Source organism: Pinus tabuliformis, chromosome 2_2 (genome assembly GCF_031772625.1).
Source record: "Pinus tabuliformis cultivar Carrire ecotype Pingquan chromosome 2_2, CPIR1, whole genome shotgun sequence".
Lineage (NCBI taxonomy): Eukaryota > Viridiplantae > Streptophyta > Pinopsida > Pinales > Pinaceae > Pinus > Pinus tabuliformis.
The window spans coordinates 772,210,655-772,282,743 of NC_142300.1; the positions used below are offsets into that span (position 1 = coordinate 772,210,655).

General features: G+C 35.2%; 1 protein-coding gene across 1 annotated transcript; it reads right to left on the reverse strand.

Moving 5' to 3' along the window:
• Nucleotides 1-27,376: 27,376 nt before the first annotated feature.
• LOC149194969 (oligopeptide transporter 7-like) lies at nucleotides 27,377-30,389 on the reverse strand. Its single transcript, XM_089407856.1, has 7 exons — nucleotides 30,359-30,389; nucleotides 29,728-30,230; nucleotides 29,538-29,635; nucleotides 28,829-29,398; nucleotides 28,488-28,743; nucleotides 28,186-28,368; nucleotides 27,377-27,985 (listed from the first exon to the last, which is right to left on the reverse strand). The coding sequence occupies exons 1-7, from the start codon at nucleotides 30,387-30,389 to the stop codon at nucleotides 27,377-27,379; spliced, it is 2,250 nt and encodes a 749-aa protein (XP_089263982.1).
• Nucleotides 30,390-72,089: the final 41,700 nt, after the last annotated feature.

The following is a 72,089-nucleotide window of genomic DNA, read 5'->3' on the forward strand; positions in this document are numbered from 1 at the left end:
TCTACTGCTATGCCTTCTTTGGAGACAACATGTTTTGAGTAGTGTACCTCAGTCTGAAAGAAGCTGCACTTGCTAATATTATCATACAACTAATGCTCCCTTAGAAATCTCAATACTGTTATTAAATGTTTGACATTTTCTCCCTCATTCTTAGAAAATACTAGCATGTCATCAATGAATACAATAAAAAACTTGTCCAAATAAGAATGAAACACACTATTCATCAAACACATGAAAATACATGGAGAATTACTCAAACCAGATGAAATGACAACAAAACCATAATGCCGATACCTAGTCCTAAACATAGTCTTGAAGATATCCTCTTCCTTCATGCGTACTTGATGATATCACAATCTCAAGTCGATCTTAGACAACACTTCTACTCCTTTTAACTGACCAAACAAATCATCAATCATCGGGAAAGGGTACCTGTTCTTGATCATTACCTTGTTCAACTGCTTGTATTCAATGCACAATCTAAGAGTACCATCTTTCTTCTTTACGAACCACACTAATGTACCCTAAGGTGATACACAAGGTCTAATGTATCCTTTGTCCAAAATTTCCTTTGGTTTCAACTTCAACTCTACCAACTGAGGTGTGATCATCATGTAAGGTGATTTCGATGCTGGAGTTACCCCTAGCACTAACTCAATAGAAAGGTCTACCTCCTTGTGAGTTGGAAACTCTATAATTTCCTTAGGGAATACATCCTGAAGCTGCTGCAAAAATGGGTACCTCCTAAACACCTCTGCATCCTCAACCTCCTTACCCTTGTCACTGGAAATGTGTACTGTAAACATCACACAACCTTTTTCGCAACTACACTTAGCTTGCATAGTGGTAACCATCCTCACTGATATAGGATTCTTCTTTCCCTCCAAGGTCCTCCTTTCCCCACTATCATCCACACACTCAATGGATTTTTCAAAGAAATCCACTTTGGTTCTGTGAAGATATGACCAATCCATACCGAAAAGCATTCTATATGATCCCAATGGAAATACATTCAAATTCACTACTGTAGGTGTTATCACCTAGAAATTTCCCAAGGTTAATGAAGGAGATCACTGGGGTAACCACTAACCACTTTTAGGCTAAGGCTCTAGCCAACCTATGTCTGAAGAGGGCTCTTTATGATTTAGCTTTGTTTGCTGGGACTTTAGGCTAGTTCTTAATGTTCATTGGGGTTCGGGTTTTGAATTGAAGTTTGGGTGGTGGAATTCTTGGATCAGATGGATAGAGAAAGGTCTTTAAGCCATTGGGCTATGGAGGCAACAAATGCATAGCAGAACTAGATCAATTCATTAAATGGAATGTTCACAGGGAAGGCTAGCAAAGTAAAGTGAAAATCTTTAGGTTGAATGGGTGAAATGAGCCTAACCAGGGTGAGAAAGTGCTTGAGAATCCACATACAGGGTTAAAATGAAGAACAGAGGATAATCATGAACAAACAACAATCAATAATCCTTTTCTATAGATCACAAGGAATTATCTAAACTTAGGAGCAATCAAGAATTCTTTAACTTAGATTAGTGAAGAAAACATTAAATATGCATAACGTTCAAGACAGAGTGCAGTTAAGTAATTTCTGAGATATCATTCCATGTCATGGCATTCAGATTTTTAGAGATAGAAGTAAGACTGTGGAAAAGCTTAAAGAAAGTAACATTGAATGTGAGGGAATGCTTACTTGAACTTTGTTTTACACAAGAATCCAGTGAAATATTTGATCTTTATTCCTTGATACAACTAGCTGATCCAGTCATTGATACGATAGAATTTCAGACTTTAGAACAATAAGTCTATAGAAATGTTTGGAATTCACCCTACATACTTCGAATGGTGAAGTATATAAACAAAAAATTATTACAAAATATTTCAAACTGATTTGAGATTAAAATTAGGAAATACAAATATAATCTTGTAAGAAGATAGAGACAACTATTGAACGGTTCCATGTTGTCCCTTTTATTTAGGTGGTGTTGGCCTTTATCGTTGAAGTGAAACCCTTTATGCTAGCTTGTTGTTTTAGTGTTTCACACTGGATGCTTCTTTGACTTTTACCTTTCCACTGATACTCTTTGACCCTGATTTGTTGTTTTCACCTGTTTACCTAGATACTCTGTTTTTACTGCACAATAACTTTTTGTTGTAAATTTATCACAGTAAATCAGTCATTGTCTCCCACAATTTTGCATCAGATAATTCCACATTCATAATTCTCCTTTAATTGGGTGAAATTGACTGTTACTGGTAGTTGATGGAGGCTACAGGTTCGTATGGTTCTGGTATGGACTGATGAATGAGCTGGGCTATCTGCAGCATTTGTGGAGCAATGGCGGAGGTCTGTGAGAAAATTAGTTGGTTGCAGGAGTTGCAACGACTTGTCTGAATTGTCAATGGTAATTGCGCGAAAAGAGTGAAAAGTAGGGTAAATGGGATTTTATAGTGAAAACAGTTAATTTTCATCGAGTTCATTGATTGATGAAGTGTGCCGGTTTTTTGTTAGATGGGGGAAGTGGTTTGGGAGGTCCATCACACCACTTTTATGGTGTGAGTGGTATTTGGGAGGGGTCGCCCGATTCCACTTATCGTGTGACACGTAGCATCAGGGGCCGAGAGGAAAACCACCTTATTTGGTGGGTAAAGGGTGGACATCAGGTCAGCCCGATATGGATACTAGTTGTTGGATAAGGGGGAGGGAGATTGTATAGTGATCAGGAGGTGAAGCTATGCGATGATTTGTACAAAATGTTTTTGGGGGGCCCATGTGTCTAATCACCATTGGTTTGAGATTAACTTGGAGCTTAATCTCAATGGGGACGCTTTAATACGAGATTAAGGACTGAGGGATTCAATATGTTTGTGGGATATGGGGTAGTAATATACTTTATAAATAAACAAAGGGGTGGCTTAATTTATATAAAGAAGCTAAATATATACGGGACAATGGGTTTTTCAAAAATTTGAATAATAAAGTTAAAAAAGTTAATATGCGGTGAAATGAGAGGAAGGGGTATAGCATTTAGGTATATGAAATATTGTGTGCTTTCCACATACTTAGTACTTAGGATAAACGTATTTGGTGGGTTTTTCACATAAAATATGTTCATAAAGGGGCTTTCCTAGGCAAGAGAACTTAACCTTAGGAAAATGGGTTTTGTGAGGGGGATGAATGATTTATAAGTGAATTTAAGACCTTTCCTTCTTAAGTCATCAAGCCGAGGGTCTGGTCCCACCAAAAGTCAGAGAAATGCTTTGAGCCTCTTTGACTTAAATAACTATAGGTATTAATATTTTTGTTGTTAAAGGGAAGTTAGTGTCATAGGGGTTAAAATGAATGAGGCGGTGTTAAGAAAATCATATTGTAAACCATTGTTTTTTCTTTGTCCTCTACTTATGCACTTTCGAAAATTGCATTTAATATGATAACATAAGTGCATTTGTATAATCACATGACATTTTTCCAACCTTTCTACTATTTACCCACTTACTTACCCTACCATTTTTTCTTCACTTTATTTGGGTGCATTTAGGCTAGCAACCATTATTAATATTTTTCTTTTCTTTACAAAGTAAAGTATCTAATTCTGACCTTATATCATCCAACGGCTAAGATTAAACCAATAAGCTCCTTTTATTCACTCTACCTATCTAGTGATCTGCCAAGATTACACTGTTTGGTGGAATTTTATTCTCTAACTATAAACATAAAATTTAAAACATGAAATAACCAATATTAAATAGTTTTATTACCATGGATTGTGGCATGAATAACAAGTTGCACACAATCATTATTATGCTGAAAAGTAAATGGTAGTGGCATTTGGACTTACACACTTTCATGGTCTTTTTGTTTTTGGGGTTCAGATATTTTCATCTTTTTTGACCTTCTCTTATTCTTTTTTTGTCCTTTGAGTTTTCTTTTAGGACATACCCTCTTTACATTTTTTAACTTTTTATAATATAAAAAACATTTGCAGAAAGCAAAGGTATGGATAATATTACAAGGCTTAACCTTAGTCATTATGACTCCTATTGGTATAGGAATGTAGCAGTGGCTCCACTTGGGGATGGCATTTCCTTGTTAAATGTCAAGAACACTGTTGACTAGTAGCCTGACCCATTTGGCCAATTCCACACATGTATATGATCTGTTTTATAACCTTTGTGAATAAAACTTTTGAACTGAAAATACACCATTTTCTGCAAACTGAAATCTGATCTAACATAAACTTTCTACTGAAAGCTAAATTTATTCAAACTGAAATTATACCTATTTACTCTTATCATCTTTCTAACTGTTGGTTAGGTCAAATGAAACAACCAATGCAACCATTCAAGAATTATATATGTTGATGGATTTTGCTGCTTGGGCTTGTTTGTGATTAAAACTGAGGTTCTAAAGCCAAATATAACCCTGTCAAGTAATGACAAGATAAGGAAATACTTGCTTTTCTTTGTAGACTCTAAAAACTATACAAAAGGACCTTCGAAAATATATACACTATTGTTGAATTGATTTAAGCAACTGCACACCTGTTCTCGATGGCTTCCATGCCATGAAACTGAAATGTCACTTTTATCTTTAACACCCTATAGACTTTCAGATGAGCTTTGTGATGATACTTCCATTGATTGAAATGTCTGTTTTGTGAAACCATTATCATCTTGATTTTCACTCTCATAGTCTGTTAATGGAGAAAATTTTTGATTGCATCTATCATCCAACCTATCAACTATAGGATCATAAAGAACTTGGAAGGAATGCTGCAACTTATTGCATATAGGTTTGAATGGGACTTCATAGATTTCTACAAGTTGCTCATCCTTTTCTTTAGAGATTTTATACCACATTTCCTTTAATAACTGAAATGATTCAAAACAAAGAGGCAAAGAATCCTCACTTATTGCCAATTTTTTTCACTTTCTTCTTCACTTTCATAGCCGACATGGATTAGATGGTCACTATTTTCAAGCTAGTGAAATTGGATTTCCTTATTCCCAAAACTAACTTCTAATTTTTCTATAAAGTTAGTTTGGATTTGAACAACATGATTATCATCATACTGATAATATTTGGGAAAATCATCAAAAGAAGTAATGTCATCAAACATACACATTAGATCAGGAGATTTCTCCTCCACATATTTCTCTATGAATCTATCTTCTGACCTATGGTAGTTGGAGTTAGTATGAATTTGTTTATGAATATCAACCTTTTTCCTTTGTGAAATAAATCAGTCATGGTGATCTTGAGAAAAAAATTCATCTTTCATGGTGGTCTTATGCATCCTTTCCTTTATTTTCTTCATCAAAATGATGATTTTTTCCTCTGCTTCTGCTTTCAACTTTTCTCTTCTAATTTGTAGATTAACTACTACATCTACTACCATGTTCTGCATCTGTTCTAGTTTTGAAGGGTTTCTTTCTCTTAACTGAAATTCTATCTGTGGATCAAATGTTCTTGCATAATGCAAAGGAGCTGAATCACGGGGAGGTCTTATATTTGATGGCATTGAATAATAGGCTTAATTAAATATGTCTGAAAATTGTTGTATTATTTGATCTGGCTGTCTTTTTAACTAATTATATTCTTCTATGATTATAATAAGATTGACATTGATTATCCATCTATGAAGGAAACTTTTGAAAAACTATTAGAAATTTGAGATGCTTGCAATAGGTAAATTTTTGAACCAACTCTTTACTCTACTTTGTAAAGAAAGAGAAAAAAATCTTGATAATAACATCATCTTCGTCAATTTCAAATAAGTCTAGATAATTTTCAAAACCTTGAATATGTTTTTGAGCAGTGATACCATTATCTTCATCAAACCTAGGGAGATACTTGTAATAATTGTTAGGGAAAGCCTGGAGTGTAGGAGGTAAGATGAGTGGCTTATATCTATCAGGAACTTTATGAGGTACTAGAATATGTACAAGGATTGTATGATTAGTCTTGATTGTTTGATGCTCCTCAATTAGAAAATGATCTTTATAAGAGTTAGAAGACTGTTGTTCAAATGTGTAAGGAGACTTTATATCTACACTTTTCAAAGGGAAGTAATAAAAAAATACTCTAAAATCTTCTCTAAAGTACAATATACATTGAAAAACATTATCAATGAGAAATAATATAATTCTTGGATAACAATCCAAGTTAAAAGCCTGATCTTTTCATACAGTTCTTTCAGGTTCATTCCTCTAGTTGAGTCTTGATTGTGGAATTGATTTGGAGTTGCCAGGTGGATGATTTTAACCTTTGTGTGTCTGATCACTGCCCATGATGATAGATCATATCTAAACCAATAAAACAATTCTGAAGAAAATTTTAGTTCTCCCTAGTGGAGTCGCCACTATGTTATCACCTAGTAATTGCCCAAGGTTAAAGAAGGAGATCACTAGGGTAACCACTAACCACTTTTAGGCTTAGGCTCTAACCAACCTAAGTCCAGAGAGGGCTCTCTCTTTATGATTTAGCTTTGTTTGCTAGGATTTTAGGCTAGTTCTTCATGTTCATTGGGGCTTTGGTTTTGAATTGAATATTGGGTTGTGGAATTCTTGGAACAGATGGATATAACAAGGTCTTTAAGCCATTGGGATATGGAGTCAATAGATAGATAGTAGAATTGGATCATATCATTAAAAAGAATGTTCACAGGGCATGCTAGAAAAGTAAAGTGCAAATGTTCGAAGAGGTGAAACGATCCTAACCAAGGTGAGAGAGAACTTAAGAATCCTCAGACCGGGGTTAAATTGATGAACAAAGGATAATCATGAACAAAGGGAAATCAAGAATCCTTTTCTATAGATCACAAGAAATTATCTAAACTTAGGAGTAATTAAGATTTCCTTAACATAGATTAGTGGAGAGAACATTAAATATGCATAACAGTCAAGACAGAGTGCAGTTAACCAATTTCTGAGATATCATTCCATGTTATAGAATTCAGATTTTTAGAGATACAAGTAAGACTGTGGAAAAGCTTGAAGAAAATGACATTGAACGTGAGACAATACTTATTTCAACTTTGCTTCACACAAGAATGGAGTGAAATAACTGATCTTTATTCCTTGATCCAACTAGTTGATCTAGTCATTGATACAATAGAATTTCAGACATAAGAACAAGAAGTCTATAGAAATGTTTGGAATTCACCCTACATACTTCGGATGGTGAAGTATATAAAAAAAAAATTATTACAAAATATCTCAAACTGATTTGAGATTAAATTTAGGAAATACAAATATCTTTTAAGAAGAAGATAGAGACAACTATTGAACTATTTCATGTTGTTCCTTTTATTATGGTGGTGTTGGCCTTTATTGTTGAAGTGAAACCCTTTATGCTACCTTTTTCTTGTAGTGGTTCACGCTGGAGTCTTCTTTAACTTTTACCCTTCCACTGATACTCTTTGACCCTGATGTGTTGTTTTCACCTATTTACCTGGCTACTTTGTTTTTACTGTGCAAGAACCTTTTGATGTAAATTTATCATAGTAAATTAGTCATTGTCTCCCACCATTCTGCATCTAGTAATTTTACATTCATCATTCTCCTAGAATTGTGTGAAATTGACTATTACTGGTAGTTGATGGAGGCTGCAAAGGTTTTTATGATTCTGGTATGGACTGATGAATGAGTTGGGTTGTCTACAACATCTGTTGAGCAATGATAGAGGTTTGTGAGTGAATTAGATAGTTGTAGGAGTCACAACAACTTTTCTGATGTGTCAATGGTAATTGCGTGAAAAGAGTGAAAAGAGGGGTAAATGGGCTTTTACAGTGAAAACGGTTAATTTTCTGCAGCTTCGTTGATTGATGAATAGTGACGTTTTCTCGGTTAGATGGGGGAAGTGGTTTGGGAGGTCCATCACATCGCTTTTGTGGTGCGAGTGGTATTCAGGGGGGTCGCCCGATTCCACTTATTGTGTGACACATAGCATCAGGGGCCGAGAGAAAAACTATCTTATCGAGTAGGTAAAGGGTGAACATCCAGTCAGCCTGATATGGATGCAAACCATTGATTGAGGGGGAGGGAGGTCAGTAAGTGAATCTGCGTAGTGATTTATAAAAAACGTTTTTGGGGGGCCCATGGAACTAATCACCGGCGGTATGACATTAACTTGGAGCTTAGTCTCATCAGGGACACTTTAATACGAGATTAAGGACTAAGGGTGGTATTCAATATATTTGTGGGATATGGGGTAGTAATATAATTTATAAAGAAACTAAGGGTTGGGGTTACTTTATATAAAGAAGTTAAATATATACGAGACAATGGATTTTTTGGAAATTTAAATAATAAAGTTAAAAAAGCTAATATGTGTTGAAATGAGCGTAAGGGTATTTCTCTTAGGTATATGAAATATTGCGTGCTTTCCACATACTTAGTACTTAGGATAAATGTATTTGGTGGGTTTTACACATAAAAGATGTTCATAAAGGGGTTTTCCTAGGCAAGGGAACTTAACCTTAGGAAAAGGGGTTTTGTGAGGGTGATGAATGATTTATAAGGGAATTTAACACCTTTCCTTCTTAAGTCATCAAGCAGAGGGTTCGGTCCCACCAAAAGTCAGAGAAATGCTCTGAGCCTCTTTGACTTAAAGAATTATAGGTATTAATATTTTTATTGTGAAAGGGAAGTTAGTAAGTGTCATAGAGGTTAAAATGAATGAGGGGGTGTTAAGTAAATCATATTGGAAACCATTGTTTTTGCTTTCTCCTCTACTTATGCACTTTTGAAAATTGCATTAATATGATGACATAAGTGCATTTGTATAATCACATGACATTTCTGCAACCTTTCTACTATTTACCTACTTACTTACCCTACCATTTTTTCTTCACTTTATTGAGTGCATTTAGGCTAGCAACCCTTATCAATCTTTTTCTTTTCTTCACAAAGTAAAGTATCTAATTCTAACATTATATCATCCAAGGGCTCAGTTTAAACTAATGAGCTCCTTTTATTCACTCTACCTATCTATTGGTTTGCCAAGATTACACTGTTTGGTCGAATTTTATTCTCTAACTATAAACATAAAATTTAAAACATGAAATAACCAAGATTAAATAGTTTGGTTACCATGGATTGTGGCATGAATAAAAAATTGCACACAATCATTATTATGCAAGAAAGTAAATAGTAGTGGCATTTGGACTTGCACAATTTCATGGTGTTTTTCTTTTTGGGGTTCATATATTTTCATCTTTTTTTACCTTATCTTATTCTTTTTTTGTCCTTTGATTTTTCTTTTAGGACATACCCTCTTTACATTTTTTAACTTTTTATAATATGGAGAACATTTTCAGAAAGAAAAGGTATGTACAATATTACAAGGCTTAACGTTAGTCATTCAAAATTATGACTCCTATTGGTATAGGAACCTAAGAGTAGGCATACTATTTAACTCAAATGTATAAGCTCTTACCCAATGGTGAACTCACTTCTTTATACCTATAGCCAACTGTACCAACCAACATTCTGCATGCTCTTCTTTTTTCAAGCAACACTTATCCACCAGGTCAGGATTAACATACCTATAGTTCAATCTAGGATCAATAAAATAGAAACAACTTTATCACAAAGCTTACCGTCCATCTCAATGATCGATGCCTGATGATCTGCTTACTTGTTGTCCATAAAAACATAAATCTGAGGAATGTTATGACCAACATCAACAACTGTGGGTGCCTCCTAAGCACTGTAAATTTTGGGTCTACTGGCACTCTAATAATACAGAAAATCCCTCTTATGATGATCCTTACCACATATCCAATGCTGCAATGATTCCCTACCACCGCCTCTAGCATACCGCTCTCCATGTTCCTTCTCAGTTGTATTGAATCTCTTGTGAGGAACTGCATTATCATTGTCACTTGCACCTTAAGGTATTCCTCGCTTTGGTGGCAATTTTCCTTTAGCTTTTTCATTTCTGTCAAGTCATGTTTCGGCTCAACTTTGCACTTTGAATACTCATAACAATTCTTCAACATTTGCATGGCCTCCCCCAACGATATAGGCTCATCTAACTCAATTTGGTATATGTATGAAACTAGAAATCCACCAATGAATCTCTGAACCTTGGCCTTCTCCTCTCTATGGTAAGGTACATATCTCAACAATTCCAAAAATATGCTAGTATACTCCTCATCTATCATAGAACCCATCCACAACTTATAAAACTCCTTATCTTTGTCTTCATAGTACCTCTCAGACAGGTGCTTCTTCTTGAAGAGCCTTTCAAATGCATGCCAAGTCAAATCATCCTCATGTATGTCCTTGACATTCTTCACATCTTCCCACAAAATATCTGCTTGACCTTTGAGATTGAAAAGGGTTATCATTGCATTCATTTTTTCTGAGTACTCATGCAGTCAAAAAAATTCCTCATGTTGATCAACAAATCCTCCTCATCTTGTGATTTTTTCATCACTCCATCAAAGGTAGGTGGCTTTTATTTCTTGAGCTCATCCAGTAGGTATCCCCTATCATTCCTTGTGTATGGATTCCTTGTGTATGGATGATACCTTGTCATAAATCAGGGAGGATACCTCATCTACAAGATCATCAAATCAACATGATGCATGTACAATATAAGTATAATAACATATAGACATATATCAATAAGTGCATCAATGCATAACCATCATACTAACTACGGTCCAGTCATCAATGCAAGGTCATGTCAACAATGAATGCCATGACCTCATTCATGACAACAAACCATTATTCTAGTATATACATTTCTTGATGCAACTATCCACTTGCATAAGTAATGCCTAATCAACTACGTCTATGCATAACCGCATGTAGTCAAGCATAAACGTACAAGACTAACACATGCAAACAAATAACCAAGAATGAAACCCGACGTAAAAGGATGTAATAAGACTACTTATAATTGTATAACTACTCATATACTCATGGCGATGCACTCCATAAAATCGACATCAAGTTCCTGATGATAACCTTATTACTACCATGATCAATTTGATGCAGTACAACAAGCACATGGACCGCAAGTGTAAGAGCCACACACGCAATTGAGATGTGTGCATGACCAACACATTCACCCATATATGTAGCACTAGATATGACCCAAAGAGAGTGCAACCATGCTTTGATACCAACGTGTAACACCCCATCCCAGGTCTACCCAAAGTAAGTATGGAAACTAGGGAAAACACTATGAGAGATACTATTATGATCAGATTCGAACTCCTATGATACATTAAGGAAGTGGAATCGATGGAACATCACATTCAATCATCCAACATCATCAACATAACGCTCACGAGATAAGCCAACCACTTAGACAAAAATTCCCTGGGTCCCACTATTTTTCTACATCTCAAAGGCCATAGTCACTCTCATGCTATAGACAAGGGAGCGACCAAAAACCCAAAGTCACTCTCACTGGCCTTCTTACCAACGAATATAGACCAAAATATCTAGTTCTGTTCCAACGATCCTAGGATTTAAGCCACTTTTCTACACCAGAGTCTTGGACTCTACCAAGAACTTGTTGTATGTTCCAGAATTCATCAAAAACATGATAACAATGCTGATAAATTGAAAATCACCCTCAAGACTAGGTTTAAGCATCCCCAATTGGGGTTGACATTCTATCAAAGACTTGGCATCAATGCAACCTACATGTCGAGGATACAAGACAGAGCATAAACGACTGAAATAACTTATGAAACATAACCAAAAGGATCAACTCCTTCTCCATTAAACTACTACATCATCAATTAGGTCTTGCATTCATCCATCTAACAATGAAAAGTGAATATATGAAACGACCATGATATAAATCAGTCATTCAACCATGCTTATAACCAACACAAAACCATATAAATATCAGGGATATGAAAACTATTAAATCCATATATAAATTACCACAAAAGGAAAAGAACTTAGCTTCTCCTAATCATAGGAAAATATGACCAGGTTCGGGAATTCCATGGCCCACCTAGCCATAGATATGGTTGAACCAAATCTCTCTTTCAGATAGTCACCCCTGTTCCATATTCCAAGCATGAATGTGGGATCTCATAGAACAATCAACGAAAAAACAACCAATGGAATCTAGAGGTTAAATCACCTCCATCCTCATCAAACCATGATCACACCAAAGCTGGTTCTCTGATTACAACCAAACAAAACTTGGAATTCCATCCAAAATCCATCATTATCCTTGAGTAATTTTCTGGCTTCTTATCTGTAAGGATTTATCGCAATCCAAACTCAGATCACTAGGCCATAAACCAAGATGGATCGCTCAAGCTTTACCATGTATCTTGCCAAAACCGATCAAGGGATTGCTAGGTGTTTCAGCATGAACCTTAAGACCACCTCCACTCAAGATTTTGAAACGATCCGACAATTCCAAAGTTCAAAAACCAAAATAAGCGTACTATTGGATATAGGAAAAGGAAATACTAGCATGAAAACCACTATCACAGCCCAACAGAACCATGCCATTGAAACCAAAAGAACAGTACACCAACATGCCAAGCCATGCATGTCCAAACCAGCAAGGAAATCACACATAAAAAAGGTTACTTGCAAGTATTCCCACAGAAGTTGCTTGATCCTGATTTCCGTTCCTTGATCCTTGCTTGCATTTCCTTTCCGTTGCTTTCTTTTCGTTTCCTTGTTCCGAACTATAGTGCTCCAAGAAAAATATAAGTGACCAAGAGTGAGAGAGAGAGAGAGACAATATTGAGAGAGCTCCAAACTTCAACTGACAAAAAGTTACCAACTTATCCTCAAAATACTTTTTATGCATGATGCCTATATTTTCTTCATTTTCTATTATTTTCCATCAACTTCCTCCTCACATGCAACTTGTGACATTTCACTTTAATTTTCTCTTAATTTCATTTATTTTCATAAATAAATGTGCCAAAAATGCTTTTTTTCCTTTTAATGCGTTTGTCTTAGCCTTTGCCATTTTTCCTCAGCCAAAAGTAGAAATCTAATGATTCCCATTATAATATATTTTCCCAATATTTAGCTTGGAATAGGTGTCCCTTAACCATGGTCTAATTTTTGGCGTTTATTAACTTTTGTTACATGAAATTTTTACTAGGGTTGTTATAGAGGTTAATTGATCTAACATAGAACCCTTCACACTATCCATCACATCTCAATACCTCACCTTGAGGTTTTTGAACTATTAAATTAAACTCGTATAGTTATAAATATCGATTTCCACAAACACAAGCAATATCTTCTTTATTCACAAACTTCATGTTTTGTATCCATGAATTTTAGCTTCTATAATTGAGACTTGTTAATTTCATTGAGTGTCATCAGTTAATATAATCCATTAAGAATTTTTTCATGTAAGCCCGATTTGAACCCTCAATATATCTAAAAATACTACATCTAAATGAGGGACCAACACTTGCGACGAGTCTTGATAAATCATATACATATACTGATTCCCTTAATTCCTTCAATTCATCTAGCAATGGTTGTAAGCATAATTCCATATTCTTCACTTGTCTTCTACCAAAGACTATGAGAGCCAATTTAAGATTTTATTCTTCTTAGACAAGCATGGGGTGATATTATTCCTTATCACTACTATACGAGAAAAGAAATAGTTGGTGGTTTGCGGGATATACATTTCTCGCCATCCATGACTATTCTGAGTAGTAGACTTCGTACTTCATTCTTGAATTTTTCGATCCATGTATCCTCTATATGCTTCATGGCTATTGAATCTGTTAGGATTCACATAACTCCCAACTCATTTCTATGTGAAGCATTTCATCCCTACAACATAACTAACTCTTTGAAATGAAAAAGTGGTTGAATTCTTATGATTGTAGGCATGTAGCTCAATATATTATGAGGAGGACCATGTGATTTTCTCTTTTTTATATTTATGGTACCTTTCATGCCCATGCTTTGGACATTTCTGTTTTTTCTCTTATTCTCCTCTATATACAATACAATGATTCAGACATACATGATAGGATATGTACTCCACACCAAACATTTTCAACAACTTCTTTGGCTCATGGAAACTAGCGGGAATGGAATTATTACTTGCAGTAACCTTGTATTTGAATGACCTATAGTGGGTGGGAAATATAAATGTACAATGTCAGTATTTAATGTTCATAAAGTCGACAATTTTCAATAGTGATTGTTAGACAATATTTCTCACAATATAAGGGACATGGTCATGGTCAGTTACCTTAATATTGTCTATAAACTTGCATTTGACATGGAAAACTTTTCTTTCAATTTGTATAGTAACATTTTTGTCCCAAGCTAGGTAGACTTTAACTAGCTGCTAGGTCCAAAGAGGTGTGTGGTGGAATTGAATTTCATGCTTTCGAAAAAGGTATCATTGATATGAGCATCATCCTCTAACTCATCATTTTGGAATTCATCTAACAACATTGTCTCCATGGTATTTGTATCCCATAAGTAATAATCCATAAAAACCTCTATTTGGTTGTCTTCATTGCCAAATTGTGATGAAGAACTATTATTGTTGTAGTCATTCCTAATTGGTGAATTTGGGTGTAGTAGGAATTGAATAGGTGGTTGATTTCAACAATGCTTGGTATGCTTCCTCTCCTAGTTTTTCTCTGATTGAAACCTTCTCCCGATTTCACATTGTAGTGGGGTGTATCAAAATATGGTAGGTGGGTCGCTAATCATCACTAAAATCCTAATTTTAAGAAATATTGAACATTAGCACATCAATGATATTAGTAAGACAATGCAATTGGTTTGTTGAAATTACATTATACCAAACAATTATTACCATTGTTGACCCAAGATTGCGGTTGGAAGATGTAATGTTATAATTTGTAGGGTAAAACAACTGCCCATTTTCATCTACCAAATACTTGCAGTATGATGCTCCTCATAAGAGCTTGTGACATTTTTGAATTGGTGGAATATTTTGTGCATTTCAATTCAATTCTAAATCACGATCCTACAAATTTGGATACATTTTTATTCAAATTGACATAGATATTAAAAAAAGAAAAAAGAAAAAAATTAATTAGATGGAAAGGGAGAACTCCACAAAGGACTTTGAGCATTATGGAGCGAACTGTAATTTAAAGAATTGGCCATTTGATATTATGAGATTTTCTCCTTGCATTTAAATAAAATCAACAATAAATTTTTGTGTACATACCTAAAATTAATTTCAATAACCATCCCACAATTCAATATAGTTTGCAAACCATTTTTTTAATAATAAGAAGACTTTAAGAAGAAAATGTATACTGTGAACCATTATAACTCATGTGGATGCATTGTAAAGGATAATTTGAGATGAATATGTTATTTTATGTGAAAATAAAAATTCATATCTTCTAAAGCATATCGTTTCTCTTGTAGAAATAATCATACCGATGCGTTTAAATAATAACTTCACCAATGTGTTAAAATAATAAAAGCACCAATTTCTAGGATTTCCAAAATTAAAAAAGGAATTATATCATATCAATGTGTTAAAAAAAAATACCGCATTGATAATTTATCTTGATGGGTGCCCGTTACTAGTAAACACACAAGTACTTTTTACTAAGAAAAGCATTGATGTTCCAAAAAACTGGAAATGAAAAAAAAAAAAGACTTTATTTTCTTCAAAATGGAAAATGAGCAGTAATTAATCTTTCAAAATCTAATTTCATAAATTCTTTTAAATCGTTAGAAGCTATTCACTATTTCATTATTTTTTCTGAAAATTTCAAGGGAGAAATTTGCAAGAAAGAGATACTGGGAGAACTGTAGAGTAGCAAGAATACTTTGGAACAATATAAATTTTTAGAAGATATGAATGGTATGGTGATTCACTAACATCCCTACATAGAAAAAAAATAAATTTCACTGTTGATTTTACTTATAATAAATTTTATAATTTATGTTACATTTAATGAAAAAAATCCATATAGTAAAAATTTAACTATTGATTTTACTAATATTTTCTTTTACAATATATTCTCCTATTTAGATTGAATTAAAAGTAAAAATAAAAAAATAGAAAAAACCAATACTTACCTTAAAATTGATGCTTCTTCTTGCTTATGTGAGTACAAAATTTCACCTTAGGTTTAAACCCCTCCACCACTTCACAATTAGGGTTTTCATTTTAAGAATTTTAGATTTAATGGGTTTGCATTACTCTATATAATGCAGTTGACATGTAAAGTAGGGGTACGAGTTATTAGATCAGATCCAAAAAAATTTGGCCCTATCAAATTTTATTTTAAGAACAAAATTTGTTTATGAGTACACATTGTGTAATATAATGCATCGATGCACCTCTCCCAAATACCATCTTTAAATCCAAAAACCTTGTGTTAAAATTTTCATGTTTTCATTTTTTTACTGTGATGGCAATACTTTTATCTGTACATATAGCACCATCATAATTTAAAGTTATTTAAAAAAATAATAATTTCTATTTTCAATTCTTATGAATTAAATGTCTTGGTGTGTTTACTAAATTAAATGCTCGAATGCATTTTAACACATAAGTGCACCAATTACCACACTACTTTTAGCTTAACATTATGTGATTTATTATAAAATACATTTAATGGCTTATGTGTTGAATCGTATAGGATGTATATTAATAAAAAAATGTGTAAGAAGTGGTCAAGTAATAAAAATACTAATCAACGAAATGGTATCACATTTAAAAGGTAGAAAATACAAGTTCTGCATAGATTCTTTACAAAATTAATATGTTTGAACTATGTGTAAATTTAACTAATATATATTGTTTAGTGTGTGTCATGCAGATCCACAAAATGGGAAAGCTCGATAATATTATTTTTTATCTAACTACAGAAGAGCGTAAAACCCCGATGAAATAATTACAGAAGGATGAATAAGGTGAATGAAAAAACATTGTTCAATTTTAGTTTTTTTTTTTTTTTTGAGTTTTCATTAATAATATACTTAAGAATATTTGATTACATGTTTCAAACAATTTATTAATTCACATATCGTTAATTTTCTACAGTGACCAACAATGGAGGAAAAGAATATCGTTCTAATAAAATAAAAATTATAGAACATGTAAATGACGATGAATTGGTCCTTAGGTCATCTGTAGTGGTGTTGGAAGTTAATTAAAGGGGGAGGGTGGAGGGGGGTGAATTTTAGAAAACTATGGGCGATATAGTGGAATGAACGCATAGACTACTTTCCACCTATGATATATAAATCAATCAAATGATTCCAATAGCTAAGCTGTATTTAAATTATAGGAAATGTTTATATAGCAATGGTGAATGAGAATTGCCATAGTTGCAATAGAAAAAACATACAACAACAAAAAGGAGTCATTCAAAAAGTAATATGCCTAACCAAAATGATTTTCTAGAATTATAGGTATATATTACTCCAAGGCATTCATTGATTAACATCAATTCGATTATATTTAGTTTTCATATATCAATATAAAAATAGTTTATTCCTTTTTCAGTAATATTATCAGCACCATTTCATTGTTATGCATAATGACCTGGTGGGTTGGAGAAGATAAAAGAAACAAGGTTGCAACAACTTTCTGGCTTCCCTGATTCCTTTCTTGAAAAGTACTACCTAGGGAATTTTAAAAATATATAAGCACCGAGGTGTTGTACATTTTGGGCCCTAGTGTTGTTCGAATTCAACAACTTGGTGATGGTAATATATATTATATGAGCTGGTGATTTTTTTTATTAAAGCACCCATGCTTTTATAAACTTAATGCATTGATGCTCAAAATGATAGTTTCTTGTCATGCTAATTTTATTTAAATTCACAACACCGATACATTTATATTGGTAGCACATCGGTGTGATTTCTCTAGTTATCAAACCACTAAAACGCCAACCCCTTATATTTTTGTAGTTATTATGAAGTTATGTTATCAAATCTGCTAAAAGATACACTACCACAAATGAATGTTGTAACATAGTCCTTTTTGACATTTTTTCCCAATTTTATAACACTAAAAAGCTCCACTTGAAGGTATTTTCTTTATAGTACATCAAGAAGGAATACAATCTTGTTTCATCTTCCATATGAAGTTATGTTGGGTCCCTATAATACTAGTGATTACCCCATTACTATTGTAGTTATACCCCTTATTTATATTGTTGTGCCCCTATTACCCACATATTGTTATTTCTGTGCCCCATAGAATCCCTCTATTATTATTTTTGTGGCTTTATATTATTATTGTTAGGTCGGCTGGATTATATTGTGACTCCTTAGACTCCTATATATAGAAAGGAGGTTTTGTCATTTGTATCATCCAAGAATTGTTCATTTATGTAATGTAAAGGAGGTTGCCCCCTCGAAGAGGCTGAATTCTAAGGCGTTGATCTTTCTTTTCTATCTTTTCTTGAGCTGGTTTCATAACATTTGGTATCAGAGCTTTGGATTCTAGGGTTTCGCTGCTCCAAACAGGTCATAGTGGAATTTTCGCTATAACTTTTTTTCTGTGACGTTTCAGAGGTCTAAAAAAAAACCCATTTGAGAAGAAATCGCGCTGAACCTTGGGTCCGAATTTCAGAGTTTTTAGCGAGATATTTTCGGAGATATGATCTGAGGAATTTGGTCTTTTTGCAGACTCCTGAATTACTCTCAAAACAGGTGACCTGGGGAAAATAGTCATAACTTTCTTTCTGAGCATCGGATTGAAATTTCGTAAGAAGTTACAGAAAGAGGACGGACTGTAGTTTTCTTTTATATATTTTTCAGAGTCAAAGGTTGAAACAGTGACACGTGGCACGTCGTACAAGTTCGCTCTACTGAACTAGTCTATAATCAAGTCACTGTGGGAGATTTCGCATAACTCTTCCTTGGAGAATCCAATTTGGGTCAGACTTGTGGCATTGGAAAGAGGACACAGAGGGCTACTACAGGTCACAAATTTAGAACTAGATAATCAGAAAGTACAGAGATACATCGGAGGAAATATCGAGCTCCTACAAAGTGAAAAAAGGTGTGTAGATTTTCATTAATTTTTGCTTAAGCTTGGTTTGAAAATTTATTTTGAAGGAATTCAAAGGGCATATTAGAGAATTATTATCGGTAATTGATGCCCCGAGGAAAGAAAATGCAAACACCTAGTAAGGAGCCTGAAAGCGCTAGCATGACTCATGAAGAAGAAGAAGAAATGCTATATGATATATCAAAATTACAAGAACAAGTGCAACGAGTGTCACTTGCACAAAAAGCAACAGAATCTAAAATGGATGGTTTAAGGAAAGATGTAGAAGCTAAGATGGACAGTTTAAAGAAAGGTGTAGAAGCTAAGATGGATGGCATGGAAGCTAAGGTGAATGGCATGGACGCTAAAATTGATGGCATGGATGATAAGATGGATAAGTTGCTACAAGAAATGTTCACTAAGGGTGAAAGAGTACTAAAGGAAACTCATGATGAGAACAAAAGAAATGTTAATCATGATTCCATAGACTCTAATGTTGGATCGAAGACTCACCATGTTCCAAAAATCGATATGAGGAAGTTTGATGGCAAGGATCCCGCCACATGGATATTACAGATGGAGCAATTCTTCGATCTCAATAATGTGCAAAACACACAAAAGGTACGTATGGCAACTTTATATTTGGAACCAAATCAGTTTGTATGGTATCAATGGCTTTGTTCTCGTAAACAGTTTATCACTTGGGCAATTTTTACGGAAGAATTGATAGCACATTATGAGGATACAAAAAGCAACACTTTTTTTAGCCAATTGATAAGTCTCAAACAAAAGGGTTCAATAATGGAGCACATTGAGGAGTTCCAAAAATTGAACATAAGGGTAAAAGATATTCCAGAGGAGCATAGGATTGATGTGTTCATAGGGTCTTTAAAGGATAATATCCAACATGATGTGCGCCTTTGGCAACCTGATTCATTAGAGAAGGCATTCAGGTTAGCAAGAAAAATGGAAAGCAAAATTATGGCAACTAGGAAGCATACCATTCACAACTATAAAGATGGAAGTGTTGTTGCCCATAGTCTTCCACAACCTACAAGGTTGACACCACAACAATTGGAAGAAAAAAGAGCAAAAGGGCTTTGTTACAATTGTGATAGCAAATACACAAAAGGTCATAAGTGTGCTGAGAAGAAATTATTCTACATAGATTGTGAAGAGGAAGAAGAAAAGGAGCAAGAAAGGTCAAAAGAAGAAGATATATTCCAGGAACAAAGCCTAGATGAAGAACAAATAAATCCGACCATATCTTGTAATGCATTGGCGGGAATTACCACTCCTCAAACCATCAAGATAGAAGGACAAATCAAGAAGAAAAAGGTAATAGTGTTGATTGATTCAGGAAGCACCCACAATTTTATTCATTGTAGGGTAGAAAAAGAATTGAATTGCTTCCTATATCCAGCACCAGAGTGTCAAGTGATGATTGCAAATGGAGGAACAATAAATTGTTCTGGAAAGTGCCATAATATCAAGCTATCCATGGGAGAATATGTATTGACTAGCCCAATGCTTTCCATTCCAATGGAAGGTGCTGATGTTGTACTAGGAGTCCAATGGCTACAATCCTTGGGTACAATAGCTTTTAATTTTCAAGAACTTTTCATGAAATTTTCTGTGGAAGGAAAGGAAGTTGAATTAAGGGGTATTGCAGGGAAACCAGGGAAGATAATCAGCTCTAATGGCATGACAAAGCTTCTAAAAAAGGAGCAAAGAGGTGTAATTGCACAATTATGTTCGCTAGATGTTTCCACATTGGAATCATCTATTTCTCCAGATCTCCAAAAAGTCCTGGACAATCATTCCAAGGTATTTGAGACTCCCAAAGGTCTCCCACCTATGCGTGATCATGATCATGCTATTCATCTGATTCCAGGAAGTGTTCCTCCAAACATCAGGCCGTACAGATATCCATATGTCCAAAAAAGTGAAATTGAACGTATGGTTGCAGAAATGCTAGAGGCTGGTATAATTCAACCGAGTCAAGTTCTTTCTCAGCTCCAGTAGTATTGGTGCACAAGAAGGATGGATCATGGCGCATGTGTCCAGATTATAGGGAGCTCAACAAGCTCACTATTAAAGATAAGTTCCCCATTCCTGTCATTGATGAATTACTGGATGAATTGCATGGATCAATTTACTTCACCAAGTTGGATCTTCGTTCGGGATATCATCAAATCAGAATGAAGACTGAAGACATTCCGAAAACGGCATTTAGAACTCATGAGGGTCATTATGAATTTTTGGTCATGCCTTTTGGCCTTACCAATGCACCTTCAACATTTCAAGGTTTGATGAATTCAATTTTCAAACCATTCCTTAGAAAATTTGTGTTAGTATTTTTTGATGATATACTAATCTACAGCAAGTCTTGGAAGGATCATGTTGAACATGTTGACAAGGTGCTACAACTATTGGAGGAGAAACAATTATATGCAAAAAGATCCAAATGTTTCTTTGGAGTCCAGGAGGTGGAATATTTGGGTCATATTGTATCTCATGAAGGAGTTAAGGTAGACCCTAGCAAAATTAAAGCCATTAAGGAATGGAAAATCCCCACATCCATAAAGCATCTGCGAGGATTTCTTGGGTTGACAGGGTATTATCGCAAGTTTGTTAAGAATTATGGGAGAATAGCAGCACCTCTAACAACATTATTGAAGAAAGATTCATTTTCATGGACTCCGGAAGCAACAAAGGCCTTTAAACATCTTAAGGAGGCAATGTGCCAAGCACCAGTCTTAGCTACGCCAGACTTCACAAAAACCTTTATTGTGGAATGTGATGCTTCAGGAAATGGAATTGGTGCTGTTCTAATGCAAGATGAAAGACCCATTGCTTTTGAAAGTCGTCCAATCAAGGGAAAGTTTTTAAGCAAAGCTATTTATGAGAAGGAAATGTTGGCAATACTCCATGCACTTAAGAAATGGCTACCCTACCTAATGGGAAGACACTTCAAGGTAAAAACGGATCATGATAGCCTTAAATACTTTTTAGAACAAAGATTATCCTCTGAAGAGCAACAAAAGTGGGTCACAAAGATGTTGGGTTACGACTTTGAAATCATCTACAAAAAAGGGAAGCAAAATGTGGTGGCAGATGCACTCTCAAGAAAGGATGAGGATATGGAAGCATTGTTGTGTGCCATTTCTATTATCCAACCAGATTGGATAAACGAAGCAAAAGAGGAATGGAAGAATGACGAAGAAGTGTGGGCACTTATTCGAAAGCTACAACAAGATTCAAGTACTTCTGATACATTTAGCTGGAAAAATGATTCGTTATGGTACAAAGATCGCTTATACCTCTGTAAGAATTCCCAGCTAAAACAAAAGATTCTTATGGAATTGCACACTTCTCCCTTAGGAGGGCACTCAGGATTTTTAGAAACTTACCACAGGTTTAAGAAGGAATTTTTTTGGGATGGCCTTAAATCAGATATTCAAAAGTTTGTAGCGGAATGTTTGGTTTGCCAACAAAATAAAGTTGAAACAATTAAGACACCGGGTCTATTACAACCTTTATCCATTCCAAGCCAACGTTGGGAGGAGGTTTCAATGGATTTTATCACAGGTTTACCCAAGTCTGAGGGAAAGAGTGTCATCATGGTGGTAGTTGATAGACTTACCAAGTATGCACACTTTTGTGAATTATCACATCCATTTAAAGCCAGTATAGTTTCTACTGCATTTATGGAAACAGTTCAAAAGCTACATGGAAACCCAAAGATTATTGTAAGTGACAGAGATCCCATTTTCACTGGAAATTTTTGGACAGAATTATTTTCTTGTCTTGGTACTCAGTTAGCTCATAGCTCATCTTATCATCCTCAATCTGATGGGCAAACTGAGATAGTAAACAAATGTTTGGAAGGATATCTTCGTTGCTTTGTATATGATAAACAGACACAATGGGTCAAATGGTTGCCTCTGGCTGAATGGTGGTATAACACTTCCTTCCATACAGCAACAAAAATGACCCCATTTATGGCACTTTATGGGTACCAACCACCATCAATCACATCATATTTAAGAGAAAATTCTAAGGTTCAAGCAGCAGAACATCACATCGAACATCAACAACAAGTCCTCCAACTCTTAAAGGATAACCTCGTGTTGGCACAAAATAGAATGAAACAACAGGCATATCAACATCGCAGTGAAAGAAGTTTTGATGTAGGTGATTGGGTATTCCTACGGCTACAACCATATAAGCAAATGTCCCTAAAGCAAGCTAAGAAGGATAATAAATTATCACCAAAGTATTATGGTCCGTACAAGGTGTTGGAAAAGATTGGTACTATGGCATACAAATTGGAGCTTCCTGCAGCTTCTCGATTGCACCCAGTTTTCCATGTTTCATGTTTAAAGAAGGTTATAGGCGACAAGCTCCCAGTTCAAACAATATTGCCAGAACTTGACGAGGAAGGAAAAATTATATTGGAACCGGAAGCAGTCACAGAAACAAGAACTCGGCAGCTACGAAATCGATCAATTTCAGAGTATCTTATCAAGTGGAAGAACTTATCCGCTGAAGATTCCACATGGGAGGATGAGAATTTTATGCAGAAGTATCCAGAACTACTCAAGCGTTGACGACAACACTTTTTTTGAAGGAGAGGGGCATGTTGGGTCCCTATAATACTAGTGATTACCCCATTACTATTGTAGTTATACCCCTTATTTATATTGTTGTGCCCCTATTACCCACATATTGTTATTTCTGTGCCCCATAGAATCCCTCTATTATTATTTTTGTGGCTTTATATTATTATTGTTAGGTCGGCTGGATTATATTGTGACTCCTTAGACTCCTATATATAGAAAGGAGGTTTTGTCATTTGTATCATCCAAGAATTGTTCATTTATGTAATGTAAAGGAGGTTGCCCCCTCGAAGAGGCTGAATTCTGAGGCGTTGATCTTTCTTTTCTATCTTTTCTTGAGCTGGTTTCATAACAAGTTAGGTCACTCATAGGTAAAACCATAAAGGTTCAAGAGACAATATATAATATGCTAAAAGAACTACATTTTTCTTAGGGAGAAAATTCGGTGTATGACCCAATCAATATAAATTACAATCAAATGAAGGACAAGGAAACATACATGCATCAACATCAGTTAAGAAATTTTCTGGATGAAGCAACAAATAAAATGGCTTTTGAAGAAGTATAGGAGGTAATCCTACCAACATACTGTCAATATTTTGATCTATATGGTATTCAGAGGAGCAAGGATGATGATATGGAAATAGATCAAGAAAGAGAGTCAAGATCCAAGAAGTTCAAAGTGATAGAGATAAATGAGGATGATGATGAAGAGGGTGATATTGATAAAGCCCTCGCAGTGAGTGCAGGAACTATTGCAAATCCATCAAGTGAACCCATGAGAGCGAAAGGCTCACAAGTCATAGTGTAGCACATGCCCCAACATTCCATGTTCTCCTCTGTTGAGTCGCCTTCATAGTCTGATTAGAAAGAGGGACAAGATGGAGAAGTGGGACCCATGTAATAGTCCCTAGAAGAATTTAGTTATAAACTACGAGTCGTCCATTGTAAAATGTCTAGTGGTTTTCTATTACCAATAGTAGTTTAAGGTTAGGTACTAGGATGTTGTTCCTTATAAATAGGCTCCATTTTGTTGTAAAAGAAGAAGAGTGAAATTTTTTATTAAAAAATTGTGTCAAAAAAATTGAAATTTGTTGGGTATGTAATCTTGAGTTAGGATCAAAACTAGGATTCTACAATACATGAACGGTTGCAATTACATTCCTTTGTGTTTATGTAATTTTGATGTAATTTCAGTTTTGAAATTTCAGTTGAATACACATGAAATTATTCATGGCAATTTCGGTTGGAACATCTTGTTTTCAAATGTATGGTTATATGTTGTATATAATGAGAGAAATTAAATCAATATGATTTTAATCTTATTTATGTGATAAGAATTAGGATTTTATGAAGCATTTATTCTTCTTATTAATTATCACATGGGTTTTTTATTCTAAATTCAAGTTCACTTTATATCTATGTTAAATGGAAAGATTCTTAAGTGCCTAGTTATTGTTCTTTTCCTCTCATCAATTTCGTCAAATTTCCACCATAACCATAATTTGTATTCCAAACCCTAAGTGTATGAATGCCTCAACATTGAAAGAAGTCAAAGAAACAAAAACAATCGTACTTTTCTAAGATTCCATGTGTTTTTCATGTAACTTCTGAAAAAATAGATGAAAATTAATGAAGAAAATGAAGAAAAATCTAAACAAGAAATCTTATATGTTCCTAGCCTCTTCAATGTTTAGACAATGTCGTGTGACTTTAGGCCCCAACAAGAAGAGTGGCTCTACCACGGTTGGTTGGGAGTGCATAATTGTTTTATTTTATTTGTGATTCTCTTTAATTTATTATTAGTATTATGTGGAGGGATAGAGGTTAATTGATCTAAAATAGGACCTTTCACATTATCAATAACCTCTCAATACCTCACCTCGAGCTTTTGCAACCATTAAATTAAGCTCCTATGTCCCTAAATATCAATTTCCACAGCCACAAACTTTATCTTCTTTATTCACAATCTTCATTTTTTGTATCCATGAACTTTAGCTTCTATAGTTGACACTTATTAATTTCATTGAGTATCATGAGTTAATATAATCCATTGATTATTTGTTCATGTAAGCCCAATATGAGCCATCAAAAGATCTAAAAAAATTGCATCTAAATTGTGGACCAACAATTGTAAAGGAGACTAACGTTTTATGCCTCTCTAACTAATACTCCTATAACTAAAACTAGATAACTAAGTATCTACCCCTCACTTATCCATTTATTTCTAACAATGATCTAAAAGTAAATATCATCCAGAAAATCCAATAGTGTTTATATGCAACTCACAAACTACCATGATAAATTATAATACATGAAAAAATTTAGAATGAAATTATTTTATTGAAAGTCTTCCTTAAAAAAAGACATTTTAGGAAACAAAATTTCCGAAGTGTTACAAAATCTAGCATTTGCAAAACCCTTCAAAACCTAAATTCATGTAATCTTGGGCATAGAATATATGTACCAAAAATACCAACGAGAAGAATCAAATAAAATCAGAAGGAAGCAATGCCATAGGAAATCATATATTCATAACCATTTGCACTTTTGAATCATGATTGTAATTTTCGTGACCATGAAAGGTGAGCATCTAGTGTTTAGATTGGTAGAAAATATGATTCTCTTGGGAACGTTGAGTCCAAAATTTTAGACAACTAAACAAAAATATGAATTAGCAAAAAGAGGAGTGTTCTTACTTATTCAAATTTCAAATTGCCATTGTAAGTTCAAATGACATGCCATTGTAAGTTCAAATGAATGCATGTCCTTTGTATGATGTATGATAAAGGATTGATATATGGTAACATAGACACATATAGATACATAACGTTAAATAATGGTATTAGTGTGGGGTTTGATAACTTATGGGACTTTAATATCTGGAATTTCTATCTATTCAAATATTGGTTGCATTTCCAAGTTGAAGTGGTTGGATGAGATGGTTGGGAGGTAGATCTCACACTCTTCTCACCAAGCTACAAATAACCAAGTAATTCCTTTAAATTTAAAGTAAAACAATAATTTAATTTCCAATGAACTAAAATCAAAAACTTGTAAATCCCTTGTATCACACTCTCTTGTTATCCAAAAACCATACCATTTTGTGATAATATGATGGTAAGGAATGGTAATTCTTCTCCACCACAATAATTTCATTTCCAATAGACAAAAATCAAAAACTTACTTTTCAAAATATTAATCAATTAAAAATACTAAATGTAGATTCCTTATATCACACTCTATCCAAAACCTGGTAATATGGTGGGGAAGAACGGTAATTCTTCTCCACCACACATCTTCCATTCCCACAAATAAAATATTAACTTGCTATAAAGATAAAAAAGATAAACAAAAATAAATTCTCAAAAATAAATGCCCAAAAAAAAATTACGCTCTAATAAAATTGACTCCCTTCAAAACATAAAATAAGCACGCTTTACCGCCGAATTCAACGTCTCATTTTTAATAATAATAACAATAACTTCTTCCAACCAAACTTTTATATATATATATATATATATTATATATATTAATATATTTAATGGTAAAACAATAAGCATCTATGGCGTAAAAATCTAATTATCATAAGATACATTCCATTTTGTAACGTAATGTCAATTCCTCCAATGCAGAGACTGAAATAAAGAAAAGAAATGGGTTAATCCCTTCTAGTGAAGAAGAACTATCAAAACAGAAGACCAAATTACAAAGCAACAACATCTGCCACAAGATGGAAAAATCAGTTCCTGGAAAGCCTCGGCTATGGGCAGCTAGCCACGTCAATGCCTTTTGCTGCGGGACACTGTGCGAGGTAGCAACCGTCTATTTTTGCTCCCCACCAATTCAATGAAATATTGTTGTATCCCAAGCAGAAGTAAAGAAGGACTCCCATGAACGCCAATCCTGCGTCCAATCCTGCAGACATCACATAATTGTGACGCTTCCACCAGTCTTTCTTATATCTATAGAGTACAAAGCTGAAAATGAATCCCATGAGTATCCAGCTTGTATAATTCACTGCTGTAGCAGGGGGCATTATCCCCGTGGCTCCGATGAGAATAGGCATATTGATAAGCCTGATCCATTCTTTCTTAGGGTATGCCTTGTGAAACACCCACACTATGACTGGAGTTATTGCTCCTACTAAGAAAAACCAGTTGATTGCTCCATATTCACCAAGATTTCCAAAAATCCTCCTGGGTCCAACTAATCCCCATATTACAGAAGCGGAGTAGAAGACGTGATCGCCTGGACATGTCCATGGGCTGTCAGAGGGCAATACAGCAGTGTCGCAGATATGGGGAATGGAATGTATGATCCACCACGCTGTGCTTAAGTACACAATCCCTGAAATAACTGTGCCCACAATCTGCGCGCAAATTGAAGTAAAAGTTACTAGAAAGAAATAATGGCTGTAAACTTGCACTAAACATATATTTTTAGTTAATCTTGTAATAAATATAAATTTGATCGAATTTCGGAAAATTCTATTTTAGATTGATGAAACTTGTACTCTCTGCCCTGTCGAGGTATGCTTGGTACAAAATTAAATAGTTCCATGTTAAATACCTGTACCCAGAACATTGCTCTAGGAGGGATTTTCATATAATGACCTAGCTTAAAATCCCCCAAGAATGACAAGGCTTGCCGCATGCTTATATATCCATACGTTTTGAAGCAAACGCTTGCAACTGGTCTGCCTCGATAAACATAACCTATGATGTACTCCGTGATGATGTTCAGACCCGGCGTCTACTATGACAAACGCTATCCAAGGTTTAGTTTGACGCAAGATTGATGCTAGAGTATGCTCGACATGGTTTTGCTTGACGAAACAAAAGTCAATTTGCATGAATGACGCATAGACCTACCTGATTGGTAGTTGCAGTGATAACACCAATGGGTAATGTGAAGAAGAAGGCAATGCCACATGCCAGTATTACTCCCCACCATGGCAATTGAATCTGTTCACTGTAATATTCGCATGTAAAAATCGCTAAAGCTATAGTGCCGACGAGAATTCCAGTGAACCATAATTCTGGCACTTGCTTGTACTTTCTCATTAGTCTGGTGTGCACATCCAATTCCTGAAGTCTGAAAGCAGACAGGCTAAGCCTCCAAATATCCCTGCAACAAATTATAACCCATTATTGTCATTCTGAATGTTTTTCCATCCATGGAATCCTGATGAATTCAGGGAATGATAACATACTTTCCATGAAACAGGAGGAAGTGAACTAGTGTGGCACTTAATGCAGCGAACCCAACGCCATACGTAAAACCAAAGAATGCTGTAAGATGTATTGGTCCATTCTTCTCATAAACCTCGCGGTCGAGATGGAAGTTTGAATCAACGATTCCGGCGATGTCGTATGGTTGGCCAGTGGAGGTGAAGAGGCTGTCAGAGATGATTGGGAATGTCTTTGCATGATACAAGTTGAGCCAATATGTTAATGGCGTTATCACATACATTACAAGAAAAAATCCGACTGCAGTGTTGGCTACTGAAAACCAGGGAGTAGCAAGAGGGCTTCTCAGGTAAGAAGAAATGGTCGACCAATCTATCCCTAGGCAGCCAATGCCAAGGCCATATAGTCCTGAACCCAATTGATGTGCAAAAACAGAGTGCGGAAAGACCCAGCAAATCCATGACAGGGATGTCACCATGGGAAACAGATAGCCGGGGATTACATAATAGGCAAAACTACATGAAAGGACAATCATGAAAAACTGGTTTCGTGTAAGGCCTCCTTTGGGCCTCTCCTCCTTCTTATGAAGAGCTCTGCAATCAACAAAATTGAAACAAAATAACGCTTCTCGTTCATATGTTAATGAACGCTTATATTAATAAAATATCTGTAAACACCCACACACACATATATATATATATTCATCCAATCATATGAAATTAGACTCCTTGCCTGAACAGAGAAACCTGAACAAGCTTTGAAGGCCACCACATGGTAGGAGGTTCCACTAAATATTTTCTGAAGACCCCTGCCCATCCATACCCCAACATCTGCATATCTAAAACAGTAAGAAATATTGCAGACAACAACAAGCATCAGGGAATTTAACGAACCCTTCGAGCAGAAATGGTCAAAAGCTAACCTGGGTTGTCATGACAACGAGTAAAGAAACGAAAAAGGACAGCTTCCTCTGGTAGAAAATTTTGACAATATCGACAATGCCAATTGCATATACACCTCCTGACCCTGCATTGGCAAAGATTGTGATGAGAACATGCTCCTTTGTGTTAAATGGCCCCGGATTCAGCGAGAACTCCCATGTGCTGCCTGCAAAGAACTTTTTGTTGGTTATGGTTGCTGCCATTAGTCGGCCAAGAGGGAGGACTGCAACCTGAGCAGCGATTGAACTAATGGAGAGGGGTTCCCTTCTGTACCCAAGAAACTGATTTAGAAACGATAGGATAACGCAAGACAAAATTCCGAGAACCCACATCCTGAAAGTTAGGACGGGAATGGTTGGATCGTCGGTTGTAGGCACAGTGAGAGCCACCTGCTCGATCGGGGACTGGTCATCGAAATCTTCTTTGTTCCCAGTGAATGATATATGTCCCTCATCTCCATCGTTTCTGCTGCGGGACGATATATCTGCAAAAACAACCATTACAAAACTCCAATAAGCTTTCCATTGCTAAAATGCAGAAAATGTAATCACAGAGTCCCTACTTGAGAAATCAACGCCAACGCCAAACCGACAAAAAGAGAATGCTATGTACCATGTGAGGTCGGAATATATGCAGTCCTCATCTCTAATTGTCTGCAACTTTGATTTTCCATTTCTACTTGTCTGCGGCACTCAGTTATTTCCTGTACCCTTGAGACGATTTGGCAGTGGATTTGAGAGGGGGAAGACGATAATTAAGTAGTGGCTCCAGCCATGATAATTGCAAACATATATGATCCGGTGAGATTAATATTTCATAGCATTTATATTTTTATTTAGTATTTATTTTAAGAACATCAATCTGCATCCTATCAATAAATTGTAATTAATATAATCTTAAATTTAAAAATATAAAATTGAAATATAATCCTCGTACTATGTGAAACCTAAAAAATGATATTGAGTACAATTTTTTAAAAACATTTTTAAATATTTATTTATTCCTGTATGGATAAACATTTTTTATTAACTCGTAAAAAATGTATAGTTAATGCTTTTCTAGACTCACTTTAATCACATTAACTCCAACCAGATTTGTTAGTCACGAGAGCTAGGGAGAACAACCACTCAACCTTTACAAAATAACAAAAAAATTAATGACAAGAGGTCTAAAAAGACCTAGAGAATGAGAAGACAACTAGTATCCATTAAGGAGCATGACGAAAGCGAGGTGCATGACCGCAGTGCATCTAGACAGTGATGATCACCATGAGCATGGAAATCCACATTAGCTAAATGCCCCACCATCTAGTCTAGGCAATCGTTGATGTGTTAGTTCGTTTTGATAGATTCCAAACGGTCCAATATATTCCACTAGTTTTTTGTAGGCCATTGAGGAACGAAATGACTTCATTATGGTCATCATTCCTTTGTTGTCGCATTTCCTCCAACATTGCTACATTACACATCATCTAAGAGTCTAAAGTTTCATAGAAGGATGCTAGTCATAATGCCTCATGAAGGGGCTCACACTTGAGCCAACTCCCCATCAATCTTTGCCCTTCCAACCTCATCATCAACCACCACTCTTCTTTAACCACCCTATGCCGCCTATTGGCCACATAGCCTCATCCCTTCCCAAAACCTACCACATTGCCTCAGTATTATCGCACGTGCACTAGGCCATCCAACTCAAAACTCTGTTCAAGCACAAACATAGGACTCCCTCCCTTGAACCCTAGGCCATCTATGTCAAATGGGAAAATTAACAATATTACTCCTAGTTAGAATCTACAACTCCACCACCACCATTCGGCTACTGTAGTTATCTCAACTACCCAAGGGTTCCATTTTGCACATCCGTGAAACCCTGTTGACAGTGAATTTCCATGACTCACTGCACGATACACAAAAATTACAAAAAAAGGGAACTTGGGAAACATATCGCCCTATTCACCACATTCCACTAGAGAACAAATGATGTCCCACTCCAATAGACCACTCTTGGTAGTGAAACATAAACAGAACATAGAGAGACCCTAAACCACACTGCGAGACTTACTTGGATTCATTCACATGTTCTGGAGTCATTCACCAGGAACACCACTGCGTAGTGCAAATACATAGAAAACTCTAGATATTTCTAGCCCCCAAATCCCACATTGTGCATAAAGATTTTCGACAAAGGCACATTGAGAGCCATACCTTCTAACTGCAATAATCTGAAACAAAGGTACTAGGTGATCGATCGTGCATAGATTGGATGCCTGTGCATAGTCAATGTCATTTATGCCATCTACTCAATCTCCTATACCACAAAACCACCAAAAATGAAATGAGACAATCCTCTAGAGGTTATGTGAGTAAGCCCACTTCGAAATGCCTCTTGAATACCCTTTCCAAGACCCTTTTGTTTCACAACATAGCATAAGAAAATGTCCCTCATGGCCCCATGAGCGCTCATGTTACCTTTGATCCTCCACCCATCAAGATTTTTGTTATTTATTTTATTTATATTCAGAAATATTTATTTATTTATGGTCTATGTAAAAATATTAGAGCACAAATTGGAATTCAGAATGAATTTGATTACTAAACATTGATTTGAGAATGAGTACATAAAGAAACTAAGTTGAGCTTAGTTGTACATGCAATATCTTAAAGCTAACTTAAGCTAAGTTTTCTTTATGTTTTGTTAATGTGCACATGCACCACATGCAAGCACTAGAGTTAACTAACTAAAGGCAAGTGCACACCATGTGTAAGAACTCCATAGTTAACTAACTAAAGCTAAGTGCACACCACATATAAACACTTGAGTTAATTAAACAAAACCAAATATACATCACATGCAAGATCTAGAGTTAAATTGAAGCTAATTAATACTAACTTGATGTATATACACAAAGAGTCTGAAACAATTATTCATTTTCTATACTCACTTTTCTCATATTTTAACAGCAATGATTACAATTTAGTTCAAAACCAACAAAGTGATAATAATGTAGTTGCTTGATCCATGCAAATTTCACACATAAATTGTGAATTAAACTTGATTTTCATAGCAATTCCATTCAATTTTATTTATTTATTTTATTTAGATCATGAAGTAAAAAAAATTCAATGTTGGTAAAATTTAATAAATTCCATACCTAATCTTAATTTTAAAAAAAAAAAATAACCTTAGTACCCTTTATGGGAGACAAGTTAATGTAAAATACATTTTTTTAACAATTTTTTTTTTCTTATTGTTTATTTTATCCATTCTCATACATGCATAAATGAAATTTTCATTTATTTATGGTTTGCACTGTTCATTTATCTTTATACTCACTTTCTTTGAGTTCTAGTTAGAGAAGGAATGATGGGTAGTTGGTTTGGGATATGAAAGAAGTTAGTGACGTAATATTGGTAACAATGTGAAAGATGTTAGTTCTTAGGCTTTAGTATTTTTAATATTTATCTTAGGGTTTGTATATATAGGGTTAATTATTATTAGTATTTAGAACTATTGCTAACTATATAAATATTAACAACGAGATTATTTATATATTACTGTATAATTATTGTATTAATATTATAATAATTATACGAATTCCTAATATATATTAATTAATATTAATCAAAATTAATAATATTAATCAATATTATTTTTTATGATAATTAATAACTTTACAAATGATAGCAACTATATTCTTATATATTTATATATTTATGACTATTATATGAATTTTATTATAATAGTAGAAACTCGTAATAATATAAAACCTATGAGTAATACTATAAACCCGAGGAATTTATATCATAACCTAATGGATTATAAACCTAAAGAATCTATATTAAAAACTCGTTAATATTATAAACGCTATCAATAATATTATATGCTAAGAATATGAAACCTTAGATTACTAAACCCAAGGGATTGATAATATAAACCTAAGGAACTAATAACAACAAGGGATTAATATTAAAAACCTAAAAAACCAAAGTGATTAATAGTATAACCCAAGGTATATAAAACTGATGAGGGATACCCCTGCACATATCCACAGTATGCATAAAAATGCATAAACACATGAGTCCTAGGTATTTAACTCTCAAAGAAGTCAAAACATCACCCACACGTGGTTAAGGCACTCTTTTATCACTTCCTTTATATCGAAACCCAATCACTCTGCTAAAACCTCCTATCGGAACTTTAATCAACCTTTGAGCCTTCATATAAGACTTTATTGAAGTCTTCCATTAAACCTTCCTATCGGCGCCTTAAAACCCTTCATAACATTTGTTTATGACTATGAACCCCATATATATAACCTTTTCTTTTATGAACCATTTGTTATATATAATTAACACATGAAAACCCTTTATCAGTGCTATTTCCCTTATAACCCATTTACAAAGGAAAATACATGCAAACCAAACCTTTTCTGCTTTTGGTATCGTCTTGGCACACTTAACGAGGATCACCTTTATCGCTATCATAACCTTCCATTTCCATGGTCATTTTAACACACGAATCCATCTCCTCCAATATGTGATTAACACAATGGACATGAATCCATATAAGCTGCGGTTAATAAATCTTCGGGTCCACTCTTATCTCATACCCCAATACTCTTTACCCCAATCAAAATACACTATTAGTGGTTATTCCATAAGGAATGCACTAACACGGAAAATGAAATTTCGGTCGGCTTATTCCATAAGAAATGGAATAACATTATCGATACTTTGCTATCGTGATTCCATTTGACTTGCCAATATGTGGAAGTTATTTACAAAGTTAAGTCTCGCAAGTGTTAAAGTCAGTACTAAGAATGAGTGCAAAACATAGTCGGATTTAGATTCTGGACTTGAAAGTTGATACAAGTTGGTTTATTCCCTTAGTGGGTCCAAAAGGCATATCAGGTCGGTGGAAACCATTGCAACAAACACTGGAATGGGCCTTTGTAACCGACCGATTAAGATCGTGTGATTAATCGTCAACCGTCAGATTGTGAACCTGACCGATGGTCACAATTGAATCGCCCATCACATATCGGGAAAGCAGAGACCGAGTATATCGATTGATCGGAGGTTGGGCATTCATATCGCACAACACTGTGGAGCGACTGAAGGGTGGACCCGACGACACTTATAAGTGCCAGTAGATAAGCTTTGAAGTCTGCCATATATGTTTTAGGTAGAAGGTTAGTGTAATTCCTTTGTATTGTGTTAAAGGATTACGCTCAGTGTTTTAAAGCTTAAAACATGTTTTAACATCTTAGATAGTCAGATATCGGAGGTGGAAGCAATGTTGATATATATATGAGTAGTGCTGTGAAAGTCCCGATAGCGCTTGTGATAGAGGTACAGCCTCGAAATCTATGCAGAAGTCATATGCAAGAGAAAGGTATGTTTTGTGTAGTATTTCTTTTATAAGGAATTAAGCGTCGATGAGTTTTTATGTGTTAAAACCACACATAACCAATGTATCAAGAGAAAAGGTTGTATATATGCGTTGTATGAATGTTACAAGGGCTTTAAAAGTCCTGATATTTGAGTATTAATGGGAGGCTTTAACAAAGGGTTAACCAAATATTGTGAAGAGGTAGAAACTCCCGATAGGATGTCTAGGTGGGGTGATTGTGTTCTGATACAGAGGAACTGTTATAGAGGGCCTTAACCATTCATGGTTTGAAGTTTTGACTCCTTTGAAGAGTCAAACACCTAGGACAGATCCATTTTTGTAGATTCTTGCTATGATTGACAATGGTTTACCATGATTTACATTATCAACCAAAGGGAATAATAAAACCAAGGGATTATGAAGGCAAGGGAATAATATTAAACACATGGGACTACCATTATAAACTTCACGTCGAGTAAAGGAAAATATTAATACTAAAAATAATAATTATAAACCCAAATGAATAATAAACTGAAGGGAGTAATACTAAAACCCCCAGGGAATATGAACCCAAGGGAACAATATTAAGCCCAAGGGACTAATGTTATAAACCAATATTCGTAAACCCAAATATAAACAGTACAAACACTAAATTAAACATGTTTTATTTTCATGGTGAGACATTCTTTGTCAAAATGGGACATTCAAGCATGGGACTAATATTATAAACCCAACATTGGTAAACCCAAATATAAATATTACAAAAACTAAAATAAACATGGTTTATTTTGATGGTGAGAGAATTCTTGTCACAATGCGACATTCAACCATGATTGACCATGTTTGGCTATGATTGACAATGGTTTAGAATTATTGATATTATAAACCAAACGGAATAATGAACCTAAGGGATTGATATTATAAACCCAAATGAACAATAAACCCAAGGGATTAATACTAAAACCCCAATGAACAATAAATCCAAGGGATTAATACAAAAAGCCGAAGTGATTTTGAACCTAATGGAATAATATTAAACTGGAGGGGCTAATACTATAGACCCAATAATCGTAAACCCAAAAGTAAATACTACAAACATCAAAATAAACATGATTTATTTTGAAAGTGAGACAATCCTTTTCAGAATGTGAGAATCAGCCATCGTTGACCATGATTGATATTATAAACCTAAGGGAATAATAAACCCAAGGGATTGATAATATAAACCCAAAGGAACAATAAAACTTAGGGATTAATACTAAAACCCTAAGGGATTATGAGCCGAAGGGAATACTATTAAACCCATGGGACTAATATTATAAACCCAAATATCAATACTATGAACACTAAAATAAACATGGTTTATTTTGATGGTGAGACAATCCTTGTCACAATGCAACATTGAAACATGGTTGACTGTGGTTGGCTATGATTGACAATGGTTTACCATGATTGATATTATAAACCTAAGGGAATAGTAAAACCAACTTATTTACATTATAAACCCAAATGAATAATAAACCCAAGGGATTAATACTAAAACCCCAAGGGATTATGAACCCAAGGGAATAATATTAAGACCAAGGGACTAATATTATAAACCCAACATTAGTAAACGAAAATATAAATATTACAAAGACTAAAATAAACACGATTTATTCATGGTGAGACAATCCTTGTGACAATGTGACATTCAACCATGGTTGACTGTGATTGATATTATAAACATCAGGTAATAATAAACCCAAGCCATTGATATTATAAACCCAAATGAATAATAAATCCAAGGGATTAATACTAAAACCCCAATGGATTATGAATCGAAGGGAATAATATTAAGCCCAATGGACTAATATTATAAACCCAAATATAAATATTACAAATAGTAAAATAAACATCGTTTATCTCCATGGTTAGAAAATCCTTGTGACAATGTGACATTCAATCATTGTTGACCATGGTCGGCTATGATTGACAATGGTTTACCATGATTGATATTATAAACCTAAGGGAATAATAAACCCAAGGGATCAATATGAGAAACACAAAGGAATAATAAACCCAAGCAATTGATATTATAAACCCAAGGGATTAATACTAAAACCCCAAGGGATTATGAACCAAAGGGAATACTATTAAACAAAAGGGACTAATATTATAAACCCAAGGCAATAATAAACCCAAGGGATTGATATAATAAACCCAAAAGAATAATAAACCCATGGGATTATTATAAACCCACGGGATTAATACTAAAACCCCAAGGGATTGTGAACCCAAGGGAATAATATTAAACCCAAGGGACTAATATTATAAACCCAAATATAAATATTACAAATAGTAAAATAAACATCATTTATCTTCATGGTTAGAAAATCCTTGTGAAAATGTGACATTCAAGCATGGTTGAACATGGTTGGCTATGATGGACAATGGTTTACCATGATCGATATTATAAGCCTAAGGGAATAATAAACCCAAGGGATCAATATGGGAAACCGAAAGGAATAATAAAAGGAAGGGATTACTACTAGAACCACAAGGGATTATGAACCCAAGGGAATAATACTAAACCTAAGGGACCAATATTATAAACCCAACATATATAAACCCTAAGAAAAATATTATAAACATTGAAACAAACATGATGAACCATCATTGATTTTCATATTGAGACAATCCTTATGACAATTCCATGTTGGATCATGCTCAACATCGTAATAAACCATGTTTCACTTATGAAAAATAAACCTGAGTGATTGATATTGTAAACCCAAGTGATTGATACTAAAACCCTAAGGAATTATCAACGAAAAGGAATATTATTAAACAAAAGGGACTAATATTATAAACCCAAGGGATTGATATAATTAACCCAAAGTAATAATAAACCCAAGGGATTATTATTTATTTTCATGGTGGGACAATCCTTGTCACAATGTGACATTCAAGCATGGTTGGCTATGATTGACAATGGTTTACCATGGTCGATATTATAATCCTAAGGTAATAATAAACACAATGGATTAATATGAGAAACCCAAAGGAATAATAAACCCAAGCGATTGATATTATAAAACCAAGGGATTAATACTAAAACTCCAAGGGATTATGAACCAAGGGAATACTATTAAATAAAAGGGACTAATCTTATAAACCCAAGGGATTATTATTTATTTTCTTGTGAGATAATCCTTGTCACAATGTGACATTGAAGCATGGTTTGCTATGATTGACAATGGTTTACCGTGATCAATATTATAAACCTAAGAGAATAATAAACACAAAGGATTAATATGAGAAACCCAAAGGAATAGTAAAACAAAGGGATTAATACTAAGACACCAAGGGATTATGAACCCAAGGGAATAATATTAAATCCAAAGGACTAATATTATAAACATTAAAATAAACATGATCGACCATCATTGATTTAAATATTGAGACATTTTCGATCACAATTCCATGTTGGCCTATGGTCAACATTATAATAAACTATGTTTGACTCCGGTGTAATAAACCCAAGCGATTGATATTATAAACCCAAGGGATTAATACTCAAACCCCAAACAATTATGAAGCTAAGGCAATATCATTAAACAAAATGGACCAACAATATAAACCCAAGGGAATAGTGAACCCAAGGGATTCATATAATAAACCCAAGGTATTAACACTAAAAACTCAAGGGATTATGATCTAAAGGAACTATTAATATTAAAAAGTTGAAGAACGAAGAAAACCAATAATTTGATATTATAAACCATTTGGAATTAATAAACCCAAGGCAAAAATATTAGAAACCAAAGGGATAAAAAATGGCAAGGGATTAATAGGAATTAATTTTTTAAAGCCAAGGAAATAGTAAACTGAACGTAAGCCCTAAATCCATGGCATCAATATATAAACATAAATAATGCCATAACACAAAAAAATAATAAAAACATAAATGAAAACCAGTATAGGAAGCACATTGCAAACCATAAAGAACTAAAACATGATAAATCATCATTACATTAATAATAAGACATTTAGATCACTACATTATAAACAATAAATAGAATTTAAGCCATAAATACATTGATGTCAATACATGAATGTATTAATAGTATAAATCTAAAAAATATTGAAATAAACATGAAGAACATGAAATCCCAACAATAATATTATAAATGTAAACCCTGAAGAAAACCCCAAACCCACATAGGAAATAATGAAAATAACGTAAAGTCAAAGTAAAAAAGGTGTGAGCAAAGAAGTGAGGCATTGGCGCATACTAACCATAAGATCTCGGTGATCAACGATCTAGATTAAACAATAGAGTAACTTGAAGGAACTATGGGAATCGTCAGATGGAGTATATCAACGGTCATCACATATGAAAGAGTGCAATAGCCAACACAATAAAAAGGTGAGTTTTTAACCTTTGTAGTGTTTCAGGTGGTAAACTAGTGGTAAGCGGTATCGAGAGTTTGGCCTCTGATTCCACAAATCAGAGGACACATCGCAGCACAGGAGTGTGGGGATACAACTTTATCAGGTGGTTAACCCCTATGTACCTTTTCAACCAAAAATCTATTGTGAACCATTGGATATTTTGGGAGAATATCAACAACAGAGAAGTAATGGGACATACAAAGGAGCGCACCCGACAGTATTATATGGTGTTGTTAATATGTTTTGAGTTTCGACGTTAATTGTACCAACAATAATATTATAAATGTAAACCTTGAAGAACCCAAACCCACAGAGGAAACAATGAAAATAGTGTAATGTCAAAGTAAAAAAGGGACAACCGAAGAAGTGAGGCATTGGTGCATACTAACCGTTGGATCTCAGTCATCAACAGTCCAGATTAAACAACATAGTAACTTAAAGGAACTATTGGGACCGTCTGATGGAGAATATCAACGGTCATTGTTGAGATTGCAACAAGATTATGAAGCTTAGTGAAAAGAGTCTCCTTCACTAAGTGGGCCCGCAGGCAAATTATGGCGCAAGTTCTATTTTTGATCACAGTGTGGATGATCACAGTGTGGGTGATCACAGTGTGAGTGATCACAGTGTGAGTGATCACAATGTGGGTGACCAAAGTGTGGGTGAACACAGTGTGGGTGATCAAAGTCTATTTTTAGACTAGCTGTCAAAAATAGAAAAGTCAAATATTATTGTCTCATAATAATATTTGGACTATAAACTTGATCTTATTCTCTTGGAGCACTTCAGTTTGAGCTACAGATGTGGCCCATGCAGCTGTCAGAAGGAAGTACGCTTTTCTTATGAGTCAGTTGAGTTGTTGCATGTATGACTTCAGTTAGAACTCAATCAGTTGAGTTTGGTGGAGTTGATTGTGGAGTTGATGGAGTTGTGTTCAGTTTGACTTGGTTAAACTAGTTGTAGTTAGTCTAACTGCAAATAGACTAATGATGAGTTGTTAAACTAATTATTAACTCATAATACAACTATAGAATACATCAGTTAACTCAGTTGCATGTCAGTGCATGTTCAGTTCAACAGGGACAGGTGTTAGAGAATCAGATTGCTATCAGTTGTGACTATAGTTGTGCATCAGATCTTGCACAATCAAGGGATTGAGTATGCCAATGAGTTTTATCATGTATTTTCCTAGTTTGTAGCTTCTTCTCACATCTTACACATTGTGAGTGCTTCTTTGGAGGTGAAATACGAGTTTGGTAGACCATTCTCATTCATTCTTGAGCAGGTATTGAGCAGTGGAGGCAGGCAAGCAGTGGAATAGATTTGGAGATCAGATCTTAGCTGTATTGTGTGTAACAGGTGGAGCTGGTACTGGATTGCTTGTGATAAGCATTGTACTTTGTAATGTTACATGGTCTCAATCATTAATATACAGATAGTGTGGGGTTTTTAGCGAGATGCTTTCCCTGGGTTACATACTGTGTTAATGTGTGAATGCTCTTGATGTTTTATTGTTATTGATGCTGCTATATTGATGATCAACGTAGAGGAGCTTATGTATTGTGTATGTATTCCACAATAGTACATGATTAGGATAATCTCTGTTGAATATGTGTTAGATTATTGAAAATTTCTACATGGTATCCGAGCGAGCTAGATAATTGTAGAAAAATTTTCTACATGGTATCGGAGCTGTTGATCATCAGATCTACTATTCAGGAAGTGTTTACATTCTATTTCTTCAGGCAGAGTCTGTAATCGGGCCAGGTAGCCTCTGGATTCATCCATCCTTTGGAAGGTGAGATGTCCGGTGAATGCCCATACAGTCAATCTCTGTACAAGAAATATTGTGTACTCACGAATCTTAGATCTGAGGCGGTTGAGTTGGTTGCTGGTGGAATTCGAATTTTGCAGCAGTGTTTTCTTGGTGACAACGCAACAATGTCTTTCAACGGATTGCGATTAGAGTATGCTCTTGAGGGCAGCTCAAACTATATTGCATGGAAGGACAGGATGGAGGCAGTATTAGATGATAACAGGCTGAAGGAGTTCATAGATACGGATATCCTAAAGCCTACTGATGTTGCTGAGGCGGAAGTTTGGCAAAAGAAGACCGCAAAATGTCGAAGGATTCTGTTGCAGGGCGTGAAGGATCACATTGTGTCCAGCCTCCATAGAAAGGCTACTCCATATTTGATGCGGAAATCATTAACGGAATTATTCCAAAGCAAGAGCGATCAGAGGAAGCTGGCGCTCAAAGATAAACTTAGAAACATCAAATGCGAGAAGGGTGACACTATTCCCAAGTATCTCATGAAGTTCACTCAGTGTCGAGATGAGCTGGGAAGTGTGGGGGTTACTGTCGATGATGAGGACATGGTGAGCTTGGCTCTCCTTGGTCTTTCGAAGAGTTGGCATTCCTATCAGGACTCTGTCAATGGTCGGGAGAAGTTGCCAGGATGGGAGAGACTATGGTCAGATTTTGTGCAGGAGGAGATCAGGCGGAGTACCAAGGACGGATCTTCGTCAAAGGGAGCTGATGAAGAGAATTGTGCTTTGGCTGCCAAAGCAAAGAAAGGGAAGAGAAGGAAAGCTTCTCAGTCTGGTGCGAAAGGCAAGAAGCAGGATATGTCCAAGGTGAAGTGTTTTCACTGTCACTAGCACGGACTCTATGCCACTAATTGTCTGCAGAAGAATAAGAACAAGCAGGATGCTGGATCTTCAGCAGGAGAGGCTCTAGCCTCACAGTTTGAGCTTGATTTTTCATTGATCGCATGCTTGGTTTCAAGTGTGATGGGATCAGTGTGGTTCTTGGACAGTGGTGCGTCTTTTCACATGACGGGAGATAGAGATTTGTTCTCTCATATGGAGGACAAAGATCTTGGAGTGCACATCGAGATGGGCGATGATGGTAGATATAGTGCGACCGGTATCGGTACCATTTCCATTGAGAGGGAGTCTGGTAAACCCTCCGTATTGAAGGAAGTCATGCATGTTCCAGGATTGACGAAGAATCTCATCTCAGTGGCTATGTTAGAAGACAAGGGGTATGATGTTGTTTTCAGTGAGGGAAAGACTTTCCTGCGCAGCAAGACAACTGGTGAGACCCAGAAGATAGGGGCTCGAGTGAGGAACCTTTATCAGTTGCATGTAGATGGATGCGTAGCAATGGCAGGCAAGGCAGAAGGATTGTTGAGCTGGGATGATGGCGAGTTGTGGCACAGGAGATTGGGTCACCTTCACCATGGAGCCTTAAAGATACTGCAGCAGATCACTACAGGGCTTCCTAAAGGCACACTTGCGCAGTCAGATCAGTGCAAGGGGTGTACTTTGGGGAAGTTTGTGAAAGCCACCTTTCACGAGAAGGATAGTCGCGCCACGATGATCCTTGAGAGAATTCACACAGACGTGTGTGGACCTTTCTCAGTTGCTTCGACAGAAAAACACATGTATTATGCAATTTTTGTTGATGATTTCTCTCATAAGTGCTGGATCTTCTTCATGCAGAAGAAGAGCGAGACATATTCAAAGTTCTGGGAATTCAAAGCATTGGTCGAGAAGGAGTCGGGGAAGAAGGTGAAGGCTCTTAGGAGCGATAATGGTGGTGAATACATCTCGGATGAGTTCAAGGATTTCTGCAAGGCAGAAGGGATTCGTAGAGAGCTCATAGCTCCCCATAACCCACAGCAGAACGGGGTAGCTGAGCGGAAGAACAGAACGATTGTGGGTGCTGCACTGGCAATGTTGCATGATCAGGGCCTACCCCTTCACTTGTGGGTAGAAGCATGCAATACAGCAGTTTATGTGCAGAACCGTTGTCCTCATAGGATACTTGGCATGAGTACACCTGAGGACACTTATTCTGGTAAGAAGCCTGATCTTTCTCATTTGAGGATTTTTGGTGCTAACATTTACACGCATGTGACGAAGGATGCCAGGAAGAAGTTGGAGCCGACCGCAGAGGTTGGGATATTTGTGGGGTACACTGATATGCCCCACAACTATCGTGTGTATTTGCCAGACAGTGGTAAAACTGTAGTGCGACGGGATATAAAATTTTAGGAGGAGAAAGCCATGAAGTGTTCGCTTGAGAGGGAGCTACAGTTGCATGCAGATGAGGAGCTATTAGTTCCTAAGGATGAGCTTCAGGACGTGGATCAGCCACAGGACGAGGTTCATGGAGTGGAAGAGACCACTCATGCAGCGCCAACCATCAGAGGGCGAAAGCGCTCGACAAAAGCTGAGTGACTGGCTCAAGATGCAGAGAAAGTTGTAGGACCACCTACAGCCCAACGCAGGCAGAGACAGTCACCTGATCGGTACACTGGATACATGGCTCTGATGAGCAAGTGTGTTGTGACTGAGCCATCCTCTTTTGAGGAAGCTGTGGAGGATCCCGCATGGGTAGACACCATGGTGGAAGAGTATGATTCTATTGTCAGAAACAGTGCATGGGAGATTGTTCCTAGACCCGAAGGGAAATCAGTGGTGGGTTCGAGATGGATCTACAAGGTCAAGCAGGCAGCTGATGGGAGTGTGGAGAAGTACAAGGCAAGATTTGTTGCCCGAGGCTTTTCACAAATAGAGGGGATTGATTCTGAGGAGACCTTTGCACCTGTCACAAGGTATTCTTCCATGCGGATGATTCTTGCTCTCTTAGCGCAGATGGGATGGCACATTCATCAGATGGATGTGAAGACTGCGTTCCTCAATGTAGTCATTGAGGAGGAGGTGTACATTGAGCAGTCTGAAGGCTTCGAGGTCTTCAGCAGCGAGTCGCATGTGTGCAGGCCCAAGAGAGCGCTGTATGGGTTGAAGCAAGCACCACGTGCTTGGTACACACGGATAGATAGCTATTTCACAGGACTTGGATTCTCCAAGAGCGAGGCGGATCCTAACCTATACCAGATTGTGGTGGAGGGTAAGTTGCTTATCATTGTACTGTATGTTGATGATTTGATTCTAACGGGTGATGAGCTGTTGATACTGTCATGCAAGAAGGATCTTGCTACAGAGTTTGAGATGAAGGACTTGGGCCTCCTTTACTATTTTCTAGGATTGGAAATATGGTAGCGCAGTGGTGGACTGTTTGTTTCTCAGGGCAAGTAAGCTCGGGAGATACTGGAGAAGTTCAACATGCATGGCTGCAAGCCTGTTGATACTCCTCTTCCTAGAGGTTGGAGGAAGGAGGATGCCACTTCGGGAGAAGAAGTGGATGCCACTGTTTATCGACAGTTGGTGGGGTCGCTGATGTATTTGGTCAATACACGACCTGATATATGCTATGTAGTTAACCAGCTTTCACAAGCTATGGTTAAGCCTACCAAGCTCTTTTGGAAGGCGGGCAAGCATGTATTGCACTACTTGAGAGACACATCAGGATATGGTTTGTGGTACAGACAAGAGGATGAGGTGAAGCTATGTGGCTTCACGGATGCAGATTGGCCAGGGAGCACAACGGACAGAAAGAGCACATCAAGAGGGTCTTCAATATTGGATCGACAGCAGTTTCTTGGTACAGCAGGAAGCAGAGATCCATGGCACTCAGTTCAGAGGAGGCCGAGTATATGGCAGCAAGTTTGGCTACATGCGAGGCTATATGGATGAGGAAGATCTTGGTTGGCTTGTTCGGTTCTCATTTGGATCCTACTGTGATTTACTGTGATAACCAGAATTGCATTAAACTCTCAGCTAATCCTGTATTTCATGATAGGTCTAAGCATATTGACATCAGGTACCATCATATCAGAGATTGTGTGCAGTGGAGGATCATGTTGCTTTCATACATTCCAACGGAGGATCAGGATGCTGATATTCTGGTGAAGGCTCTCACCAGGAGCAAATTCGAGTACCACCAAGGCAGGATAGGGGTTGCTGATAATCCATATCTTATCGAAAGGGAGTGTTGAGATTGCAACAAGATGATGGAGCTTAGTGAAAAGAGTCGCCTTCACTAAGTGGACCTGCAGGCAAATTGTGGTGCAAGTTCTATTTTTGATCACAGTGTGGATGATCACAGTGTGGGTGATCACAGTGTGAGTGATCACAGTGTGAGTGATCACAATGTCGGTGACCAAAGTGTGGGTGACCATAGTGTGGGTGATCAAAGTCTATTTTTAGACTAGCTGTCAAAAATAGAAACGTCAAATATTATTGTCTCATAATAATATTTGGACTATAAACTTGATCTTATTCTCTTGGAGCACTTTAGTTTGAGCTACAGATGTGACCCATGCAGCTGTCAGAAGGAAGTACGCTTTTCTTATGAGTCAGTTGAGTTGTTGCATGCATGAATTCAGTTAGAACTCAATCAGTTGAGTTTGGTGGAGTTGATTGTGGAGTTGATGGAGTTGTGTTCAGTTTGACTTGGTTAAACTAGTTGTAGTTAGTCTAACTGCAAATAGACTAATGATGAGTTGTTAAACTAATTATTAACTCATAATACAACTATAGAAATACATCAATTAACTCATTTTCATGTCAGTGCATGTTCAGTTCAGTAGGGACAGGTGTTAGAGAATCAGATTGCTATCAGTTGTGACTATAGTTGTGCATCAGATCTTGAACAATCAAGGGATTGAGTATGCCAATGAGTTTGCTCATGTATTTGCCCAGTTTGTAGCTTCTGCTCACGTCTTACACATTGTGAGTGATTCTTTGGAGGTGAAATACGAGTTTGGTAGACCATTCTAATTCATTCTTGAGCAGGTATTGAGCAGTGGAGGCAGGCAAGCAGTGGAATAGATTTGGAGATCATATCTTAGCTGTATTGTGTGTAACAGGTGGAGTTGGTACTGGATTGCTTGTGATAAGCATTGTACTTTGTCATATTACATGGTCTCAATCATTAATATACAGATAGTGTGGGGTTTTTAGCGAGATGCTTTCCCCGGGTTACATACTGTGTTAATGTGTGAATGCTCTTGATGTTTTATTGTTATTGATGCTGCTATATTGATGATCAACGTAGAGGAGCTTATGTATTGTGTATGTATTCCGCAATAGTACATGATCAGGATAATCTCTATTGAATATGTGTTATATTATTCAAAATTTCTACAGTCATCGCATATGGAAGAGCACGGGAGTTAACAGAGTAAAAAGGAAGGTTTATAACCTCGAGTGGTATTTTGGGTGGCAATGCAATGGTAAGTGGTATCGAGAGTTTTGGCTTTGATTCCACAATTCGGACGACACGTAGCAGTGGAGGAGTGTGGGGAAACCGCTTTATTGGGTGGTTAACACCCGTGTGCCTTGTCAAACCGAAATCTACCATGAACTGTTGGATCTTTCGAGAGAAGATCAACGGAAGAGAAGTAATTCGACATACAAAGGAGTGGACCTGATGGTATTATATTCTGTAGTTAATATGTTTTGAGTTCTGAGTTTAATCACATCTCGAAAGAGATGGGAACCACATGTTAATGTGACTGTAGACTACGGCAATTGCGATTAGCGATAAAGGTGGAACCTCAAAATTTTTGCAGAGGCCGTATAAAGTGGAAAGATATGTTTTGTGGCATTTCCTTTGTAAAAGGTTTATAAAGGAAAATACCGCGGATGGAAGGTTTATGCATTTAAACATATATAACCAAGGTTTAAAGAAGGATTTCTTATATAGACATGTGGTTAACGGGTAACCAAGGTTTAGAAGGGTAAAGAAAGTCCCGATATTAGCATACATAAAGGATAATGAGAGGGTTTCACTACATTGTAAACAGTAAATAGAAATTAAGCTATAAATACATTGATATGAATACATGAATTTAACCAACATTGCAACCACAGAAAGAACATTAAGTCTTAATATATATTTTTTGCTTTCTCTACATCAAATAATCCACTACAAAATTGAAGTTGAAAATTATAAAGAAGGTCACAATGTTATTAGTTGTATTTCATAGTGATATGGACTTCAATCGATCCTCTTCCTTCTTCCTAATTGTAACATATTCGCTATCTTTCATCTTGGCATAACGTTGGAAAGAAAAAGGCTGTGCAATGCGTAAACCATCTATTGATTTCACTCTTAATATGGTTGTGAAGGTAAGGCCTTGCTACCCTTTATTCCCGATATCAACTGATGCTCGTTCTAAAGTCAATCCCTGTGACTTGTGGATTGTAAGAGCCCATGCCATCTTCAGAGGAATTTGTTTTTGATTTCCTCTTATCACTGGGGTGATAGGGACAATGTTTGGATTTCTTGCATCAAATCGAACACCAACATACTTATCAAAAACAATAGTTGTGAACATTCGAAGTCAAGGTGACTTAGTGGTAGGCAGATAGAATATATCATTAACAAAACAAAGTGCACCATTAACCAAGCCAAGTTCAACACACAAATTACATGTCAACCTAACACATTGACCATGACACAACAAAACGTCATGGTCCAATTGATCATCATCAACACCACTAATTTCTAAACGCCTTGAATACATAGCAACAAATTGTGCAGTTGGAGAATTTAATGCTTTTAACATATGCCTATTATGCAAGGATGCCAAACTATTTGTTCGAAACATGTGAACTGCTGCATTAAATAAATCTCTTTCTGTAGGATGCAACCTCATATCACCCCGAGACATAAGAAAGTCCCAATCTTCAAGAACAGGTTCTATGTATCTTATGTTATCGACGACTCTATGAAAACAACATTGTTTCTCATTATTCGCTTGTTGGCGAAAGATTGTGTCAAGAGTGACAACAATGTTGAATTTGTTCCACAAGACATTCCCTACTGTATTACCTGCATACAAAGGATTATCTCTAACAGGAGGTAGTTGGACAAGGTCACCCACAACGATGATGGATTTGCCACCAAAAGGACAATTCTTTTTCTCTAGAAATGCTTCTCATAATCGAGAATCTATTTTCATAAACAACCTTGATCCTAGAAAGCTCATTTCATCAATCAATATATATCTAACATATCACATTTCTTCTTCGGATACTACAAATGACTGACCCTATAGTGGTTACATATATTTAATTAGAAATTTTAGAGCTAAGTGTATTGTTTCTGCATGTATATTAAAAGTAGCTATTACTGTTGGTGCAAGAAGAAGCAAAGGGCTTCTTCCATCACTTGACGAATTAGAAAGAGCTTCAAAAATACAATCGATAAGGAAAGACTTCCTAGGGCCAAAAATGCCCTAAATAATCATAAGAAGAGCTTCACGAATTTCATATTTAGCGAAGTGCCTTAACATAATTTCTAAGGCAACTCATTGTTTTTCCGACAAATAATCTGGAGATGCAAATGTTCTCTTTGAAAGGTCAAAAATATCACCTACTCATTTTGTATTCCTTATAAAATTAATAGCTTCCTCTGCAACATCATCAAAAATAGTTATACTTTCCAAGTCAAAGGATATATCAAAGTCCCTTCGACCAAGGGTGTGAAGATCAGAAACACTCACATCGTTTGGTGGAACCAAATGAGAGAAAATATTCTTTTCATGAAAATCATCTTCATCATTCATTTCCTGGTTAGAAAAATCACCATGTTCTTAATCTTCAATATTGTCTATAATTGATGGGTGTTGATCAACATGCCATGCTCGATATCAAAAATTCCTCCAACTTTCAATAATAATTTTACCTCAAAGGCCAAATTATGGAGAAATGTCACGAAATGGCTTGTACAATAGCAATTCTGACCAATAAAATGTTTCAAATTCCTCTGAAGCCTCACTACGAATAAAAAAAAACCATGGCCAAACTCAAAAAATAGCATGAACATCTCTAGGCTTCCATGGATCTTGTTTACTCTTCCTATCAAATGTCCAAGATCTTCCTGTTTCTATCAAAGATAGATGTTCAAGGAAAAAAGGTCTCTTTTAATAATTTTGGACGAAAGTATTCTCAGATGAACATTGGAAGCCATCCCTTGATATTTTCCTCAAAACCTTTCTTCCAATATTTAAGGAAACAAATTTCTGACTACAAACAACAAGAGGTAGCTTAAGAAACATATGGCATGTTTCTTGTGCTCCAAAGTCATGGTCAACAATCATTTCTGCAAGAAATTTCTATATACACATAAAGCATGATCCTCAGAGCGAATAGAATTTGAAATTCTAGTTAACATATGATGATAACATTTAGATTTATTTTCTCCTTTTGATGCATACTTAGCAATAAAGCACTAGCTGGCAATCAACATTTGCATGCCACATTGTTAGAAGGTCAATGTTATGTACATTAAGCCTGTCATCATTTCTTTCTAGCTCATATTTTTTTCTTGCTCGATCGTCTATGGACAATCTTGATTCACGACAAATATTCCATGGAGCATTGTACTGACATGTTCGAATAACACCCTTTTTGTGCAAACAAGAATCCACGGTACACTTTATGTGCCTTTGGACATGGTTTAATAATTCTTCGTAATTATTATGAGGATTACAAGAGAAAATTTTACCAGTATTCAACACGAAAGGGTCATCATTGAGGCTTCGTGGAACCATTTTTTCAAAGATGTATGTCACGCAGATTCCATGCAGTTACATATTTGTCGAAGAATATCTTTGTAAGTTGTACATCAGAACTATTTGACCAATCAAGTATTTCCATGTCATGAGTACCTTCTAACCATTCGAAACCATGGGTATGTGTTGAACCTTTGTGTTGCCACTCATATCTGAAATAAATGAACATATAGTTAGTACAAACAATATAAATACAATCACAATAAAAGTTGCAAAAGTATAGAAAAAAATTCAACACAAACTTGTACCAAAATTCTTTAGCTTTAAGATATTTTTGGATAACTTCCTCTCGAAAAATATTGAATCTATGGTGCATAAATGCCACAACAATATGAGGGTATTGGATAACATTATCAATTTTCATACGATGCTCATTTGAAGAATGAGAATGTGAATGTATGGGCATGAGGTTATGCAACTCTCGCCACTTTGTATCAGCTGCACTCAAAGTAAAAAATAAAGATGGACATCCAAACTGAGTAATCATGTCCGTCAATTTAGATCAACACTTAGTCCAGTATGCCCTTGTACCTCTCAGAGAAGAACCAAACCACATAAGATGATTAGCCAACTTATTATCTGGTTAATCAGATAGTTGGTGACGTAACTCCTCAACTGTTGTAGGTGAGTTATCATGTAAATGTTTCTTTGTAAAAATTGCAGCAATTGCTTGGCTCTGATGTCACATTATCATGTTTAATAGGTAGTATCAAAACCGAGGATGGCTCCAAATCTCTGAGAATAATACCTAATAAGATGCAATGCATACTCATGAAGTTCAACACTACAAATATGTGGTTGCAAGAGTGCGTGGCAAAATAACAGCAGGACGAAACCTTTAAAGAAGAGCAAAAATGAAGACAGCATAAATTCTAAGTAAAAGGAACGATTAGAGGAGTGAATATTGATGCTCAGGAACCATTAGATCTGGGAAGATCAATGGCTGAGATCGAATTGGGAAGGAGAAATATCACATCGATGGGGTCATTATACAGTTTAACTCCCCCAAGCGGAAAACCTAATTAAACTAAGAAATGGTGAAAAACACAGTGAGAACGAAGTGCCGGACATGAAAGATTATAAGGAATGGTTTATATCCTTATCGGGTCCATAAATATATCGAATTGACATATGGAAGTGGAAGGAGTCTAGCATTGAGGTTGAGCGATATGGGATCGTGTGAGTTAATCTCAACCGTCGGATCATAGATTGAATTGGGAAGGTGAAATATCGCATCGACAGGCTCATTATACAATTTAACTCCCGCAAGTGGAAAACCCAATTACACTAATAAACAGTGAAAAACACAGTCGGAATCAAGTGCCGAACTTGAAATATTTTAGGGAATGGTTTATATCCTTATCGGGTCTATAAAGGTATCAGATCGGCGTATGGAAGTGGAAGGAGACTGGCATTAAGGTTGAGAGATATGCGATCGCGCGACTTTAATCTCAATCGTCGGATCACAGATTTGATCGACGGTCAAGATCTAATTGCAAATCGCAATTGGAGGAAGCACAGATTAGAGTGCGCAATGGAAAGGCTTGGAGAGCCGGAATTGATCAGCCAAGAGTGGCGAATCTATAAAATTTGGGCTTCGCTATATATGATTCAGAGTGAGTTCCCTATGTATTCTATATATGTTAAAGTGGTTTAATGATAAAACATAGGTTAACACTCTGATATCACATATCAGAGCGAAAGGGGTGATGAAGATACATATATATATATATGTATGACCGTGGAAGGAGCGATGGCCGATGGCGATGAGGTTAAACCTTTGGAAACATGACAAGGTTGTACAAAAGGGCGGAAATGTATGTTTATGTGAGCACTTTCCTTTTTAAATGGTTTGTAAGGAAATATGCACCGATAAGAGATTTATGTGTTAAAAATATATGTAACCAAAGGTTTTGTAAGGGGAAGCTTATATATGTGTGATTTAAGGGTTTGTAAAGTTTTTGAAGTGGTTTTAAGTCCCGATCTTTCGGTAGAAGATCAATGGCTGAGAAGCAATAAATTTGGGGGGAGTGTTTAAAAAAAAGACCAGAACCTTGTTTTTTCTACGGGTTAGTGATATCACGAAGATTTAATAGAAAAATGATTCCCCTGTTCTTTTTCTAAGGGCTAGTCATCTAACTTGAATTAAAGTGGAAAAATATCACGGGAGGAAAATCTATACATACCTGTAAGATCGATTTCTGAACGCCTTTGAAACTTGAAAAAATAGTAAGGGATAATTGAATCACACACAAACGGCACCAAATTATGAGAGACAACCGTGAGAGCATGGAAACAATTAAAAACACAATCACCGAGAAAGCATTTCTCCATTGCTAAAACCTGAAAAAGTAATAGGGAATAATTCAATCAAACACAAACTACACCAAATTATCAGAGACAACCCCGAGAGCTTGGAAACAATTAAAAACACAATGAGATTTGCCACCTTTTTTACTAGATAGAAGCCAAGAGAAGTGAGAATTCCAGTTATCCTTCAACAATTCCAACAACCTTAAGTGGTAACAAATAAAGGCATGCACCCACAAAGCATTCAAAAATCACTGAGAAGGTATTTATCCAGTGCTGAAACCTGAAAAAATAGTAGGGAATAATTCAATCAGACATGAACTACACCAAATTAACAAATACAACCACAAGAGCTTGGAGAAAATTAAAAAAACAATGAGATTTTCCACCTTTGCTACTATATAGAAGCCGAGAGAAGCCAACATTCTAGTTATCCTTCAACAATTCCAACAACCTTAACTGCTAACAAGGAAATGCATGCATCCACGGAGCATTTGATTATAATATATGGAATGGGCCCTATTATGAGGTTCGAACTTCTGTAATGTAACTAAAAACTCAAAACCACTGGTGGAGGAGAATACGAATAGGTCGAACATTTCATATTTCGATTGTACTTAACTAAATTAAAGAAATGTTTCGTCAATCGATGCCTACATAACTCATTATGGTGGTTTTTTATGATTGTCGGGCATACAGGCTCCAACTGTCAGTGTAATGGATGAAACGTGTCCTTATTACTCGAATTTATGCCTACATACCTCATTGTCATGGTTATGAATGATTTTCGGGCATAAATGCTTCAACCGTCATTGTAATGGATGAAAACGTGTCCTTATGCTTCAACCATTGATACATTTCAGAATGCAAAGAGACCACTTTCAAAGGCATTTTAAAAGATGGGTGTTCGACACTAATTTTTTTATTTCATTTTTTGTTAATCCTACATACGTGGTTATCAACAAGAGGCACAGTAAATTTTTAATCATGCTTTGTAAAAAAATAATTTAAGTATGGTTTAAACATGTGATCTAGACATGCAAGAAAGTTACTCTTGTGAATTTCGTTCATTGATTTATAGATGACTACCAGAATATACTCGCCATCCAATCAAAAAGATTAATTAAAAAAAATGATCAAATTTTCGATTCCGATAGAAGAATTTTATTAAAAAATTAAAATATAATTTGTATGGTTAAAAAAAAACAAAAAAACTAAACTAAACTTTTTAAGATCAAATACAAATTTATATTAAATTAAAAAAAAAAAAATCTATAAAATAAAATATTTTCCTAAAATATATTATTTATTATATATTGTATTTCTATTTATAAACAACCCAAAATCATTTTATTATTTATACTAAAATTTAATATACTTTGTTTTTTATTTATAATCATAATATATTATATAGGATTAAAAATAATATAATGTACACCAATTTTATAATATTTATTTTTTCATTATTTATTTTATTTATAAATTAATAAAAAAAAATTCATTTTATTAATTATTAAAAAGTTTTATAATTTTTATAATTTTTATATTTAATTTTTTCTTAATTTTATAATTGAAATATTATTATAATTTATTAAGCGTGGACTCTAAAAATATAAAATAAAAATGTTTTCATAGGATTTATTTTTTCAATATTATGCATTTTATAATAAATAGAGAAAATGTTATCACAAATTGGCCAAGTGGATGTCTATCATTACTGAAATATATCAATGGCAAACCGGAAAAATGAGGATGTCACATACCATGTGAGGCCCGAATATATTCGTTATCTATCTCTACTTGTCTGCAATTCTCATTCTCTACTCCTAGTTGTAATCATTTATTTTCTATATTCTTTTAGACGATTTGGCAGTCGATTTCAGACACGGAAGATGATAGTGACGTAGTGGCTCCAGCCATGAGAAGTGAACACATAGATGATTGAATTTACCTTTACAAAGCATTTGCTTATTTATTTATTATGTATTTTATTCCAGCCATTAGAACAGAACACATAAGGATTAAACTTACCTTTTCAAAGCATTTGCTTACTGATTTATTATGTATTTTATTCAGCTTAAGAATTTATATTTTCTAATTATCAATTATTACAAAATATATGAGTTTTTGTCTTTTACGTAATCTTAATTTTAAAGCATTCGCTTACTGATTTTTTATGTATTTTGTTCAGCTTAAGAATTTAAATTTTCTAATTATCAATTATTATAAAATATATGAGTTTTTGTCTTTTACGTAATCTTAATTTTAAAATTGAAATATAGTGTTAGGATATTAGGTTTGACATGAAAATATTTATTTATAATTTATTATTTATATTCATGTATATGTAAACATAGGGTCATAAATTTTGTATTAATTATAATAAAATTTAATAATTTTTATAATTTTAGTATATTAATTTAAAAATTAAAATATAATTCTAGTGTATTATATATAATAAAAATATAAAAATATATTATTAGGTAGGTATAACGTCTTGAGGGCATTTAATTTTTTATATATGTTCACATAATCAATAATATTTAGTAACTATCATAATTAATGGTCATTTTGCAATTCAAATATGGTTATATATTAGTGTGTATGGTATGAAAAATAAGACAAATGTAATAACTTTATCTCACTTTGAAAATTTTACACTAATAATTTTTTGATAAAACAATTTTCAAATTGTCCTCTAATATTACCTAGTCGAATTTGTAACTTTTACTAATATTATCTAGTTAAAATATTAAGATGACTTAGTTAAATTCAATAATGGTATACTAAGAATTATCTGCAATATTAAAATTACCTATTTAAAATACTAAGATTACCTACTTAAATTTAATACTAATATACTCGAAATTATATGCAATATTAACATTACCCAGTAAAAATACTAAGATTACATAGTTAAAATCAATACTGGTATATTGAGAATTATATGCAAAGATTACTGTAAACCATGGAAATTATTTATCAATTTCACTATAAGTCTTACAAGTAGAGTTCTCAAATCTCCTTCATTTAATGCTAACCTAATATTATAAGGTTGCAACACAAGGTCACTTACCTACCGGAATTGGCATTGTACCATTTCCATTTAAAACTAAAAATAATAAAAAAATACAACCTAAATAAGTGGTATGCTAACTTCATGGATGGTCTCTTGAATGTGACATTTGATTTGACTCTTTCCCTTCATCATGGTGCTTTAACGAGCTATAATTTCAATGATCTAGATCGATTCTTGTTAAGGGATGACAATGATTACTTCGTGACAAGGTTAGAGTAACTATCTCATCTAATCCCATGGGTAGAGGTTTATTGTGTTTTCACGTTGATTTATTTAATGAAAACAAGATTTTATTTTCCTACCACATACTTAGCATGGTCTAGGTTGGTATGCAAATGAGGTTCCTTCCAAGAACAAAATTGTTGCACAAAACATTACAGGGTAAGTCTATTTGAGACTCTACCTATCAAATTTTATATGGAAAAACACCCCTTCGTATAGAAAATAATTCGCTTTTCTTCTTTTTGCATTTATTTATATGAAACAATTTTATTCAAATGTCCTCTAGAAGTACATTCTTAAAACCCTAGCAAGCTAGTTCTACTTTTCCTTGAGATACTTCTCGCAAAAGAACTATTGTTTTAGTATGTTCTAATTCCTTATAGGTACGTAAAAGGAATGATGTTAGGTCATTATAAAACTAGTTTAGCCCCGATCTTGTTATTATTTTGTCCCATGTAGCCCCGATATTTTTATTGTTGTGCACCATAAAAGCCTACTATTTTTATTATTGTGCCCTTAAATTATTATTGACAGGTCATTATAAAACTAGTTTAGCCCCCATCTTATTACTTTTTTGTCCCATGTAGCCCCAATATTTTATTGTTGTGCACCATAAAAGCCCACTATTGTTATTATTGTGCCCTTAAATTATTATTGTTATGTAGGTTGTAATTAGATTGTGACCTTTAGACTCCTATATTTACAAAGGAGGTTTTGTCACTTTTATTATCCAAGAACCATTCATTTATTTGATGTAAAGGAGGTTGCCTCCTTGAAGAGGAATATTTTCAAGTCATTGAGCTATCTTCTCTTTTTTTGTGTGAATTGGTTGCAAAGCATTTGGTATCAAAGCCTTGGATCCTAGGGTTTCATTGCTTCAAACATGCCATCTTGGAATTGTCACTATAACTTTTCCCTCTACAAGGATTCAGAAGCTAAAATTTTGATCACCTCAAGCAGAAAGATCGGTGAACATTGTATAGAAATTTTATATTTTGATTCATTATATTCTCAGAGATATGATTCAAGGAAGTTAGGGTTTTAATATGCTCGAGAATTATGTTTTAAATATGTGTCTTGTGGAAAATTGTCATAAATTTTGTTTTGGGCATCCAAATTAAATTTCATAAAAACTGGTTGAAATTGAATATAATGTGGTTTCTTAGTTACCATTTGTATAGCAAAAGGTCAAAACGATGACACATGCAGTCCATAAGCAGGCCATCTTGGGAGATTTTACGTGACGTTATCTTCAAGAATTCAATCTCTATCTAACTAGTTTTGTTGGAAATAGGACACAGTGAGCTACTACAGGACCAAGTTTTAGACCTTGGGAGTCCTATATAATAGAGAAACAACAATCTCAAGATCAAGCTCCAGAAACATATTAAACAATATGTGTAATTTTTTCTAAAATTTATATAATTTTTTTTTGAAATGAGTCTAAAGTGATTTAGAGGGCATAGTAAAGAATATATTTCATTATTTGGTTCTAAAATTCCTCGCAAGAAGAAAATGGATACTCCTAGTAAGAAAATAGAAAGCTCTACTATGACACATGAAGAATATGAAGATATGGAACATGATATATTAAAATTAGGATACCAAGTGCAACGAATTTCTCTCTCACAAAGAGTAACCAAAAATGGATTGAAAGAAATGATGAATGTCAAGATGGATGATTTAGAAGAGAAAACAAAAATGGACATGAAAGGTTTTAAGGATGATTTAAAGGTAGACATGGGATTTTTTAAAGTAGACATGGATGCGGTGAATGTAAAGTTGGAAGGATGGATAATGTTCCTACGAGAGAGCCTTCCTACATGTGATCAGGTAATCCATAAAAAACATGATGTAGAAAAATGGAATATGAATTATGATGTTAGATACTCCAATATTGGGTTTCAGAACAACCACATTCAAAAGGTCAACATGAGGATGTTTGATGATGAGGATCCAATAACATGGATACTATAGATGGAGCAATTCCTTGACGTACATAATGTCCACCACATAGAAAAGGTATGCATTGCGGCTTTATATTTGCAACCCAATTAGTGTGTGTGGAATATATGGATTTTTTCTCTTAAGTTACTTGTAAGTTGGTAATTTTGTACAGAAGAATTGATAGCACATTATGAGAGTACAAAGAACAACACCTTTTTAATCCAAGTCATAAATTGTAAACAAAAGGGTTTAATGACAGAGCACATTGAGGATATCCAAATGTTCCATATCAAGGTAGCTAATATTCTTGAGGAGAATATGATCGATGTCTTAATATGGACTATAAAGGATATTATCAAACATGAGGTTTGCCTTTCCGAACGTAAGTAATTGGAGAAGTAATTTAGGGTGTCAAGAAAATTTGAAAGCAAACTTATGGCAATGAGGAGGTTTACCATTTATAAATGGACGAATGGAAGTGTTTCTCATTCTTGTCTCCCACAACCTATAAGGATAACACCACAACAACTTGAGGAAAAATGACCAAATAGGCTTTGTTATAATTGTGATAGAATATACATTAAAGGTAATAAATGTGGTGAGAAGAAATTATTTTAAATAGATTGTGAAGAGGAGAAATAAATGAACAAGAAACATCAAAAAAGGAATATATACATCAGAAACCAACACCAAGAGTTGAGAAAGAATAAATGAATATGACCATATCATTTAAGGGATTGGCGAGAATTTCCACTCCAAAAACTCTCAAGATATGAAATAGGTAACATTATTGATTCATTCAAGTAGTACCCATAATTTTATTCATTATAAGATATCCAAGGATATGAATTAGTTTCTATTCCAAGCACTAGAGGCTCAGGTGATGGTTGAAAATGGAGTAACTATAAATTTCTCAAGGAAATGCCATAATATCAATCTAACTATGGGAGAATATCTATTGAATAGTATAATAGTTTTGATTCAATGGGTGGTTTTGATGTTCTATTAGGAGTCCAATGGTTACAATCTTTGTGGATGGCAGCTTTTAATTTTCAAGATTTTTTTGAAATTTTTGCGTAAATGAAGGAACTTTAAATTAAGTGGTATCAATATGAAACTTGATAAGGTAATCAATTCTAAAAGAATTACAAATATTTTGAAGAAGCATCGACGTGTAATTGCACAATTATGCTCACTAGATGTTCAAACACTTAAGTTTCTAATTGATCCAAATATTCAAACTTTATTCCATGACAATCATTCCAAGGTATTTGAGACACCAAGGGTATTGCACATATCCATGATCATGATCATGGCATTCACTAAATTTCATGAAGTGTTCCTGCAAACATTAGACCTTACATATATCGTTATTTCGAAAACAGTGAAATTGAACTTATAGTTGTGTAATTGCCAGAGGGTGGTATAATTCAACCTAGCTAAAGCTCTTTCTCTGTTCTAGTAATATCGATACACAATAAGGATGGATGATGGGATTTGTATCTGAATTATAGGAATCTCAACAAGTTTACCATTAAAATATAAATTCCCCATTCCTATCATTGATGAATTGTTCAATGAATTACATGGATAAATTTACTTCACAAAGCTATATCATTATTCTAAATATCATAAAATTAGAATGAAGACTGAAGACATTTTGAAAACAACATTCATAACTCATGAAGGTCATTATGATTTTTTGGTCATGACATTTGTCCTTACCAATGCACCTTCCAAATTTTAGGTCTTAATGAATTCCATTTTAAAACCCCTACTTAGAAAATTTATGTTATTATTTTTTGATGGTGTACTAATCTACAAAGAGTGTTGGAAGCATCATGTTCAGCATGTTCACAAGGTGTTCAAACTATTGGAATAGAAACAATTCTATGTAAAAACCTTCAAATGTTTCTTTCGTGTACACAATATGGAATATTTAGGCCATATTTTATCTCATGAGAGTGTTAAGCTACACCCTAAGAAAACTGAGGCCATCAAGGGATGAAAATTTCCCACAAATTTAATGCATCTTTGAGGATTTCTTGGGTTGATAGGGTATTATAACATGTTTGCTAAGAATTATGGGAAAATAATAGCACCTCTAACAATATTACTAAAGAAAGGTTCATTTTTTTGGAATCTAAAAGCAACTAAGGCCTTTGAACATCGTAAAGAGAGAATGTGTTTAGGTTCAGTCTTAGCTACCCAAGACATTAAAAAACCTTTATTATTGAATGTGATGCCTCAAGAAATGGAACTGGTGTTGTTTTAATGCAAAAAGGAAGAACCATTTCCTTTCAAAGTTGTCCAATCCAAGTAAAGAATTTACACAAACCCATTTATGAGAAGAAAATGCTGGAAATTTTACATGCCCTAAAGCAATGGCACCCTTACCTAATTGGAATATACTTTAAGGTAAAAATAGATCGTGATTGTCAAAAATAATTCTTTGGACAAAGATGATCTTTAGAAGAGAACAAGAAATGGGTCACAGAAATGTTGGGTTATGACTTAAATCATATACAAGGAAGGGAAGAAACCATTGTTGTGGATGCACTCTGAAGAACATATGAGGATGTGGACACATTGGTTTGTTCCATCTATATTATCCAAGTTGATTGGATAAATGAAGCAATGGATACATGGAAGAATGATGAACAAGAGTTGACACATTCAAACATTTTAGCAAGATCCCAGTGGATATGATACTTTCATCTAGAAAAAAGATTCACTATATTACAAGGATCACTTATATCTATGTGACATTTCCAAACTCAAAGAGGAAGTTATTTTGGAATCACAAACCTATCCTATAGGAGGGAACTCATGATTTTTAAAACCTTACCACAGAGTTAGGAATGATTTCTTTTGGGATGACCTTAAATTTGATGTTTAGAAGGTTGTGGCCGAATTTTTGGATTACCAACAAATTAAAGTGAAGACATGTAAAACTCTAAGCCTTTTACAACCATTAGTCATTCCAAGTCAAAGTTAGGGGGATGTATCAATGGATTTTATGGTAAGTCTACCTAACTCTGAAGGAAAGAGTATCATCATGGTGGTAGTTGAGAGACATGGAAAGTATATATTTTTGTTCTCTAGCACATACTTTCAAAGCCAACATAGTCATTATTACATTTGTCAAAATAGTTCAAAATGTACATGGAAATCCAATGATTACTATAAGTGGAAAAGATCCCATTTTGCTAGATATTTTTCGACTAAATTATTTTCTTGCATTGATACTCCATAGCCTCATAGCTTATATTATCATCCTCAATCTGATGGGAAAACTTATATAGTGAGTGCATATTTAGAAGGATATATTTGTTTATTTCTATCTCATAATTTTTTTTTTTGGTAAAGTGGTTACCTCGGGTACAATGGTGGTATAACAATTCCTTCTATACCACAACAAAAATGATCCCACTTATGGCACTTTATAGATATCATCCACCATCCATCATGTCATCTCTATGAGACAGTGCTAGGATTCAAAAAGTGGGGGATCACATTGAGCATTGAAAACAATATCTCCAACTCTAAAAGGATAATTTGATGCTAGCGCAAAACCAAATGAAGTAACAAGCATATCAACATCACATTGCAAGAAGTTTTCACATGGGAGATTGGGTATTTTTACGGCTTCAACCATACAAGAAAATTTCACTCAAGCAATCTAGGAAGGATAATAATTTTTCATGCAAGTAATATGGCCCTTATAAGGTATTGAAAAATATTGGTTCCATGGCATACAACTTGGATCTACCTACATCTTCAAGAATACACGGAAACAATAATCTCACAGCTACAAATTCAACCAATTTCATAATATCTCATTAAGTGTAAGAACTTATCCGTGGAAGGTTCCACATAGGAAGATGAATATTTTATACGTAAGCATCAAGAACAACTCAAAAATTGATAACAACACTTATTTGAAGGAGAGGAGAATGCTAGGTCCCTATATTACTAATGTTTTGTCTATATTGTTATTGTTTTACCTCATAGAAGCCCACTTTTGTTATTATTATGCCCTTACATTATTATTGTTATGTAAGACCTAAGTATATTATGACCCTTTAAACTCCTATCTATACAAAGGAGGTCTTGTTATTTTTATCATCAAAGAATTCTTCATTTATTTGATGTAGAGGAGGTTGGCACATAAAACAGGCTTATATTCAATTCCTTGATGTATCTTTTCTTATGTTTTGTGTATTGGTTTCATAACAAATGATAATCTTTGTCATCATTTGTGGGAGGAAAATTTCTTTCAAAATTTAACTCTTCATGGGTCATCAAACAACAATTTGAGGTTCTCATTACCTCTAGGTATTTTCTAGGTTATGTTAGTTGCTAGAAATTGTATTTTTTCTTTCTCCCCACCTGACTTCAACTTTTATAGACAGGTCCCAAATTGGTCCTGACGAGATGGAAGGTTTTTCTCATAAATGAAAATACACAAGCCTAGATATTTTCTTTCTCTCATCATTTGTGTACCAAAGTTTCTTTTTTTCTTATTTATTTCCCCCATGGCTGCACGCTAAAAGAGTTGCTATGCCTTCAAGCTAAGAATTGTTTATATATATATATATATATATATATATATATATATATATATATATATATATATATATATATATATATATATATATATATATATATATATATATATATATATATATATATATATAGTGCCTTTGCAGATACGAATGTCGTTGGTCGTTATGATCTTAAAGTAATATTGTTATAATTGTGAAATGTATGTATAATACACTTCTGTGAGCATTGCACCATGTTTCTATTCATGATAAAAGGTCAGTTTTCTTTCTTGTGTTTTTCGTTTCCACGAAGGACATTTAGTTCACATTAAAGGAATCATTACTTGTCTCATAATTGTTAGTAATATCCTATATTTACAATTACAGATAAGTCTTGTAATGTTCATAGAAATTTCTATTGTAACAATGAGTTATCTTGTTTTGGTACAATTCTTTATTCTGCTTATTTAAAACAACAAATTCTTTAAAATGATTTCTCAGCATTATACATTTTCCCATAAATGTACATGTAGTTTATTCTTTTGCATTTATAATCATTTTCCTATTCTCAAGAAGTTTGTATTTCCGTGTGTGAAATTTGTTTTTTCAGCAAAAGGCATTGTCTAATTATTCCTATGATAACTATGTACATATATAGACACAAAAAACATAATAGATATTTAATTAGTATAGAGAATGTGTGGATCCCTATAATGACATGCTATTATAGGTTCTCTAATTCTTAATCTCCGCATGATCAAGACTACATTTAATTGACTTAAGAGTGAGTCATTCTCTCTCACAGTCTACACATCTAACCTAAACATAAAACCTAAACCTCAAACTTATTATTACAATATTTGTAAATGCGATTATTTATATATGTATTGTTTATAATTCTTCTTTCAGGAAAACAACATGTTTTTTTTCCATATTATTTTGTACTGTCATGTTGTTTAAATCGTTAGAGGTATTTTAAATTTATTTATTACAGACTACATAGAACTCCTTTTCTAGGTTTTTCTAAGTAACCTTTTTCTTTCACCTGTAACCACAAGTATTTTATCCTAAACTTATGCCTTGTTTTTATTTGCTACAAAACCCGGCTAGCCAATATTATATATCTTTGAATATTTTTCATTCAAATTTAGCAAAAAATATTTCTACTCTGACACACATACACACATATATTTAAACTATTAACATTTATAGCATACATTTAATAACCATGTATTTTAGACTAAACAACTTCAACGAATTTTATACTTATCTAAATCCTTTCAGAAATAGGTTAAGGGTTTCTACATTGCTCCAACTCTTGACCCAACATCCTTTATTAGTTCCTCCCCGATATCTTTCTCTAACTATTAGAAAACTAGGTAGAAGTAATTATAATTTTGTTTCACCTCCTCAACCCTTAGCAACATACTGCTAAATTTTCTTCGGGTTGACCAATCTTTCTCTCACACTAGTAATCACTTTCCAAGGTAACTATCTTTATTTGCAATAGTTCTGTGTACAAGTTCCACCACATGAAATTTCTCTCCAGCCTTGTAAATTTTCTTATGGTTTGTATTTTCTATCACACACACAGAGAGACACAGATATATCTATATATGTGTGTGTGTGTGTGTGTGTGTTTCTTTCCCTCGTCTGAAGAAAAAACTCAATATAATGACAAAAGTAAGATTTTTCTTTGTTTCTTGTTCTCCCCCTTTGGGCATAACTAACTTCAATCATTTGTTGGTTGGTTATAGGTTAATCTCTCATTTTATAGTTTAACATATTTCTAAGAGGACTAATAAACCAAACATAACTTTTTCATTTCATTATTAGAAATGAAAACAATATTTTCATCTCAAGTAATTGAATATTTCTAATCGAGGACATAAATAAAATTCACATGGTAAGTTTTCCATGGGTATTACATCTCCCCTCCCCTTAAACGGGACACCATCCATAGTGTTTTAGACCCATTTCCTCTTTGGAACAACATAGGAAAAAAAGGATCATTTCTTCTTCCATTTCTGAATTGGCCTCCTTAGGCCCAAAGTGATTCCATGCCACTTTAACATAGGTAATGGCTCGATTCCTAAAGAAATTCTCCCTCTTGTTTTTTTATTAAAATTCATATTAATTTTGACATATCTCTACATATGTTAGGCATATGTTGTTAATCTTCATTCATGCAGCAAACAGGGGTTAGAATTATCAATATAAATACATCAAAAAATAATAATATAAAGAAATAGGTTCCCCTACAAATTTATCTAATAGGAATTCCAAGAAACAAGGGTTTCATTAGTGACTTTGCTACACAATCTCAAACATGATAATTACAAGTTTATTTTATCCATTCACATAGTGATAAAACTATTATAAGGATCACTTACCTAAACTTCCACACAAGGTGGCTCACAACTAATTCTTTGTCACATTCGAAAACATCGTTATTGTTACATGCCATTTTGTCACATCAGCCCAAAAGGCCTAAAAACTAGATCAATCAACATCCACAAACACTTTGCCATAATCCCTTCGAAAATTCCTAAGCATCATTTCTCTAAAAGGTTTAATTTTCTGGATCTACCTCAAGAAAAAATATGTTTTTAGGTGAAACACATCTTGTATGTCTATCCACTTGCATTGTGTCCAAGTTGCATACCTAGGCACCAACGTTGATTAGTTCAGGTTGCTCCATTATGCAAGTGCATTGGTTCTAGAATTTTGGGAAAATTAAAAAAAAAAATTGAATCTTCTCCTTCCATAAGCTTCTAAGGTGGTTTTATCCATTCACCATGCATAGATATCTCAAATTCCTATCTAATCCTACTCTATTGATCTTATCTCTTATCCCTTGAGCTTTTCCTCCCTCATAAGTGGATCTTAAAACTAGATTGGTAAATCATAGACTTCCATGTTTACCCTATAAATGTACTACCTCCCATGGAGTTTCGGTTAGATTTTGGAGATTTTGGATTGGATTTTGGAGATTGCTAGTGCCCTCATGTTGTTTCTTTGATCTTAAGGAACCATTATCCATATTCATTAGGGTTGAGTTTGAAGGTTTTATTTGTGATAAGGAAGTACAAGTTAATTTGGGAGTCATCTACTGTTGGGTTGTCTTATATTCTTTCCATGACTAGCCCATGTAGTTAACCGGGGGGTTAGAGGGGGGGTGAAGCCCCCCTTCATTGCGCCGACTGTGTAGCAGGGGGGGCACGGGGGGTTTTGATGTGTACCCATAATCCCACTTTATGGGGTCCATGGCAACGCCCAAGAAAATTTTGTTTTTCGACCCTATGATAAGTTGGGCGGACTCACCTATGGTTTTGTGCATGATTTTTGGACATGTTTTTTAGATGCGATGGTTTTTGGTCCATGGTATTGGATGCTTCGGTGTATATAAATATGTATTATAACATTGAAAGGAATATAATGAAAAGTCAAACTGGTAGTCCCAGTTTTGGGATCCGGGGGAAAATCTCTGTGTATATCTATTTTATGTGTTATGCTCTCGCATTTTTCATTTTCTATGTTTTAGAATTTGTATGCAAGCAATTTCTATACGTGGTTAAAACCTACATTTGGTATCGGAGTTGTTTTGGCTTCAAGGGGATGCCTTTATTGCTGAGGGGTTTTGCTTGTGCTTGTTGTAGACCCTGTTTAGTAGGAGATCTGTGAGATCGATTTTGGTGGTGAAAGAAGATGGCGAGCAGTGGAAAGATAGAGATCAAGAAATTTAATGGTCAGAGTTTTGAGTTGTGGAAACTCAAGGTGAAGGATCTGTTAGTGGATAAATATTAGTGGATCGCAGTAGATCTGGGTACTAAACCAACGGGAGTGTCCAGTGAAGAATGGAAGAAGTTGAATCGGAAGGCAAAGAACATAATATGATTATGTGTCTCAGATTCAGTATTGCTAAATGTATCACAGGAAGCTATAACAAAGGCTTTATGGGACAAGTTAGGGACTTTTTACCAATCTAAGTCTCTGGTGAATAAACTGTTCCTACGGAAAAATATGTATAACCTAAGGATGAAAGATGGAGACTAGGTGACAGAGAATATAAATGCATTTAATATTGTGGTAAGTTAGTTAGCATCTGTTGATATCAAAATTTCAGATGAAGGTAAGTGCATTAGTTTATTGTGTTCTTTACCAGATTCATGGGATAGTCTGGTTATTGCAATAGGTAGCAATGCAACTGCCTTGCAGTTTGATGAAATAGTCTCAGCCTTGCTGATAGAGGATATGAGATGGAAAAATATGGAGAGCCAGAATGGTGATGCCTTGTCTATACGAGGACGGTCCCAGAATAGAAACAAAAATAAGTCATCGAATGGGAGATATAAATCTAGAGGGAGATCTAAATCTCCAGGAATACCTATAAAGGTGGTGTCGTAGAAATGTGGAAAGGAAGGCCACTAGAAAAGGGACTGTAAATCTAAAGCTCCTGACAAAGGAAAGGGATCTGATGAGGCTCCTTCTGCAGAGGCGAGAACCACCTCAGATGAAGGTGGGGATGTGTACTTGGCTTCTTCAAGTACACATGTAGATCATGACGCATGGTTGATTAACTCAGTTGCATCCTTTCACTTCACTGCCCATAGAGAGTGGTTCTGCGAGTATGAGAAATATGATGGTGGTGATGTCTTCTTGGGGGATGATAAGAAGGCTAGAATCATTGGTCGTGGAAAAGTAAAGTTGAAGCTGCAAGGTGGAAGGGTTAGAACACTTCCGGATGTTCTGCATATTCCTGCATTAGCCAGAAATATGATTTCTGTTAGCAAGCTAGATGATGCAAGTGTAAAAACAATGTTGAAGAAGGATACCTGCAAAGTGGTTCAGGGAGTTCGGATTGGAACTCTATACAAGCGGTAAGGTAGCATTGTTATTGATGGGTGCAATAGTTATGTGGTTCCTGAAAGTGGACTAGAAAATCTAGTTGTCTCTGGAGAGAAGACCATGCTATGGCATCAAAGGTTTGGACATATTGGAGAGAAGGGCCTTCAAATACTTCATGGTAAAGGTATGGTAGAAGGTATGAGTAATAGCTCCCTGGATTTTGATTTTTGTGAGAAATGTGTATATGGGAAGTAGAATCAGGTAAGTTTCCCCTCTAGTAGTAAGAGGGTGAAACATATATTAGAACTTGTGCACAGTGATGTGTTTGGACCGGTGAAGATTCCATCACTGGGTATGTTTGTGTACTATGTATCATTTATAGATGACTTCTTAAGGAATACATGGATATATTTCATTAAGAAGAAATATGAATCCTTTGACAGGTTTAAATAATCTAAGGCTCTCATGGAAAATCAGACAGAGAAGAAGATAAAGGTGTTGAGGACAGATAATGGTGGAGAGTTTTGCAACAAGGAATTTGAAGAATTTTGTAAGAAGTGTGGCATAGCACGATAGAAGACTACTCCATATACACCTTAGCAAAATGGAGTTACAGAAAGAATGAATAAGACGTTGATGGAAAGGGCAAGAAGCATGCTTAGTGGTGCTAGGTTAGGACAAGAATTCTGGGCAGAGGTGGTGTATATTGCATGTTACCTGGTCAACAATTCACCTTCATTAGCGTTGGAGGATAAGACTCCACAAGAGGTATGGACTCGTAAGAAACCCTCTCTTTCACATCTGAGGGTATTTGGATGTTATGAAACCAGCTCAAGAAAAGATAGAAAAGAAAGATCAAAGCCTTAGAATTCAGCCTCTTCGAGGGGGCAACCTCCTTTACATTACATAAATGAACAATTCTTGGATGATACAAATGAAAATACCTCCTTTCTATATATAGGAGTCTAAGTGGTCCCAATACAATCCAAGCCTACATAACAATAATATTGTAGGGCACAACAATAACAATAGTGGGCTTCTATGTGGCACAATAGTAACAATATGGGGGTACTAGGGGCACAACAGTATAAATAAGGGGTATAACTACAATAGTAATGGGGTAATCACTAGTATTATAGGGACCCAACATGCCCCTCTCCTTCAAAAAAGTGTTGTCCTCAACGCTTGAGCAGTTCTGGATACTTCTGCATAAAATTCTCATCCTCCCATGTGGAATCTTCAGTGGATAAGTTCTTCCACTTGATAAGATACTCTGAAATTGATCGATTTCGTAGCTGTCGAGTTCTTGTTTCTGTGACTGCTTCCGGTTCCAATATAATTTTTCCTTCCTCATCAAGTTCTGGCAATATTGTTTGAATTGGGAGCTTGTCACCTATAACCTTCTTTAAACATGAAACATGGAAGACTGGGTGCAATCGAGAAGCTGCAGGAAGCTCCAATTTGTATGCCATAGTACCAATCTTTTGCAACACCTTGTACGGACCATAATACTTTGGTGATAATTTATTATCCTTCTTAGCTTGCTTTAGGGACATTTGCTTATATGGTTGTAGCTGTAGGAATACCCAATCACCTACATCAAAACTTCTTTCACTGCGATGTTGATCTGCCTGTTGTTTCATTCTATTTTGTGCCAACACGAGGTTATCCTTTAAGAGTTGGAGGACTTGTTGTTGATGTTCGATGTGATGTTCCACTGCCTGAACCTTAGAATTTTCTCTTAAATATGATGTGATGGATGGTGGTTGATACCCATAAAGTGCCATAAATGGGGTCATTTTTGTTGCTGTATGGAAGGAAGTGTTATACCACCATTCAGCCAGAGGCAACCATTTGACCCATTGTGTCTGTTTATCAGATACAAAGCAACGAAGATATCCTTCCAAACATTTGTTTACTATCTCAGTTTGCCCATCAGATTGAGGATGATAAGATGAGCTATGAGCTAACTGAGTACCAAGACAAGAAAATAATTCTGTCCAAAAATTTCCAGTGAAAATGGGATCTCTGTCACTTACAATAATCTTTGGGTTTCCATGTAGCTTTTGAACTGTTTCCATAAATGCAGTAGAAACTGTACTGGCTTTAAATGGATGTGATAATGCACAAAAGTGTGCATACTTGGTAAGTCTGTCAACTACCACCATGATGACACTCTTTCCCTCAGACTTGGGTAAACCTGTGATAAAATCCATTGAAACCTCCTCCCAACGTTGGCTTGGAATGGATAAAGGTTGTAATAGACCCGGTGTCTTAATTGTTTCAACTTTATTTTGCTGGCAAACCAAACATTCCGCCACAAACTTTTGAATATCTGATTTAAGGCCATCCCAAAAAAATTCCTTCTTAACCCTGTGGTAAGTTTTTAAAAATCCTGAGTGCCCTCCTAAGGGAGAAGTGTGCAATTCCATAAGAATCTTTTGTTTTAGCTGGGAATTCTTACAGAGGTATAAGCGATCTTTGTACCATAACGAATCATTTTTCCAGCTAAATGTATCAGAAGTACTGGAATCTTGTTGTAGCTTTCGAATAAGTGCCCACACTTCTTCGTCATTCTTCCATTCCTCCCTTGCTTCGTTTATCCAATCTGGTTGGATAATAGAAATGGCACACAACAATGCTTCCACATCCTCATCCTTTCTTGAGAGTGCATCTGCCACCACATTTTGCTTCCCTTTTTTGTAGATGATTTCAAAGTCATAACCCAACATCTTTGTGACCCACTTTTGTTGCTCTTCAGAGGATAATCTTTGTTCTAAAAAGTATTTAAGGCTATCATGATCCGTTTTTACCTTGAAGTGTCTTCCCATTAGGTAGGGTCGCCATTTCTTAAGTGCATGGAGTATTGCCAACATTTCCTTCTCATAAATAGCTTTGCTTAAAAACTTTCCCTTGATTGGACGACTTTCAAAAGCAATGGGTCTTTCATCTTGCATTAGAACAGCACCAATTCCATTTCCTGAAGCATCACATTCCACAATAAAGGTTTTTGTGAAGTCCGGTGTAGCTAAGACCGGTGCTTGGCACATTGCCTCTTTAAGATGTTCAAAGGCCTTTGTTGCTTCCGGAGTCCATGAAAATGAATCTTTCTTCAATAATGTTGTTAGAGGTGCTGCTATTCTCCCATAATTCTTAACAAACTTGCGATAATACCCTGTCAACCCAAGAAATCCTCGCAGATGCTTTATGGATGTGGGGATTTTCCATTCCTTAATGGCTTTAATTTTGCTAGGGTCTACCTTAACTCCTTCATGAGATACAATATGACCCAAATATTCCACCTCCTGGACTCCAAAGAAACATTTGGATCTTTTTGCATATAATTGTTTCTCCTCCAATAGTTGTAGCACCCTGTCAACATGTTCAACATGATCCTTCCAAGACTTGCTGTAGATTAGTATATCATCAAAAAATACTAACACAAATTTTCTAAGGAATGGTTTGAAAATTGAATTCATCAAACCTTGAAATGTTGAAGGTGCATTGGTAAGGCCAAAAGGCATGACCAAAAATTCATAATGACCCTCATGAGTTCTAAATGCCGTTTTTGGAATGTCTTCAATCTTCATTCTGATTTGATGATATCCCGAACGAAGATCCAACTTGGTGAAGTAAATTGATCCATGCAATTCATCTAGTAATTCATCAATAACAGGAATGGGGAACTTATCTTTAATAGTGAGCTTGTTGAGCTCCCTATAATCTGGACACATGCGCCATGATCCATCCTTCTTGTGCACCAATACTACTGGAGCTGAGAAAGAACTTTGACTCGGTTGAATTATACCAGCCTCTAGCATTTCTGCAACCATACGTTCAATTTCACTTTTTTGGACATAGGGATATCTGTACGGCCTGATGTTTGGAGGAACACTTCCTGGAATCAGATGAATAGCATGATCATGATCACGCATAGGTGGGAGACCCTTGGGAGTCTCAAATACCTTGGAATGATTGTCCAAGACTTTTTGGAGATCTGGAGAAATAGATGATTCCAATGTGGAAACATCTAGCGAGCATAATTGTGCAATTACACCTCTTTGCTCCTTTTTTAGAAGCTTTGTCATACCATTAGAGCTGATTATCTTTCCTGGTTTCCCTGCAATACCCCTTAATTCAACTTCCTTTCCTTCTGCAGAAAATTTGATGAAAAGTTCTTGAAAATTAAAAGCTATTGTACCCAAGGATTGTAGCCATTGGACTCCTAGTACAACATCAGCACCTCCCATTGGAATGGAAAGCATTGGGCTAGTCAATACATATTCTCCCATGGATAGCTTGATATTATGGCACTTTCCAGAGCAATTTATTGTTCCTCCATTTGCAATCATCACTTGACACTCTGGTGCTGGATATAGGAAGCAATTCAATTCTTTTGCTACCCTACAATGAATAAAATTGTGGGTGCTTCCTGAATCAATCAACACTATTACCTTTTTCTTCTTGATTTGTCCTTCTATCTTGATGGTTTGAGGAGTGGTAATTCCCGCCAATGCATTACAAGATATGGTCGGATTTATTTGTTCTTCATCTAGGCTTTGTTCCTGGAATATATCCTCTTCTTTTGACCTTTCTTGCTCCTTTTCTTCTTCCTCTTCACAATCTATGTAGAATAATTTCTTCTCAGCACACTTATGACCTTTTGTGTATTTGCTATCACAATTGTAACAAAGCCCTTTTGCTCTTTTTTCTTCCAATTGTTGTGGTGTCAACCTTATAGGTTGTGGAAGACTATGGGCAACACTTACGTCTTTATAGTTGTGAATGGTATGCTTCCTAGTTGCCATAATTTTGCTTTCCATTTTTCTTGCTAACCTGAATGCCTTCTCTAATGAATCAGGTTCCCAAAGGCGCACATCATGTTGGATATTATCCTTTAAAGACCCTATGAACACATCAATCCTATGCTCCTCTGGAATATCTTTTACCCTTATGTTCAATTTTTGGAACTCCTCAATGTGCTCCATTATTGAACCCTTTTGTTTGAGACTTATCAATTGGCTAAAAAAAGTGTTGCTTTTTGTATCCTCATAATGTGCTATCAA

Excerpts from the sequence above, each read along its gene's own strand:
- LOC149194969 (XM_089407856.1), bottom strand. The coding sequence starts at position 30,389 with ATGAGGACTGCATATATTCCGACCTCACATG. Across the intron at positions 29,636-29,727 it reads TCGTTGTCATGACAACCCAG|ATGTTGGGGTATGGATGGGC; the intron begins GTTAGCTTTTGA and ends TTAGATATGCAG. Across the intron at positions 28,369-28,487 it reads TCACTGCAACTACCAATCAG|ACGCCGGGTCTGAACATCAT; the intron begins GTAGGTCTATGC and ends TTGTCATAGTAG.